Source organism: Lathyrus oleraceus, chromosome 1 (assembly GCF_024323335.1).
Source record: "Lathyrus oleraceus cultivar Zhongwan6 chromosome 1, CAAS_Psat_ZW6_1.0, whole genome shotgun sequence".
Classification (NCBI taxonomy): domain Eukaryota; kingdom Viridiplantae; phylum Streptophyta; class Magnoliopsida; order Fabales; family Fabaceae; genus Lathyrus; species Lathyrus oleraceus.
The window spans coordinates 385908345-385980433 of NC_066579.1; the positions used below are offsets into that span (position 1 = coordinate 385908345).

General features: G+C 35.2%; 4 protein-coding genes across 4 annotated transcripts; 2 read left to right on the top strand and 2 right to left on the bottom strand.

Moving 5' to 3' along the window:
• The first annotated feature begins 7262 nt into the window (after positions 1–7262).
• On the top strand, positions 7263–16076 carry LOC127138786 (protein pleiotropic regulatory locus 1). The gene is made up of 17 exons (XM_051065314.1): positions 7263–7625; positions 7714–7738; positions 7924–8038; positions 8640–8718; positions 9321–9383; positions 9548–9632; positions 10967–11059; positions 11554–11617; positions 11700–11785; positions 11890–11991; positions 12141–12224; positions 12508–12568; positions 12689–12755; positions 12890–12967; positions 15216–15280; positions 15429–15506; positions 15661–16076. The coding sequence occupies exons 1-17, from the start codon at positions 7507–7509 to the stop codon at positions 15831–15833; spliced, it is 1437 nt and encodes a 478-aa protein (XP_050921271.1). The 5' UTR covers positions 7263–7506; the 3' UTR covers positions 15834–16076.
• LOC127138793 (probable 3-ketoacyl-CoA synthase 21) lies at positions 16030–17531 on the bottom strand. The gene has a single exon (XM_051065326.1). It carries the CDS (start codon positions 17491–17493, stop codon positions 16141–16143), a length of 1353 nt encoding a protein of 450 aa, XP_050921283.1. The 5' UTR covers positions 17494–17531; the 3' UTR covers positions 16030–16140.
• Positions 17532–34613: 17082 nt separating this feature from the next.
• LOC127138800 (pentatricopeptide repeat-containing protein At5g50990) lies at positions 34614–36413 on the bottom strand. The gene has a single exon (XM_051065339.1). It carries the CDS (start codon positions 36311–36313, stop codon positions 34802–34804), a length of 1512 nt encoding a protein of 503 aa, XP_050921296.1. The 5' UTR covers positions 36314–36413; the 3' UTR covers positions 34614–34801.
• A 10092-nt stretch (positions 36414–46505) lies between these two features.
• LOC127073138 (phylloplanin) lies at positions 46506–47265 on the top strand. The gene is made up of 2 exons (XM_051014263.1): positions 46506–46720; positions 46848–47265. Exons 1-2 carry the CDS (start codon positions 46543–46545, stop codon positions 47132–47134), a joined length of 465 nt encoding a protein of 154 aa, XP_050870220.1. The 5' UTR covers positions 46506–46542; the 3' UTR covers positions 47135–47265.
• Positions 47266–72089: the final 24824 nt, after the last annotated feature.

Below are 72089 nucleotides of genomic sequence, written 5' to 3' on the forward strand. Positions count from 1 at the left end.
CCACACTTGAAACATTTACCAGCTATGGGAGATCCTCCTCCACTTGGCTTCTTCTCATCTACCACTTTCTGCTTACCTTTACCATTCGGAGATGCATAAGGACTACCACGATCCTTATTCTTCTTCTCACTAAGACTCTTGTAATGAGCAGTCCTAGCCTTGCTATCTTCATCAAATATCCTGCACTTATTGACCAGCGTAGGAAACCTACGAATCTCCTGGTAACCAATGCCTTGTTTGATCTCAGGACGCAACCCGTTCTCAAACTTGACACACTTGGATTCCTCAGCATCAGCATTATTATAATGAGGACAATACTGCACCAGCTCCTCAAACTTCGAAGCGTAATCAGCAACAGACATGTTACCCTGCTTCAGTCCCAGAAATTCCATCTCCTTCTTACATCGCACATCAGCAGGAAAATATTTCTCCAGAAAGGCCGCCTTGAACCTTTCCCAAGTCATCTCAGCACCTGGTACTACAATTCTCTGGCGAGTGTTATCCCACCAGTTTTCAGCCTCTTCAGATAACATATGCGTACCAAACTGCACCTTCTGTGCTTCAGTACACGTCATCACCCGGAAAATCTTCTCAATTTCCTTCAGCCAAATCTGAGCACCATCTGGATCATAGCGCCCCTTGAATGTAGGAGGGTTATTCTTCAGAAACCTTCCCAAATTCTTAAACTCGTCGACCGGCGGATTCTGCTGCGCCTGCATAGCCTGCGCCATAACAGCCAAAGCCTCAGCAATCACACGGTCATTTTCTCCAGCCATACTCTGCACAACACCACCACAACCGTTAAATATCGACAGTGCCATTTACACTAATCGATCATCAGGGAAAACATCACATTATGACTCGACTGGACTGACTATGCTCTGATACCACTAATGTAACACCCTTCTACCCAAACGACATATTTAAATAGATTATCAGAGTACAACATGTAGAAGAGTTTACATTTCTTACAACATAACAATTATCGCATCACAACATAAAACATATTATTTATTTATTTATTTTATTAAAACTTCGCAGCGGACAACAATATTAATATTATCATTCATCATATAACAATTCATAATAATGGTTCAACATTATCTCAACAAACATCTCAACATGTTAGTCATCATAAACAACTTAAATAATAATCAATTATCTATCGAATCCCATAACCCCGGTGTCACATGACCAGAGCATTTGACTCGACTCTGTAGAATAACTCTACACTTATTCTTCAAACCTCAACGATAGCTACTCCTCTTTATCTGCACATTGCTCATCATAGATGAACATAAACACATGCAGAAGGGGTGAGAATTACATTATTAAATAATAATATAACGACAGAAATATAAACATAAATATATTTCACAGATGCTAACACAGCTCATCATAATCATCATAATCAACATATTCATGAACATCAACAAAACAACATATCAAATGCAATGCACACACCCATGCATGACTCAACACGACTCGGTATACCCATTTTGTGACCAACTACAGGATCACCACTCCCAGATTCATCACCATAGAATCCGAGTTCCCCGCAAGGAACCAAGCCTCTCAACAAGCCCGGAGTCAACAACATCATCGGAACTCAGTCCGTTCATCACTAGGCATCGGCCTTTCATGAATGCATGCACACCAAGCATGCATCATAATCAACATAGCAACAACAGCATCATATAGTCATGTTATCATCATCATTAACACATTCTATCACAAAAGCATATCACATCATGCCACATAATCAAACACAGTATTATCACACTCTACTAATATCTATACCACTCAAAGCAACGGGAAATGATCCCTCGTATACCATGCATCAGCTAAGTTATCTCGCTCAGCCTAAACAATAAAAACTGCTCAACAACAGTCCAGGAAAGACCACAATTCTGCCCATACGCGTAATGTCTATGCCCATACGCGTATTGCCCACGCCTGACCAATTCCATACGCGTATTGCCCATGTCCATACGCGTATGCTACGCGTATCACATTCCCATACGCGTACCAACAGAGACCAAAACACGTTCAAAACATCATCTTCCTCATCCATACGCGTATTGCCTAGTGTCATACGCGTATCAGCCATCTCATACGCGTATTGCCTAGTGCCATACGCGTATGACCAGAAACCAGATTTCCAGATCTGCAATGGCTTTCTCTGCTACGAGATCTATCCAAATTCATCCTTCCACAGTCCAAATTTCGCACAAAATCACTCATATCATCTAATACAATTAGTCCCCTATTCGATTTCACAAATCCTAACATCATTGCATATAATTTCTACGAATTCCTTTGATTAAAATCCCAATTTCGTTCATCCAATATTTCACCATTTTCAGCATATTATTGTTTAATAAGGTTCAGACCCCTTACCTCTTTGGATTGAAGGAAGTTTTGAGCAATCTTTGGCCTTTTTCCTCTTTCTTCTCTTCCTCTTCAGCGTTTCCCCCTTTTTTTGACTCTGAGGCAAAATACGTGAAAAAAACTCTGAGTTCTCCCTTTGGCCTCTTATCAAATTTCCACTTTTACCCTTCCACTCTTCATATTCCATTTATTTTATTATTTAATTATTATTAAAATAAATAACACCTATAATAATAATAATAATAATAATTCCCGATATTATTTAATAATTCCTTTTACCTTCCAATAATCATATTAAATAATATTTAAATTACTCTAACAATATTTGGGGTGTTACAGACTTCTTGCATGCAATCCCAACATAATCCACACATTCCTTGAACTTTAAAGCCTTATAAGGTGAATATCTAACAAACCTAATTGCATTTATAACACTTGAAATTGAGGTGTTGGTTACTTGTAATCCATATCTCACAACCAAATTCAGTACATGAGCACAACACCTCATGTGAAACCCAAACCCATCTATTAAAACTCCGTTCATGTTTCTTATTTTTTGTTATATATATTTAACATCAACATCATTTGAAGACGCATTATCCATTGTGATGGTGGAAACATTTCTCAATCCCCCACTCTTTCAATACATCCTCAACCTTCTCACCAACGGTTTTACCTCGATGATTTGGGATAGCCGTAAAGATAATTATCCTTTTTTGGTAATTCCAATCCCTATCAATAAAATGGGTAGTGAGGGTCAAGTAGTTTACATTTTGGACAGAATTCCAACAATATGTTGTAATTGCCATCCTACTACTATCATACTTAAAGGACACTCAACCTCACTTTCTCATCAAGATATAACTGAAAGCAGTCCCTAGATATGTTTCTCCTAGATGATATAGAAATTTGGGGTTGTATTTGCCTACAAAAGTACTTAAGCCCTTCCCCTTCAAATGTATTGAATGGTTTATCATATAAAATGTTAAAATAAGCTAATCAATTTCTACAAGCTACTTGATTAAACCTAGAATTTAATGGAACTAACCCATATCCCTCAGTTGTTGAATATGACAAGATTGTTTGGGTAGGGTCAGTAGACACGTTCAATAGATATTTGGGACATGTTTTCATGTGACTCTTTAAATTTGATTTTCCACGTTTCTTAGAGTCACACATGTACATTTGATGGCAATATTTACATGCAACGGTTGGTGGGTCACTATCAGGAATAAGGTTAAAGTGATCTTGTACCTCAGATCTCTTTAACCTTAAATGTATTGAATGGTTTCTCATATAAAATGATAAAATAAGCTAATCCATTTCTACAAGGTACCTGATTAAACCTAGAATTTAATGGAACCAGCCCACATCCCTCAGTTGTTGAATATGACAAGATTGTTTGGGTAGGGTCAGTAGACACGTTCAATAGATATATGGGACATGTTTTTCTGTGACTCTTTAAATTTGATGTTCCACGTTTCTTAGAGTCACACATGTACATTTGATGGCAATATTTACATGCAACGGTTGGTGGGTCACTATCAGGAATAAGGTTAAAGTGATCTCGTACCTCAGATCTCTTTCTATTATAGTTTGCATTATGTCTTATTTTCTTTGTGTCAGTTGATGGAAGATCGGGCGTTGTAGTTTGTTGACTAGGTTGTGAAGGTTCATTGGCAATTGGTGTTTGTTGCCCACTTGTTGAAACAATGAGTAAATCAACATGAACATAAACCATACTAAAAATCAAAACAAAACATGTGATCAAACATGAGCCTAAACTTACACATATTTTGCATATCTCTAATTCCTCTAGCTCCTTGCATTTGTCTAGCTCATACAACCAGTAGGTACCTACAGTCAGCAACAACCAAACAAATCAGAAATAAATTTATGAACTCTACTCGCTCACTCAATGACATAACAAAATGAAACATAGTCAAAAAGACAATATTTTATTTTTCTCACTATCACTGGTCAGTACTGTATTTTATTCAATCTAAATGGTGGTACATACTCATTATAATAAATGATACTGTCTCATTTCTTGAGAAACATATTTTTATTTTGCTAATGCCACCACTAATTATTGGAGGGAGCGAGTAGTATTTCACTAAGATGCTGATAAAAATAATTTACTGTCACATGAACATATAAATAGTACAATACTTATAAAATAGTAATACTCCATTTGAATATTTATGGATAATGTAGATTGTAGAATATAGAAGGCTATTAAATCATGAAGCATATATATAATGGTATAGAAAAATAAACTTCAATCATAAATATCGTTAAAAGGTGAAATATATAACCTTGGGATCCTTATTACTCTGGAAACCGCATCAATTGGTTTTGTTACATATTTTGCACTGTGAGATGCAATACAAGCTGTTTTGGAATGAAGATCTAAAGCTGCTTGCAAAATCAAACAAGCAAAGAGAAAGTTAGCTCCATAATAACTCTAACCCAAAAATTGATTTCTAGAAAATATGCAACTTTATAAACTTATATAAATCAGTGCTAGAGAGAATAAACTTATATAAAGTTAGATTCAGAACAAACACAACCTCCCACCTAGTAATGTGCAGAAACTACACCATCCATATGTGGCCAGTACATACCACACCATATCGAGAGAGAACAAAAAAATGAGTGGGAGAGAGAGCACGACACTCACACACACACACACACATAGAGAGAGAGAGAGAGAGAGAGAGAGAGAGAGAAGAGAGAGAGAGAGAGAGAGAGAGAGAGAGAGAGAGAGAGAGAGAGAGAGAGAGAGAGAAGGATGACAATGAGGATAATGGTGGTGGCTTGAAGCTTGGAGGCGATGGCGATGTTGTTGGTGGTGGCTGATAACCCTAGAAGAGGAAGCTTGGAGCGACGATGAGTGAATGAAATAAATTTTGATAGTGTAACTAACCGTAATATGAGATTAAGCAATTGGACCAAGGAGTAGGGATGACAATTTGACCCATCCCCAATGGGCACCCACAAATTTACCCACAACGGGTAGGGTAAAAACCCGCAAAAATGGGTACGGGTATGGGCTCGGGTAATTACCCATAAAAAAAAGCAGGTACGGGTGCGGGTATGGGCACCTTGGTACCCAACCCGCCCCATACCCGCACACTATATATTTATGTAATTTTATTTTTATTTATATATTTTAGTTTATATTATTATATAAAAATGTATGTCTATCAATTATAAAACGTATATCAATGTTAAGCCATTACATATTTAATATAAGTGTTTGTTTATTTCAACAATAAATTGTTTGAATTTTTTTTAATGTTTTTAAGAACTTAAAATTATATGATATTTTATAATTGATCTATTTATTTTTAATAGGAATGCAAGTCACGGATACGGGTATGGGTACTTACATACCCATATGGCACGGGTACGAGTGCTAACTTTGGCACCCAAGCGGGTATGGACTCGGGCACGGAGATTTTTTCAAATCGCGGATATGAGAATTAGTATTATAGTACCCTGTCCAAACCCTACCCATTACCATCCCTACCAAGGAGTTTATGAGCCAATTTAGTTTAATGTTAACCCAAACACTATACCTAGTTATGAATACTATAATTATATATATATATATATATATATATATATATATATATATATATATATATATATATATATATATATAATTAATTAATAATAATAAATAATATTAATATTATATTAAGTCGAATTTAGATTCTAACGAATCAAATATTTACCACCGAATTCGACAGTCATACTAGTTAATACTCAATTGTATGACCTATGAATACATGTAATCGAAGTAACCCGATCCGTAGATCCAAACACACTTCGATTCGGTCGATACTATCGAGTGGTCTTTGATTGTCCATCCATAGTGTTTTGACTGACTTCTATCAAAAAATCAATTTTAACATATGAATTTTAGAAAATAGTGATTTTAATTATAATCATTAAATATAGGAGATCCTCAGCTAAATTACACAACATCCACATCACTTAAAAGATAAAAATATGTAGTCAAATTAAAAAGGTTATCTCCTAATTAGCCAAATATTCCTCCTAATTATAATGGGTAGCAAGAAGAACATAAAATAAAAAAAAACTAAACAAACATATTGTTTCATAAAACTCACAAGTTTACAACGACAACACCAAAATATTGAGGTATAGTTGGAGAAAGAATGAAGCTTACATCCACTTTTCATGTCCTATCTGAAGTTTATGAATTTTGTAAGACAATTGCTAATTCATGTAAGAGTGTGTATAAATGTGTTTTAAATTCTGAAACAAATAATTAAAATGGACAAGAATAAAGTGTTTGAATTTTTAGAGATTAAGTTTGTTAGAAATTGCCTTAGAATTTTTATGAATTCAAATATATTTTTGATCTTAGCCATATTATATACCACATCATCATCTTTATCAAGGTGACATTACCACATGTACCTCCAATTAAAATAAATAAATTCCACCTAACATGTTAAGTAAGTTTTTATTAAAAAATTTAAAGTGCAAACAAAAAATATGAATCGAACTTTTTGAGAAATTAAAAATAAATTTTGAGATATAACATATTTAGCCTTTTTTCGCTTTTATTTGGCCTTTGGTTTGTTGGAGCATTTGGAATGCTAGAAATAGTTTGGTCTTTGAACACTCTAATTGGAATGTGGTTGAGATTTTATTGCTTATTAAATCAATTGGGTGAGATTGGATTTCTATTTTGTCTAAGGGGAATATAGATATTACTAGAGATTTGTGGTTTGCTAATCCTGCTAATTGCATTGGATTGTAACTTTGTTCCTTTTGTATTGGGTTGCACCCCTTGTGCGTACTAATACAAGTGATTATAAAAAAAAAACAAACATATTTAGCCCTTTTTAAAAATCCAAAACAAAGAATTTTGATTTAGTTGAGTATAGGGTTGAGCCAAATCGGAACCGACTAAATCCCAACTCATTCGCAACCAGAAGTGTCTTGAGAGTTGAGCGTTCCGTTTGTAACCATCGGAAGCAGAGCGCATCATTTTCTTTCCTTCCCATTATCACTGTACTGAATCAGTGAGTGGCAAAAAACCCTAAACTCGAACACCTCTTAAACGTCGTCGTAATGGAGGTAGAACCAGTAGAACCGCAATCACTGAAGAAGCTAAGCTTCAAGTCTCTCAAACGCGCCCTCGACCTCTTCTCCCCGGTTCATCAACAACTTGCTCCTCCCGATCTCGAAAGGTACTTTTTTCCCATTCTCTTCATAATTCTCCACCTTTTTATGCATCGTCTAGTTCGCTTATGTTTTTCTTTCTTTGTTATCATGCAGCAAGAAAATTCGTATCAATTACAAGGTTAGTTTCATAATTGGATTGATTTAAGTTATGTTAATTTTAGTTTAGTAATCTTAGCGCCGTTGATTAAGCAGGGATTTGAATTGTGTATATTTTGGATTTGTCTTACGGCTATCAAGTTTTTCTGTTTGTGGGATAATTATGAATAGATGCAGTTATGTTAATGTGGTTTGTTATAAAATTAGGTCAATGCTGAGTATGGTGGAATTAAAAACACTGCTCAACCTCCCCAGCAGACAAATTCTGCCGCAAAGGATAATTCTCAACAAGCAGGGTCTTCTAACACGCTTGCTCTTCCCGGTATGAATCTGAATATGATACTTATAATAATAGTTATCATCTCGGTTTATTAATATCAATTATCTAGCTGGTGGTATAATGATGGATTGGCCTGTGGGTTGATATGATTTTTCAGCATCTTTTTGCATTACATACAATTTCTTGTTTTGATACAGTGGCGTTGTTTTATTATATCATTATGAGTGTAATATTGTTGGGTTTTTTGTTGTTCATTACATCAAAGGTTTTTGGCAATAACTTTTGAGAATACTAACTCTTGTTGTATGTTCCTTTTTACATAACTATTAAATCTTGAACTATATTTTTCTTTTTCTTTATTATTTTGTTGTTACAATGAACTGATTTGGATTTTTGGTCTTTGATGTGTCGCCTTGTGGATTATTTCATTCCTTGTAATTGTTTGTTTTAGGTTGGTTGATTTGATACTCTTTGAAATCCTGTCCTATCCCAAGTTTTTTTCTCCCTTTTATTTGGAGTTTTGACATGGTATCTTCTTATTTAGTATTTTTCGTAAATTATTCTTCAGAAATTAAGACGACATGGGTGTTTGTGCCTAAAATGTTGCTATGGTTTCTCATCTATTAGTGTATTAATATGGTAGGTCCAGGAAATTCGGATCTTCAGAAAGGAGGGCCCCAAAAAGCTTTGGTTGTTGGTCCAGCTATGCCATCCACAGCAACGTAAGAATATATTTTTCTTTAACTTTCTGAACATATGTTGGCTAGGTACAATTTTCATTTGCGAGTAATCTGTTTGGGTCATTGTTATCAAATATTTGCTTCTTAATTCATCAATTATCAATCTGTAAATTAAATTCTGACATATTAGCTTCTATAACAGTTAGGATTTGAATCAAATGTTCTGCTTGCAAATGCTTAGTAATGAATCATGTGGTGTTCAGCATTCTAAAATATTTTTTTGAAGAGCGTCTTTGGGTTTCAATATTTTATGAAACTGTTTATGACGTAAACATAAACTATTGCAAAAGTTGGTGGAAGTTTGCTAACGCGTGGCATTTTATTTTCAAAAGAAGAAAATTAAAGGATTCCATGTCTTGGGAAGTATTCTGTTTGATTTAACTTTTCTTGTGTTCTGATATTTTTTTCCGTATACTTAGATTTTAATACAGTATCTTGAAATTGATTTTCATTACTATTCCTTGCTGTCGTAGAAAGGAAAGCCTTAGTTTCCGAATAAAACATAGATTGTGTAACACGCAGCATGCAAATTTTTTGAACAGCTGTTAAATACTATTGGTTCTCATATTTTTGTTTCTTTACAGGAACGGTCTTGGTTCTCAGGGAAAAAGTACAGTAGTTGTTTCTTCCTCTGGCTCATCCGAAAGGTTATTTCTGGCTTTCTATCAATGCCTTTATCTTTTAAGGGCTTATCTCAGGGCTCATTAACTTGATTCTGCACACTATCTTCTATGTTTACTCAACATGAATGCATACAGGATGGATCTTCTGTTGGTTTGGCCTTTTTAACTAAACTGTTTCTATATTACAGGAATTTCTCAACATCTGCTCTGATGGAAAGAATGCCAAGTAAATGGCCACGACCTGTGTGGCATGCACCATGGAAAAATTACAGGGTGAGAATTACTTGACCACTTTTTTAACTACTTAATGATAGACGAGGGGATTAGGGTTTGTTCTTTTTCACTCTCAGATTCTCTGACCCAAAACAAATGTAGCTGGAGATATCAGGTTCACTAGCTAGTAGTTTAGCCTTGGAATCTGTTTTTACATTACACAAGGGTTTGTTCTGTTTATTACCAAAATTTTGTGCTGGATAATAACGAGAGAGATGTCTGTTGGCGTCCACTATGCTGTTAAAAGTTTTTTTTTTGAAATCTATTTAAAGCACAGAACTAGTAATGCTTTACAGCAAATAAGAGTGCAATCAGAGTAGTCAATAGCCGTGCTATAGCGGAGCAGAGGCCAGCCGCTGCAGGAAGAGCCTTAGCGGCGCGGAACACTATAGCGCCCGCTATAGGGTAAATAGCGGGTATTGGGGGCAGAGTGGTTCCTGGCCCGGAGTGATTTTTGTCCCACTATTCTTTTCCCCTCTGAAAAGCCAAAATTACCCCTTAAATTTAAAATGTTGTAAGAGTAAGTTTGGGGTTTTCAATCAAATTTGAGTTGAAACTCAACCCTAACCTTTCTTCACTGATGTTTCTGCACTTCTGCTATTACAAAGAAAAATCACAAGTTCCTCCCCCACCTCTCTCACTTCATATGTTTATAATTATTATTCATGTAATTTCAATTTGAAAACTTGGGTATTCGTATGCTAACATTGTATCTATGAAGCACGGACACCTCCAGCAGTAGGCGTGTCGCGGAAAAGTCAAAGAAGTGTCCACTAAAAAATGTTTTTTGTTTTGTTTCGACACTCTTCAAATCAATGGTTAACACCCGAATGACACTCATAACACATGTCAAACAATTCAGAGAAGTGTTTCAAACAAAAATTTGTTTTTTTTTCTTTTCTTCAAGACATTTTTATACATATTTTGGACAAATCTCACAAATTTAAAATTGTTAAACATGTATTTAAGAAATGCTATTAATAAAGAATTAAAGACATTAATTTTGATTGGAATATTTTCAACTTTTTTAATCATAGATGGATAAATATAGCTGAAATACTCACTTATATATAGCGGTGTCGGTGTCCTTTGACATTATCGGTATCGAAGTGTCCGTGTCGTGTCCCGGTGTCCGTATCGTGTCCCGGTGTCCGTATCGGAGTCAGTGCTTCATAGCATTGTATCCAGAATAATTGGTTTCTGTGTTTGCAAATGTCTTAAGTTTTTCATTCTAGCCAGGTTTAGCAGACATTATTTTTCTGAAAACCCTTCAAATTATAATACTACTGACATAATTTTAGCTGAGAAGTTTAACCATGATTTATTTTCTGTAGGTCATCAGTGGTCACTTAGGATGGGTGAGATCTGTTGCAGTTGATCCCAGTAATACATGGTTTGCCACTGGTTCTGCAGATCGAACTATCAAGGTATTTGATCACAAAATGCATGTCATAGTTGATTGTTAGGAAAAGGCATGTAGATAAATAAAACGGTAAACTTGGCGACCCATGTTAAAATGCTGATTCTGTGGGTTGCTTTATTTCTTTGTAATGCAATCTAAAACAATTGTCTTTGTAGCTAGTGCAGTAATCTGTGCCATGCACGGGTGTATGCTTTGCTTGTAACTGCTTCACTATGCTTATGCCTTTTGTTAATTAATTTCAGATTTCAGTTTTAAACTGCTACCTTTTATTTGTTAAATATTATAAATTAACTTTCTCTGTATTTTTTTCTAGTCATCCGTACACCACATGTCAATTATTTATTAATTATAAATATTGGCTCATTAGTACCATATATTTGCTACAAACTGAATCTAGGAACTTTGAAATATTTTATAAACTTATTCATGTGGAATTTTTAAATTTTCTGTCCTATTCAAAGCTTTGGATGCTTTTTGTTAAGTTGTTTATTTGGGCAGATATGGGACCTGGCAAGTGGTGTTCTAAAGCTCACGTTAACAGGCCACATCGAACAAGTAAGAGGTGAGGAGCCAAGGTATAAATATTCAATAGTAGTGGCAACTATTGTTAACTGGATTTGTATTAACAATGTGCTTCTCTACAGGCCTTGCTATTAGCAACAAACATACGTACATGTTTTCTGCTGGTGACGATAAACAAGTTAAATGTTGGGATCTTGAACAGAATAAGGTCAAATCCCCATTTCAGTATTTGTTTTTCTGGTGAATATTTTAGCAATTACTGAACTCTATCAAATGTCTGGCCACTAAAGCTTGTTATATTATTTTATTTAGGTTATTAGGTCTTATCACGGCCATCTGAGTGGTGTTTATTGCTTGGCTATTCATCCCACAATTGACATTTTGCTGACTGGGGGACGTGATTCTGTCTGCCGGGTATGGACTTTGTTGATATAGTTACTTGATGATATATTTAGATTTAGGTGGAAGCAATGTTTTCTGCTCATTCATTCCGTTTTTCTATTTAAATATATTATAAAGGAAGTAGAGTGTGATCACTATGTTTGATGATGCTAAATTTTCAGGTCTGGGACATACGTAGTAAAATGCAGATTCACGCTCTTTCAGGTCACGAGAACACTGTCTGCTCTGTGTTCACACGACCAACGGTATGCAGATTCTTCTCCTTTGTCTATTTTTTATTTATTTTGACAATCAGAATGTTGTATGGTCAGTAATCTACATGTCCCTAGTTCTGTCCTCTGGCATATCGATATTAGTAAGACTGGCATGTAGGTTATCTTCTGAGTGGATTAGTTCCACTAGAAGCTCTTTGATATGATAAATGTGTACAGACTTCAGCATTCAAACTCAGCTTTGAGACATGTCCTAATATAGTTTTATACTTTCAAACCATCTTTTTCCCTTACTCTGGTGCATTTTTGTCAATAGGACCCTCAAGTTGTCACTGGTTCTCATGATTCTACAATCAAGATGTGGGACCTTAGATATGGTAATTTATTGTTGATTTTTCACATTTTCTTATTTTTCTCTGCCTGTGCTGTGATTATATGCACTTGAATGTCCCTGTACGTGTTACATACTCAATCTTACACAAAATGTGTTCATGCAGGTAAAACAATGTTAACGCTTACAAACCATAAAAAGTCGGTTCGAGCTATGGCTCCACATCCTAAAGAGTATGTCTTCAATATCAGTTGGTTGTTACTTTAGAATGATCAACTATTTAACTATGGTTGATTATTTTTTAGAATATATAAATTTGCTATTTTATTTTGTCTTATAAGTCTCACCCCTTTTTTGTTGGCTGCAGGCAAGCTTTTGCATCTGCATCGGCTGATAATATTAAAAAGTTCACCCTTCCAAAAGGAGAATTTTGTCACAATATGCTGTGAGTTCATTAACTTATTCTTATCAAACTTGTGTGATTATTAACTATTAGATTTATCGTTTATGGTATAGAAGAGAGAAAAATGAATTGTAGAGTAGTATTGTAGAGACTATGCTCTACTAAGAAGAATGAAGATCCACAACGAACCAAACTAGTAGAGGAAGAAGCAAGAGGCGGCTACTGTGTTGCTGCTGTTACATAATAATTTTAGGGTTGTCTGACCTAATGGGCTTTATCTCTTTTAACCACGAGCCTCTAAGACTCTGAGGAAGCCAAGTGAACCATGAGCTTCTTAAAGTTAAGAAAATAAATAACATAATAAAAATAACAAATAACACAATCAAATAATAGTAAAAACAGTATATTATTTTTGTAAATATATATACTCCCCCCTCAAACTAATAAAAGATGGTTTGAGCCATTGAGAATTTGAGATGGACCATACACTTTTAACTTGGATCTCAAACTCTGAATCTGGAGGTGAAAAGAACCTTGGTGAGAAGATTCGCCAACACTTGATTAATCGAATAAACTTGCTGAGCACCTTTGCTTAAACAAAAAAGAAGTCAAGTTCCATTTATTTAGTCTATATTGTCTGAGAGTCTCTGGGCTAAGATTGTCACAGTAAATGTGATGAACTAAACAAGTTTTGGGCAATTCAATTTCAGATGGCAGAGTTTGAGTGCAGAGGATTTAAGTATTGGATTTTGTAATAGATCTGCAATAATTTACTATTTCAGTATCGGGTTCTGTAATAGATCTGCTGTTTCAGGACCATGTTTGATAATTTGCTGCCTCCAACCACTGGAGAGAAAATTGGTTTAGCTTCAGCCGTAGTAGTTTTTGCAAATAGGTCTCGAATATGCTTACTCTGACTAAGAATTTGAAACCCATCATCCAAAACTTGAACTTCAATTCTAAATACACTGAAAATCTCCAAGTTGTTTGAGAGAGAGAGAGTGAGTTTTCAGGGACACGGTGAAGGCTTATTTCCATTAACCATAATATCATTTATATATACTAGCATATAGAAAACACTAGTAGCCTTTGGCCTGTCAAACGCGACATGAGGGGCCTGTTGAAGGCCATTAATTTCCTTATTAAGCTTGCAAACCCTTGTCTTTTCAGTGCCTTCAAACCCTAGTGGATGTGTCGTATAAGCCTCTTCTAATAAGCCATCGAGGAAGACATTGTGGAGAAGGTGCCCAAGGTGGTTGAAACTACTGTGCCTGCTGCGGAAGATGGAGGCAAGAAAGAAACAAAATTTGGCTGAAATCAATGATAGTATATGGATGCATCATGCCCACATACCTGTAATCTGTGGCACGCTTGACATTGAATCGAACTGTGACCTCTCTGCAGCGGCCACCACAATCACCACCACAGCTATTTGTTCCTTGATTACCAGAAAGTTGAGGACCAAAAATATGGGAGGGGTGTTGGGAGTGTGCTACTAGGTTATATATTTGCATTTGGTGGATAAGACAGGGAAGAAATCAACAGGGGAAGCCTTACCGACATTGACAGAAGGAGCCAGGGAAGCCTTACCAATATTGACAGAAGGTGCAGATGTGAGCGGATTTTTGTGAAACTTCAATTTGAGCCTCTTTAGCCAAGTAAGGCTTCAATCTCTTATGATTGCAGTGGCTTAATTTCGTTGCTGAATAATGTCACAAGATTTATATTCCTCGCCATACAAACATCAAGCTGTTCTTGTGAAGAAGCTGGAGGTGGTTGCGCAAAACTACACGGGGGTTATTGATAATTGAATCAAGCTTGTGATACCATTGTGTTCATGATACATGAGAGAAAATTAGAGTGAACTGGAATAGTTAACTGTTATTAAAATAAATCTTAAAAACAAGGTTACAATAGTCTTGGGTATGCATAGAGACTGGAGACAATGCAACTGATTTAATGATTAATGTAACATACTGAACTCTAAGCTTCTAGCATAGAACTGAAACCATGCAAGCTGCAAATAATACAAATGCCAGAAAACAGAGAAGGCAAGATAACAAACGTGATATACTCGTAGAAAAAGGGTAGTATCAGTTGAGCATCTCTATACTCAAGTATCAATAAAGAATCAGATAGTTTCCTGTGAGTTAAATCACAATAGCAAGTACAATTTGTTTGTTGACTATAATTAATCTTCATGTTCAAGTTATACTGCTTCAAAGATATCAGTTGGAAAGAGATTGTTATATAATAATTGATGTGTTTTCATTATTTGTTGTATGTGCAGTTCTCAACAGAAAACTATTATCAATGCAATGGCTGTCAATGAGGAGGGTGTGATGGTTACTGGAGGTATTGGCCTAAAATTTAATAAAACCCTGTTGGGGATTGTTTGATAGAGAATCAAATAAATCCTTGTCTCAGTTTTTAGCGATCATGTGATAATCTTTACTTGTCATAGGGAATTCAGCTCTAAGCTCCTTACTTTTCCCCGTTTCAGGTGACAATGGCAGTATGTGGTTCTGGGATTGGAAGAGTGGTCATAATTTCCAGCAATCTCAAACAATTGTACAACCTGGTATGCATATTCGGCTGCTTTTACATGTCCAGTATGTTGCTAGTTAGTTATAACATATACACTATGGTTTTGCATAGTTACTCTTATCTTTTATTTTTGTGAGAATAATTACTCATCTAATTTCATCTTTCCCCAACCTCCCCTTCTTATACAGGTTCACTGGACAGCGAGGCTGGTATCTATGCTTTAACCTATGATGTCACGGGTACAAGGCTTATATCATGCGAAGCCGACAAGACCATAAAAATGTGGAAAGAAGATGACAATGCCACACCAGAAACACATCCCCTTAACTTCAGGCCTCCTAAAGACATTCGTCGTTTCTAGTTATGCAGGCCTCCTGAAGACATTCGTCGTTTCTAGTTATGCAGGCCTCATTTATTCAGTCAAGTAAAACAACTGACGCAGACAAGGCATTTTGATTAGATGAGCTTTTACCTTGAGGTCTTGATGTACAATTATTTATTCATACTTGTGGAAGAGTTCATTTGTAAAACTTTGAACAAAAATTAATATTTCCGTATTTAATTAGTTATATTACAATCTAAATGTTACGAGATTCTTGTTTCACATTTATGCAAGTCAAACAAAGTCCAAGAACAATTAAATGTGTTCATAATTCATATCAAATTGTTCACAAAATATCAACTGGGTATGAGTGAATTGTGTCCCTCCATGCAGTGGTGTTATCAGGCTTAACATCACATAGACATTTCCACACTGCACTGTTACACTTGAATCCACTTCCAAAGGCAATTTGCCACACCCTATCTCCACATTTCATCCTCCCTTTTGCTTCTATGTAGGACAACTCATACCAAATTGAAGCAGATGAAGTGTTTCCAAATCTATATAAAGACATTTTCGACGGCTCCACATCCTGTTTTTTTAGCTTCAAGTTTCTTTCAATGGCTTGTATAACAGCTCTTCCTCCTGAATGTATGCAGAAATGCTCAAAAGCCCTGTTAAAGTTTGGAGTATATATGCTTGTTCTTTTACTCCATATTTTGTAACAAAGAATTGAAATTACATACAGGAATTGCTCCCTCCATGGCAAAACCAATGGTCCTAATGAACCAATATTTTTCTTCAACACATCACCACAAACATTGACTATATTCTTTGATATCGATACACCTTCCTTGTTCTCTGAATCCATGTCCTGGTAGACACATGCATAAGATTGATCATCATATGCATTGATTGTTCTTACAATATGTTGTAGTTCATATTTCGCCTTACGCTTATCTTGAACCCTACTAGACATCAATACAGCTGATCCTCCCATTCTGAATAAGCAATTAGTTAGTAGCATAGATGGAACTTTCCCTGTGTACCAATTTAAACTAAGTGTCTCTGTGCTTACTATTAAAGCTATTGAGTTCCTATGAACTCTCAACAAGTCTTTAGCAAGACTAACTGCTATAATTCCAGCACTGCATCCCATACCTGATAAATTGAAGCTCATGATGTTGCTTCTCATCATGAACTTGTTAACCACCATTGAACTAAGAGACGGCGTAGGACAGAAAATGCTACTGTTAGTTATTAAAATGTCCACGGATCTCGGGTTGATGTTGGTTTTTGTTAAAAGATCTTTAACTGCTGTATACATTATTGTTTCAGCTTCTTCAAGTGCAAGGCTGATAGCCTTAACTTTCGGTATTTGAGCAAGAGATGGAGGAATGGATGTTTCATCGCTGAATCCAGATTTTGCATTGATTTTACTTTGGAAATCAACAGCTTCTTGTTCCATTTCATCATAAACATTGTTCTCTTCAAACATTGCTTTAGGTAGTCTATACGAACTTGGGGGACAATAGCAATTAAAATCTATCAAATAAATGTGTATTTTTCTTCTACATGCAAAGTAAAAGGTTGCTAAACATGTTACCAAAAGTACCATAAAAAGATGGTTAGATGAAACATCAATGTTCATAAATTTTGTAAGCACTTTTAATGATGAAGGCAAAGTGTAAGGTTCCATTTTTTGATACAAGTTGAAGTTAATTTGTTTTGGCTAGAATTTTGTGTGTGTATGTGAGGTTGATGTTTCATGTCATGGTTATATGGAGTTAGAAAAGAGAGTCCAATGGGAAAAGAAAAGAGAAAAATGTGGAAGAAAAAGAACATTCTTTGTGTTTTCCTAAATAGTAGCATCATACTCAATAACTTAAATGTATATTTTCTCACGCAAAAGAGTTAGTCATTTTTTTAGTCTAAACTTTTTGTCATGTGAATTAGATTTTCTTATCTTTCTAATATGGTTTATACTTAACTCATGGTAGAAAAGTTTATATAAATTAAAATAAAAGAGGGCTGATTTCTTTTACTATGAAACTTATTTTGTTTAAAATATAGGAAAATACTTGATGTATTCTATATGTTACTTTCACATTTTGTTAAAAATACAATAATACCTCAAAATTTTAAAGATGTATTTTTGAACGTACCCTAAACACATACAATCAATGTTGATTTTAAGTCATGCCTCAACTTTGTGTATATTTTGTTTTTGAAAATGTATTTTCGTAAGTCTTACAGAGATGTATTTTTAAAATATACCGAAGGAGAAGCAACCAGAGAACTAGAAAGATGTAGTTTGACAAAATAAAATTAGCATTGATAACATAAAACACAAAACATTACATAGATGATGTTAATATAAATCAAATATTACATTTCAATAACAAAATATTACATAGATGATGTTAACATAAATCAAACATTACTTTTCAATATCTAGGTATACGTTTCAACATCCTCATAATATATTTGAATGATTTCGAAATCATCACATCCATCTCGATCGAAACTTTTGTTACTAAATGAAAAAAGTATTTCATACAACCCTTAAATATGCACCAGTCTTCAGCTCAAAGTTGTTGAACTCAATCTTCCATTCGTTGTCAATCAATGGTGAACAATACTCGAACTTTATTATTTTTCGATTGTCGAAGTATAGTAGGAGATTATGCAATATGTATTTCAGATTTGCAAGAGGAGTGTATTCCTTGAACTTAAATTCAATTGAGGGCTTCACGCCGTTGAAGTAGACATATGTGACATGGCAATTGATGTTTATTATGGTGTAATGTGTTTTGGTATGAAACATGAGACAAGAGCCCATACTTATAGTAGCTGTAAAAAATATGGACCTTTGAAATTCTATCTTGTACCAGAGGATATTCCAGAAATGCATCACTGGTACCACCCTGTTTTGTTAATCCGGAGATGTACTTCCGCAATCACTCAGAACATGACGCTATTCTATTCCAGACAGAAGCATAACTTGTATTAAATGCAATTTTTTTTGGCAAACTTCAAAATGTATTGAAAAATTCAAAATTGTATATCTTAATAATTGAAACATCATTCAGTTATGAAAGCTTCCACGTTTAGTGGGAAAGGAGTGTGGGTGACATTTAATGCAACTCATGATGATTTTCATTAGGAAAAATGAGTATACCCCTTTTCTGACATGTGTTCTCAACACGTGGAAACCTTTCCACTCCTTGCAACAGTCACTATATTAAACAGGTACATTACATGTGCTATTGGTCTTCTATAAAAGATCCTGATATATGACACTTTTGGTCACGTTAGGAGGGCGTCTTTTCTTTTTAGATTTCTTTGGGCCTTTTCCTTTGACTGAGATTTTAACCTTTTCTAGGCTCTTTGCATTTTTCGAGTTCTCTGGCACGCTAGAACTCTTATGTTGTTGCTTCAATATTTCAGCTTCTTTGTAGCTTTATATCATCCCAATCCGTAGCATGGAAGACTCAACATTCATTATTAACTCTCCCATTTGGTATTATGTTGCAATCTCAGGTGTTTTAAAGAAAGAAGGTATTGCCCATTGTTCATCCTTATCATCATTTGAGTTGTGCCCTTATTTATTTCTTGATTACTTTCTTGATCTTCTTCTTCAACAATTTCTTGGTCATGCAAAATAATAAAATTCTGAACATATGCCCCTATCATTATGGGTTAGTTCAACCTCATTAGACTCTTTCTCTTTTTCAGCCAAATCTTTATCTTGATTGTCTTCTTCTTTGTCTTCTTTCTTCGCATTTATCTTTCCCATATCCTCATTGTCTTTGTCGGTTTAGTCAATCAAGTCATATATTGTTTCTTTCCCCTAATTTTTAGGATCTCCATCTACCTCAATCTCTTAAACATTTTATTCCTCAGCTGGTTCGTTGATATAAAATTCCCATGTTTCTTTGTGCTTCTTCCCTTTAGTTTTCTTGGATGAGTCATTAAATTCCTAGTCAGGGACTTTTGATTTCTTCTTTTTTTTTGGCTGTTGAAGCCTCTAATGTCGCACCAGAAGTTGCCTATAGCAAGTCTGACTATTTTGCAAAAGATCCATTTTCTTCTTACCCTTATCTTTGTTACTTTTCTTCTCTAGGGTCCCTTTTTCTTTAGGGGCAGTGCTCCTCATGCTCTTGTTCCACCTCTTTTGGTGGTTCACCTAAGACGTGTTAAAGGAAGATAGATGGCATATCCATCACTCCTTATTTGTGTAGAGAGTATAATCTTTTATGTCATGTATGTTGCTCCTTCACAAATTTGTAGAACTCTCGTTGGTCTTTATGCATTTGTTGCAATTTTTCCCACAAGAGTTATCCTTTGTTGATTGAAGAGCTTTCTAATAACAACTTCTATCACGTCTCTGATTGAACCTTCTTACCTTTTGGCTTCAGCATATGCAAATTTGCAGTCTTGTCAAAGCCTACTAAAGGGTTGACAATTTCATTTGTGGGATTCTCAAGAACACCGTGTCTCTTGCAAAGTGCAGTGATTAAGCAAGGGAAATATAACATCACATCCTTGATCCTTTTTGTAGATGCATGGATCTCTTGTAAGATTATATTTGCTATGTTGATAGGGGAACATTATGTTGATAGTGGGCATGAGCGAGTGCTTAAGGAACTGGTACCACACCTTAGGGCCCGACCTAAAATTCATTCTCAACACTTCCTCTTCAACAAACTTTGTTGTCTCAAGCCAATTGGTTCATGGAAGAGATATGGAATCACTAATGACTTCCAAGTCATTTTCATCCACTTTTTCAAACAGGGACTAATAAGAGTCTTCCACTTTTTTCACTTCGAACATCTTGTTGAAAGCATTTTTTCAGAATATTGCTCAATTCTCCTTCTTACCATCACTTCCAACTTCTTTTGAGATGTTTATTGAGGTTGGCATAAAATTCCTTCATTAACTAAGTGTTGTAGTTGAAAGGGTGTTTAAAGAACCTTTTCCATCTCTAATTAGTTATGATATGCCTGACCTCATTAGTAAGGCCAAAATCATCTTCCTCCAAGTCAAATATTAATCCTCTTTCTGAGTGGGTGCTCTTTATAGAAAATATATTTATATATCTCTTTTGAGCATTGTTGTTGACAAATGTCTCAACATCACATGAGTTTGAGACAAATAGTATACAAATGGAATGGTGTTCTTGCGAGCATAAGTATTGTATCTCTTTCCATTCACCTTGTACTCCATTGTTGGAGTTTTTAAAAGATTAGAAAAGAAAAGGTGGAATTATGAGAAATAGATGTGATGGATACTAAAGGAGAAATTTTTGTTTCTGAGAGAGAGTGAGAGAGAGAGAGAGAATAAGGTTAGGTTAGAGATTAAGGAAGTGAGAGAATGGATCATGGGTTTAGAGGTTGGACAACTATATAATGAGTGGTAGGATGAAAAAAGGGTAAATTTGAATTTCAAAATGGAGAGAGAAAAGTAAGCGTTAGATTTATCCACAAACCACGCCGCCGGTTACGCAGTAAAATGACAGGGATAGTTTCATCATTGCATAACCCGAGTACGATGTATTAGAATCACACGCACAACCCTTTATGAATTTGTCTCATGTGCTGATTCCCCCACTTCCTTTCATTTTACTTTTTTATTTTATTTTATTCACCTTATTTATTTATTTATTTCCACGTTGGATTTATCCTTTGTTACTCTTGATTTCACCACTTCTCTTGACAATTCCCAGGCGTGACATATGACTTCAAGGTAGCTTTCCAGATTTCAACCTATTACTCCAAAAAACTAACAAGACAATACATTTAAGTTACTATGGGATGCCTCTCATTAGCGTTATTTTTTAGTCTTATAGCTTGACTTAAAATAGAATTATCAATTATTAAAACCAATGACAGTCCTTGCACTAGTCAAAGGATCACCCAAATAAGTTTTCACTCTTTTCCTATTAACCTTAAATTAATTCCATGTTTGTTCAATAATAAGGTCCACAACTCCATGGGGATAACTTTTCACAATTTAAAATGGGCATAACCATCTGGATTTCAGTTTCAAGGGAGTTTCAATCTTAAGCTAAAAAAATGGACTTGTTGTCCTTCCACCAACTCTCTTTTCTGATATTTTCTATCATGCCATTTGCTTTTGTTTTTTCTTTGTAAAGCTCAGCATGTTCAAAAGAAAACATTGTGTTATTCTAGCTCATTGAGTTGCAAAAATACTTGCTTTCCCAACAACTTGCAAGTCGAAGTTTAGCTTCTTAACAACCCAAAAAGTTTTATGTTGCAACTCAATAGGTATATGGAAATCCTTTCCATAAACCAATCTATAAGGAGACATTGCTAAAGGTATTTTAAAGGCAGTTATATAGGACCATATGGCATTATGAAGATGGTTGGACCAGTCTTTCCTAGAAGGGTTCATAACCTTTTCAAGAATTATCTTTATCTCTCTATTGGACAATTAAGTTTGACCACTACTTCGAGGATGGTAGGATGTCACAACCTTATGCTTGACCCCATTACCTCTATCCATTTAGAGACATAGTCTACAACTACTAGTATGTAAAGGTTGCCAAAGTATTTGGAGAAAAGTCCCATTTAATCTATGCCCCACACATCAAACAATTCGTTTTCCCAAATATTAGTGAGTGGCATTTATTGTTTCATGGAGATATTTCCCACCATTTGGAACTTATCACATGCTTTCATAAGTTCATTATCATCCTTGAATAGAGATGGCAAAAAATAACCTGTTAGAAGAACCTTAGCATTTGTTATGGTTCCTCCAAAATAGTCTCCATATGATGCATTGTGACATGATGATAAGAACTGTCGCACCTCTAGGTAATCCACACTTATTCTTAGAAGTTGACAAGAACATTTCTTATAATCATATGCTCATCCTACAAATAATTCTTTTAGTCATTAAATAATCTTTTTCTTTGCTCAAAGTTGAATTATGGTGGCACATATCGTCTAGCCAAATAGTTCACAATGTCTACATACTAGGGTGTCACATCAAAAGTCATCATAAGAAGTTGCTCATCAGGAAACATTTATGTGATGACGGTTCACTCCTGCTGGTAGGCTTCAATAGGGAGTCTTGAAAGATGGTATGCCACTAAGCTATGTACTCATTTCTTGTCTCTAGTTTCAAAATTAAATTCTTGTAGTAGCAATGCCCATATTGAGATAGGCCGACCATATCTCTAGTATTTTGTATCATACATATTATATATTGTTATCGGTCGACCATATCTCTCTCAATCTGACCATATTGAGATAGGCCTCTTCGAATAGAAATATACCAACTAGCTACCCGGTCGCGTTTCTAGAATCTTCTCTTGACCAATGGACTATCTTGTACCCTATTATAGGAGATCCACGCTTCAAGTACATCTAATGATCCTCTATATTCCATGCCAGAAAGATAGTGATGCTGTTATTCCTCCCCCTATATATAGGGAATGATGCCATTTCGGGTAATAATTTTCAAACAAATTTTGAATACTCTTTTCTCTTTCACATACTGACTTGAGCGTCTGAGTGCTAACCTTACAGGTATAACCTCTCTCATTCTCATTGGAAACTCAACTTTGCCGCAACTTCTACATCTCTCTCTATTTTGGTTCCAGAACGGAACAATGGCATGGTTTGTGGGAATATATTTTTTATTCCCATGTTTTATTCAGAACAAATCATTCTCCACCTCAATAAAGATCTCTACCAGAAACAAATGGAGCGTAAGCGGTAGCATCTGAGAAGATGACCGAAAAACTTGATTCCTTTTCAGATACAATCTTTCACATATCACTATTGATCTATGCATTTCAAAACATCACCTTATCCAATGCTTCACCATTTTTTGATTTCTCATTACCGGACGCCGATTCAGGGATTCATCAAGTTTATAGGTCGGAGTTAGGATTTATGGACAAGGAAAAGATCGACAAAATTATGAAGTTTGAACTACCCCTAGTCATAGAGGTCGTGATTATTGATCGAGCCTCGATAATACTTCTAGTAGATGACAAAAGCTCTTACAATGTCCTTTATAAAGACGCTTTGTGACTATTGAATCTTAAGTTGACAGACATAAACCCGTTCGGCGGGGAAGACTTAATAGCTTTCAATGATTTAGTAACTCGACCATATGGAGCGATATATATGACATTATCGATCGATTGGAGAGACTCTTAAAAAAATGTGACTCTCATATTACTCGTAATACAGTGAAGAAGTGCCTTCAAATGCATTCTAGGAAGATAATTCTTGGAGAGGATGGACACAATCACTTCCATCATACACTTGAAGATAACCTACCACGTCGAAGAAGGAACACCGATAATGGTCAGCATTGATTTATAAAAAGTAAGAAGGATCAAAAGGATAATCCGCAAGGATGTTCTAATGTCAGAGCCAAGAGAAAGTAACAAATTCAATCTAGATGTGCGCAACAATAAAGTTAAACCTACCCTGGGCGACGAGTTCGAGTCTATGTAACTTGTTGAGAATCCAACCAGGCCAGTCAATATCAGAATTAAGCTCTCCCCTGAGATAAGATCCAGGTTAATTGAATGCCTACAAGCTAATGTCGATCTCTTCACTATCTCTCTGCACGAAATTCCTTGAATTGATTCGCAAGTGGCTTGCCATCAACTAAACATGGACGTCGGTGCCCGTTATGTATCTTAACGTCAGAGAAAACAATCCCCTGAAAAGGCTAAGGCTACCAAAAACATAGTGAAATGACTATTAGATGCCAGGTTTATCTTAGAAGAAAAGTATACTTAATGGTTATCTAACGTGGTTCTGGTCAAGAAAGCCTCGGGAAAATGGTGGATGTTTGTCGACTACACTGATCTCAATCGAGCATGTCCAAAGATCTCATATCTGCTTCTGAACATCGACCAACTTGTTGATGATTAGGAGGACTATCAAATGTTGTTCTTCACGGAAGCATACTTCATATACAACCAAATACCCATGTTTGGATCCGACCGGGTAAAAACTATGTTCATAATCGAGAAAGCCAATTACCAATACACTATCATGCTATTCAAACTCAAGAATGCCGTGACAACCTACCAAAGAATAATGAACAAAACCTTCTAAGACGCAAAAAAACTCTCAAGGATCAACATCTAACTGATTAAGGAGTGGTACCACCCTCATCACAAAGGCGACTACCTCCCTTACTAAATCACACCGACTAGAAGGAAAAAGTTGGCTAACGAAGGTATAGTCATTGGAAGACACAAGGTTATTTATCTCCCTCGATTGTTGAGAGAAAGGACCGACCAACATGGAAGGCAAGCAAAGACATGCACCCCTACCCCTTCGGCAACATCAACCATAAATTCAACTTTCACTAGTTTTAGCATATTTATCTGGTCTTTATTGAGGACAACTGCACCAACCCTGACACGTTTCTTCTTGGACCAACCTTTCGAAGGAGTTGGAACAAGTGGAGGAACCTCAGGTTCTAGTGTAATGTCGACCGTAGTGATGGAATTTTTCTTATACTTATTTACAAAGGGAAAGAAGATAAATGGATAAAGACTGAACAAGTCCACATACCCACAAAGAAAAAGAAAGAAAACAACTTGCCAAAGACCTCTTTCCGCCCCTTTGTAGAACTAGCTTTTATAACCTCTTTGCAGGGTATCATGTCCTCAAAAAACTAAACAAGGATCAATTTCATTTTCTTATCAACCTAATTAAGAGCTTCATAAGGAACCCAATAACTTTTGACACCCTTAAAAAAATTATCCGAAGACCACAATCGCCGCTGCCGGTCTTTGCACTCAGTTTTTCTGACGTGAGTAGGAGAAACAACATAAAATTCCCCATGAGCAAGGGAAGAAAGATGCTTAGGCATGAATTAGTTAGGCCTAAGATACTTCCAGCAGTCGATGTAGACCTTGAAGACCTGGTTTTTGGCACGATGAAGAGAAACCAACCCGTGACCAACAACATCCTTCGCAACTGGCCATACTTCAAAAAGGTGGAAAAAGTGATCTCGAGAGGCTGAACCCATATTTCCTTGGTATTCTTACCAATAATGGAATACTCAAACAAAACCCAAGTTGTAGGGACGAAGTTGTGAAAGAGGAACACGAAGGTGATCCATAACCTCATTCTCAAAAGAAGTTAATTGAAGATGAACACCTAACTCCAAAAAAATGCAGGAGTAAAAAAGGATAAAACACCCTTAAAAGGACCAGTATTTCCAAAGGACCATATGCAATTTATTATCCTTGGACGAAAGCATGTTTATGGGCTAATTACTCTGGGCCGACCCAAAAGTAATATTCCGCCGCGATTGCCACCATCAAACTACTTAATCAAGCAAAAATCTAAGTTTACAAAATAGAGCAGAATGATGTGGTGAGAACATACGAGTATATGGTAACATCAGAAAAGAATAAATTAAGGAATAATGCTTAAACTATTGTTAGAAGGGGGAAAACATGGGTCAACAATCTAGATCAAACAACGAGGGAAAAAATCCAAGGGTAACCAATATCTTTTTCCATTAATCCCCATGAGGGTACAAGACACTTGAATATCCTAGGTAGGATAATCATTCCGAACCCACATAACTAGGGTGACATGTTAACAATTCTGGGTGACAATTGGTCGACGACAAGAAAACATTAAATACACCCATCCTTCATCATTTCAGTGGCATACTCCAAATGTTTCATTTTTAAAACGACCAAAACAAGTCTTATAAAAAGCCGACGACAGTCACTAAAGACTCCATGGTAATTGAGACTCCCGACAAGTCTTGGGAGGAAACTATTTTGGACGGACCATATCTCTCTCAATCTGACCACCTTGAGATAGGCTTCTCCAGACCTAAATATACCAACTAGCTACTCGACCACACTTCTAGAATCTTCTCATGACCACTGTACTATCTTGTACCCCTCTACAGAAGATCTACGCCTCAAGTACATCTAACGATCCTCCGCATTCCACACCTGAAAGATAATGATGTTGTATTCCTCTCAAATATATATAAGGATCTCGCTATTGCAGGTAATAAGTTTCAAACACAATTTGAATACTCTATACTCTTTCACATGCTGACTCGAGCGTCAGTAACTTTTCAGGTACACCCCCGCATCGTCGCATTGGAAGCTCAACTCCATCGCAACTTCCTCATCTCTTTTTATTTATGTTGCTCATGTATTATGTCACTTATGCAATGTTATATTTATCAATACAAATATATAATATTTTCAATATTGTAATTCTAGACGTAGTATTGTATTCGGATGTTACATCTACACTTCTTATCTTTAAGTTTTTATTAATTACTATTTTTACCATTTTAACTTCAAATTGTTTTTTTTAATTTTTTTTTTATATTATGACTTTAATTTCCAACCTTTTTACGTTAGGCTATGTGTATTTTATATTTATGTATTTATTTTTTGCAATGTCTTTGAATTATGCTTAATTTTATTTTTGGCATTTTAAATTTGAAACAATTTAAGTTTCAATGTTGTTCATCCTTCGTATCATTTACACTTTTAATTCAATTTTCATGATAACACTTAAATACAAATAAATTGCATAATCAATGTTATTTAATTGATGAAATATTAAAACTGAAAAAATCCTCACAATGAATGTGAAAAAATAGAGAACTTTGAGCATATATAGCATATATAGCAATTGCTTTTGCTACCTAAATATGTAATACTTTTAAATTCGAGATATGTTGAAACTAAGAAATTACTACAATGAATGTGAGTAAATATATAATTTTAAAAATAATTAATAACTATTTTTGATTCTTAAATACAAATAAATTGGACAATCAGCCACAGTTAATCGTGGAGATTGAAAATGGAAATTCTCATAGTCAATTAGAATAAATATAGAATTTTGAGAATTAATAATAATTATTTTTGGTACCAAATGCGTTTTCTCTCTATTTTATTTATTCTTCACCTCATCGTTATCATTAGAACTAAAAAGTTGATAATCTTACACCACTGCTTTATTTATAAAAAAATAAGTATAAAAATGATGACATTTACTATTTTTATAGTCACAAAATACATATTAAAGACAATCAATACTCAAACACAACTTGTTTTAGAATTATTGTTCAAGTGAATGCAATTACAAAATAATAATTTAGTGACAAATACCAAACTATTTAAAAAACACAATCATAAAGTTTCAAGAAATTACACACTAATATAAATAAGGCTAAAATATCTAGGCAAAAATGCATGTTTTATAAACACCACAATGACGTTTTAAAAAAATCTTCAACCCAAAAATATAGACCATATAAGTTGTTTCCTATAAAATTCATAAATAAGATTAAGGTAAGATAAAAAATTCATAAATAAGACTAAGGTAAGGTAAAAGTTGATAAAGAAGTATAATATTGACTAACTTGCTATGTTTTTAAGAAAAGAAAATGAAAATGAAAATGCTACTATATTTGAGTTTCAATGACCTTTTTAAAAAAGAGATATTTTAGGATTAAATATACAATATCTTGTAATATTAGAGACTTTTTGTTTATCGACAATGGTTCTTCACTTTTGATTTGTTTATATCTTCAAATTTTTCATGAGAAAATCAAAGATTCATAACATTGTAGCTTTCATGTTTTTCGACGCAGCATGATCATTGGTTGAGAATACTGTTCTCATTTTTTACTAGTTATTTTTTTGATTATGTATATTCATTGCATAGATGTTGTATTGGTCTTTGTTTGGTACCAAGGAAGCCAATTATTTTTATTACTGCATGATTTATATATTCATTTGAACATTGTCTGACAACTATTATAGTGATTATTTGCAATTTCTATTCTATATTTCAATCAATTTTTTTTAAAACACTAGAGTGTATACTTCAAGTTTGATTCCTACTATTTATATATCCTAAATTTTTATAATTCAAATATTATTAATTCATCATAATTTTTTTTGCATACATAAATGAAGATCATCAAGACAATAATACACCACATTTTTTTGTCGATCCTATTGAATAGTTGATGTAACAGATTCTTTCATCAATGAATCAAGTAACTTGGTATTAAAATTATTTACAACTATCCTACAATATTTATAATGATATATAACTAATATATATTTTGGACTATTTTTTCATTATGTTCCTAAAGAAGTATCAAACTATTGTTTTATAGGTGAGGAGATCTCTTATATAGATCTCATTAATAAGAACGATCAATTAATTTGTCAAAGTTGCAAAATCATTAGTACATCAAATAATGGTCACAACACTTGTTTCTATATTGGTTATGATTGGAACAAGTTCAAGAGAGAATGCAACTTGAAAGTTGGTGATTACATTAGTTTTATAATTGATGAACCTGAGTGGTTGTTTATTGATGTAAAAGTCTATCAAAAATAATTTTATTTTATTTATTAAAAGTCTATCAAAAATAGTTTTATTTTATTATTATTCAATAAAAAATAGTTTGTTTTACAATAAAAAAGTGTTATTGGTTTATATTGATTTACCCCTTACAATGTGAGAGAGTTTTGATTTAATCCCATAGAAGAAAAATATTTAATTTTCTTTTTAAAAAATCCACATGGATTTTAAAAAATAAATTAAAAAAAAATCTAGACAGGACGTCAATAAAAGTGAATATTCTTTGCCAACTTATCACCTAAGAGGTCAAAGCAACATAATCTTTACATTAAAAAAAGAAAAATCCAAAAATATTTTTTATATGGTCAAAAATCACTCACATTGCAAGATATAATATATTTAAACTTTTTTTTATACATGCTAGAAAATTACTCACATTGCAGGATATAATATATTTAAACTTTTTTTTATACATGCTACAAAATTACACTATCATACCATATCAACCCATAATTTTTTTTAAACAATATATATATATATATATATATATATATATATATATAGAGAGAGAGAGAGAGAGAGAGAGAGAGAGAGAGAGAGAGAGAGAGAGAGAGAGAGAGAGAGAGAGAGAGAGAGAGAGAGAGAGAGAGAGAGAGAGAGAGAAGAGAGAGAGAGAGAGAGAGAGAGAGAGAGAGAGAGAGAGAGAGAGAGAGAGAGAGAGAGAGAAGAGAGAGAGGAGAGAGAGAGAGAGAAGAGAGAGAGAGAGAGAGAGAGAGAGAGAGAGAAGAGAGAGAGAGAGAGAGAGAGAGAGAGAGAGTATTTAACAATTATATAATAAATGGCATATATTCTATCTTTCTCAGGTTTAAAATTACATAGGTATAAACAATAAGGAATCAAAATTAAGAGGTGACTCATCGGAGAAAATGTTGATGGGAAAAAAATAAAAATATGTAGAAAATTTTATGATGTTTCAAGAATAATATCTAGTTATAATATTATTTCTTTGTGTTATAATATTACTTTAGTTATAATTTAATATTAATCATGATTAATATGTGATACTTAATAAAATACAAATTAGATATAAGTAAATTGATGAGTCATCATGAGGGAGAACTATTCATATTGGGTCAAACACTAACTTAAAGATCAAAGATTCACCCAAACAAGTGAGAGAGACACCACATATTCACCTAAAACCTTAAGATGATTGGTGTATGAGTCCTCTTACTTATAAAGTGTTCAACCTCCACCTTTCTAAGTAATGTGAGACTTATAACTCACACTGGTTCTCAATACAACTCACACTTATTTCTCAATAATCTCCCTTCAAGTGTGAGTCCATCCACTATGATCTCCCTCAAGCAGAATCTCTTTCATCCACATACTGTTGAGAGACACCCTTATCTCGTCATAGACACTTCAATGAAACATGCCGCCTGACCACCATGTCAGGAAGACTTTCGACATAAGAAGTCGGTCCCTTACTCGAACCATCAGATTTGATACCATTGATGGGTCATCATGAGGGAGAAGCATTCACATTGAGTCGAACACTCATCTAAAGCTCAAAGACTCACCCAAACAAGTGAGAGACACACCACATATTCACCAAAAATCTTAAGGTGATAGGTGCATGAGTCCTCTTATTTTTAAAATGTTCAATCTCCATTTTTCTAAGCAATGTTAGATTTATAACTCACTTGTTTCTCAACATAACTTACACTTATTTCTCAACATAAACAACACATTTTCCTTTAAAGCACGAGTTCAGAGACTATATGATTTGAATGTGTAAATAAAATATTTTATACATTTGTATTATATAATCTAAATACAATGAGTTTTTTCAATTCTTATGAGATGAATCATATTCTTTGGTTCAATTTGTAGAATTTTAATGTTTAAATTATACAATTGAATTATAGAATTACTTAAATTTATTATGTATAAATTAAATCCCATCGATAATTTATGTGAATACAATAAAGAGGAACTTGTATAAAAATAAAGGAAGGGGAGATGACGATTTGCACCATTATACCATTTTCCGCTATAAGCCAACACTACATTTTGATGGCTTTTGTTTTTTTTAATACTTTTTTTCAATTTTATCTAAATATACAAAACATTTCATCAAATCTCCGCAGTCTATCGTGATTAATAGGATATTGAAGTTAGTTGGTTAATTAGTTAAAATTTGTTATAAGTTGATTAGTTTTTAAATAGCTTATATGCTCTATATATAGAGCATCTCATGTGATCATCTTAGATCTTTTCAACATTCTTCAATCTTCCTTTTATTCATGAAAGTAGTATGGTATTAGAGACAAAAAACAAATGGCATATGATAAATTAATGATGATAAGAAAATGTGATGTACCATAATTTTACCATGATAAATCTGGCAAAATGTTAAAATTCAAAAATGTCTCATAGGCTATGAATTCATATCATTAGCAAACTTTATGCGCACTTGTCACTCCATGTCTAAAATAATCAATTTTTTTTTTGGTGTGAATTTCTTAACGAATAATTGTTTATGAATGAAATATTTGAATGCTTCAATATTGTGTAAAGGTGAAGTCACAAAGGCAATGTATTACAAAAATTGCATGAAATCCAACGTATTCTTGTTCTTCTTAGGGTCTAATAGTTCCTGAAATCTCATAGAATGACTCAAGGTCTGGAATACGGTTAGCATAAATAATTTAAAGTAACCTTGCTCTCATCTCCATTTGTCTTGTGTTTCTTGAAGAATACACTAAATGAGATAATCACCTCGGGTTGTTGAAGCATGGCATCTCATTACCACCATTGTTAATGTGGTTGTTCTCACTATTGATGTTTCTTTGTTTGCTGATGACTTTAGTAACATGCAATGAGGAATATAACTTGCATGTAATAATTACTATTTTAAGTAAAAATAGAGTTTTATTTAAAAAATGTTTTTAACATAAAAGAAAAGAAAAGAAAATGATATAATATAAATGATAGAGTGTTGAGATCAAGTTACAACTATTATGGTTATATGCATATCAATGATCAGTAATACATATTTTTATATTCAATCCACATTATTATTTATTGCTCTACAATATTCTCCCTGCATATTATAACATCACAATATCAAATGTATCATTTATTCGACGGTCTTTTAGTCTAATAAACAATACGATAATATTAAATTTCAATTGTATATGTGAATGTTGTATCTAGATCTATTTCTAAATTTTAATTCATGATAGATAATTACCTAGGTATAAATCTAACAACACCTTTTGACATCAACTAAACTCACATATCATGTTACAAACGATCATATTTTTAGGCATAAATACGATTTACCCTTGGTCTAAACCCGTGATACGTTCTCGACACCTCATAGATTCACAAACATCATGTATGACATACATTAAAAAAACGAGTAAAGCTCAAATATGTTTGAATAACTAAATTAGACATAATGCCATGATCATATCAAATACACATAATACATAACAATCTACAAACCTAATTCTAACTATAGAAAACTTAGGTACACATGATGATGGTAGATAAATAAAGGTGTAGAAGCAGAACCATATTCAAATAATTTATCAATCCTTACCTGCTCCACTTTGACACTACAAACACTTTAGGTCTCTTTCACTGAGAGTTTTACTAAACTATATAAAATAACTAAAATCATATATGAAAAAACATAAATATCAAATATGTTTGTTTGATTGAACGGTACATAACTCCACAATCATACCAAATTCACGTAATACATAACAATGCACAAACCTATTCTAAAAAAGAGTGAAGTTAGCTACACATGACAATGATAACTCGATAAAAGATATAAAATCATAACCATATTTGGACTATCTCTCAGTCCTCACCTAATTTACTTTAATAGGTCTTTAGCATTGCAAATACTTTAACTCTCCCTCACTAGGAGTTTTAACAAACTATATAAACTAATTAAAACTTTATATCAAAATACTATGGGCAAACCCCTATTTATAGAATTCAAAAGTTGTCCTCATTCTCTAGGCGAGTTGTGATTCTTCCAACGAATTTTCATTTAGGATTACTTCGTGTCAAAGTAATATTCAAACCGTCTTTTAGAGCTGCTTTGAGTTTGCTAGACGTGTTATAAATTCACTTAGCATTTTTGCCCTATTTTTTAACTCATATTTATGTCCTGGATCCCCTGGTCGATGATCCATTCACCCCACGATTTTTCTTTGCACGATTAGGCCATTTATTCATTGGTTAAGATTCGTTGATCAAAGAATAATTCTCCCATCGAATTTGACTTTACTTTAGTCTTTAAGTCTTGGTTATTTCCTCACCTGACTCAAAATTTGATTCTTATTGAAATGATTTTCAATCCTTTAATCTACGATAGTGAAAATGTAATAAAAGAGTATCAATGCATACTCTTAGGATAATACTCAAATAAATAATAAATTGGATTTTGTTTTTACATTAATTTGTGTATAAATAAGCTAATACCCCTCCCTTTTAAGTGCCACTTTTTTGAAAAAAAATCATTCCTTTTTAATTGTCATTCGCAAAGTTCAAGGTAATATTAATGGTTCATTTCCAACTACGCCAAAATGGACGGGGTTTTTACATTAAATTGTGTACAAATAAGCTAACACTCCCTCCGCTTCTTTTTAAATGTCACTTTTAAAAAAAAAAATTGTCATTTGCAAAATTCAAGTTAGTATTAATTGTTCCTTCCTAACTACGCCTAAATGGATGAGGTTTTATTAAAACTTTTGAACTTTTTGCAAAGCTCAGGGTTGATTCCATTTTTTTTAGGAATATAGAGTAATTGGTTTTAATAAGGCATTAGATTATCCATCAGTTGAGTTATCTCAAAAGGAATTTTTTAGAGTTAATTTTTTTTCTTTATCTCGTTGATCAAACTATTATATCTCTTAATAAGAGATTTCAACAATACCAACAATTTGAAAATGTTTTTGATTTCTTATTTACTTTTCATAAGTTACAATAATTTGGACAATGAAACTTTAAAATCTAGTTATAATCATTTTGAACATACATCAAAACATAATAAACGATATTGATGGAAAAGAAATATGCATAAAGTTAAAGTTGATTAGAGATATCTTGTCTAGAGAAAAAATTATCTATTTGCTTCTAAAAATGTTACAAAGATTACTCTTTTTAAATAAATAGAATAGTGATAATAATATTAGTTATATTTTGATATTAATGATTAGAATATGTTATTTTTTAAGATATTTTGAAGGATGTTTAACTTTTACATTATTGATCTAATTTATCATTTAAATAAATATGAAATTTTGTTTTTAAAAAAATGATGTTATTTTATTAGGGATCTCTTTGTAAATTAGAACAGAACGTTCAAATTGTTTGAGATGCCTCTACTTGTGACTTATATTTTCAATTTAATAGGTTTATAAGAAAAACCCATAGGCCTTTTTTATTAAAAACATGTAGTGTAATTTAAATCGGTGTAGACTATGTCGTAAGCATATCTTATATGGCGCCAAATAGCTGCTTCTTTCTTCTCAACCTTATAACCAGAATGTCTAACAGCGAAGGGCTAATCAACAATGCAACAAAGCAATAGATCTCATACAACTACCAGTAGTCTCCACAAGAGCAAAATCCACCTTCAAATTGATGAAAACGGATGCGATCTCTCACAATTATCTCTCTGTTTAATATTCTTGACACAATTTTAATCCAATTATGACAGTCTTGACATATACGCAGGTTCTTGGAAATCATGATTTTTGTTCCCGGGCTACTTTTCAGAACACCGTAGGCCAAAGCCAATTTCTCGCTATGCAATGATAAATTTTCCTCCTTTTCCTCTTCAGACACATCCATCAAAACTAGATCCGTCAAGGGTGTGAATCCCTCCAGTTTAGCTCTCTGCATCAAACCTTCCAGCACCCTGTAAATTGCTTTCGTTTCAGCATGTGACTGATCAGCAGCATTGAATTGGTGAATGCTGCTCCCAAATTCAATCCAACTCTTACCACGCTTTTTATGAACTCCTCCCTTTTTCATCATCTGTCTCACCCTCTCAGCACCATGCCAGTTTTTGAAAGAGCAATACATGTTTGACAGCAAGACAAAATCTCCGCTCTCAAGGCGCGAAATATTCGCAATAGCAAATTCACCAAGTTCTTTCTTTCCGTGAATTCTACACGCACTCAGAAGTGATCTCCAAATAACAACATCAGGCTCCACCGACATCGCCTTAACCATAGAATACGCCTCTTCCAAATGCCCTGCTCGTCCCAAGAGATCAACCATGGTCCCATAATGCTCAAGCTGCGGCTGAATCAAAAACTGATTCTGCATCATTTCAAAGTACTTGCGACCTACCTCAACTAACCCACAATGGCTACAAGCTTTCAGAATCCCAACAAAAGTAACAGAATCCGGCAAAACATTTTCCACCTCCATCCTTGAAAAAACCGCAGTTGCATCCAAAGCAAGCCCGTGAACGGCAAACCCATTAATCATAGCATTCCAAACAGACACGTGATCACGCACCACACTTTCAAAAACCCGCTTTGAAACATCAATCCTGCCACACTTAGCATACATGTCAACCAACGCAGCACTGAGTATATAATTCAATTCAACCCTTTTCTCAACCATTAAACCATGCACCCATTTGGCATTGCAAAACGAACCAAGGCGAGCACACCCGGTAACCACAGAAGCAAAGGTAAACCCATCAGGCTCAACCTTGGCGTTCATCATACCGCGGAAAATACTCAACGCATCAAGAAAGCGAGAATTCTTAACATAACCTCCAATGATGGTGTTCCAAGTAACCACATCTCGAACAGGCGTTTTATCAAACATCTTCTTGGCAATATCACATTCTCCAGATTTCACTAGATTTTCAATCACCAAATTCATGTTGAACAAATTCATAACTCGGGAAAACACATGATGGGCTATGTGGGGTTGGTGACAATGTGCATAGGTTGATATTAGAGACGCTTCAAGAGATGGGTATGTGGCATAACCAAGTACAGTGACCCTTGCGTGAGTTTTTGCAAGGGTTTTGGAATCCAAAGAAGTTTTACAATGTTTAAGAATTTGGAGAAGTACCGTACAATGTGACATGTTAGCTCCGTGTCTTCAAGTGTAACTTGATCACCCTCGTTGAAGTGCATGCATGTTCTAATTTACTAGCATTTCTAATGGATTCAGAGAAATTATGAATGTATTGGATTGAGATTCTAAAGAATATATATATATATATATATATATATATATATATATATATTATATATATATATATATATATATATATATATATATATAATAATTTTTTAAATCAATTCTATGTTAAATTAATTAAGAAAAATATTTTTTTAAGAAAACAAAATAATTCATTTTTTTTAATGTCTAAAATGCCTTTTGGCATCTGAAAAGACTACAATTGATTATGAAGACCGTTATAGGAGGTGGAATTTTTAATAAGAATAGTTTTTATATCATTAGATCTTACTTGTTGCAACAACTTTTGAGCCAGAATGTAGAAGTTTGGAATGGAAGTATGGTACACCAAAATAATTCTACTTATGAATGAAGATTAAAGATTATTTATATAAAACACAAATACTTTTTAATTCAATGAGACACATTTTTTAAAGGACAAAAGTGTGATAAGTTCTCACATTTAAAATAGACAATACTTCATGATGGTTAGTGAACATGACCTCAACCGAAACATTGGCGAAGTTGCTTTGCTCTTTTAGGACTTTGATTTTGCTGCTTGTCTAACTTTCCATAGTATCGTTAATAGTTTTTTGTTATTTAGTCTCCTTTATGTTAGGTTTGCACATATCTTTGAATTTGAGTTAATGCTTTAGATAGTGTATTGCACCAAATTGTGTTATGCATGTATTAAATTGAATCCAAATAAAAAGTAGTTGCAAGGAGTTCAAGTCAAATTAATTGATTGTTTGGGTCAAGAAACACATGAGTGAATGATTCTCATCGTACTATCTTTAAATTGAATATTACACTTTAATTTTCTCAAAAATTAAAATTCTAGAAGTGTGATTCGAATCAAGGTTTTGCATGATTGAAATCAAAAATTGAATGTGAAAAACAGATTTTGCCACTTCTAGTGTCCTTCGAATCACAAGCTTCTTTGACTCAAATCAGATGGAAGTTTGATTCAAATCAAATTAAAGTTTGACTCGCATAAAAAAATATCAAAATCATGATTTCAGTTCTAACAATCTGATTCGAATCAAATATTTCCTTGACTAGAATCACTAACTCGAATCATGATTCGAATAAAAATGTCGAAATTATAGGTTCTAAGTTCTTGATTCAAATAATTTTCTCATTTGACTCGAATCATACTAAGTGTAGTTGACTTGTATCAAATGAGTATTTTATCTCACTTTTGGTGCTCTATCTCAAGCACATATATAATTCATCTTAAATCATTTTTCAAAAAAATATGTCATAACATCACAACTTTAAGAGTTTTCAAAACAATGTATTTAGCTTTCAAAATACACCAAATCACAATATTCTTTTGAATCTGCATTCATTTTCAACCTCTACCAAGATCCCATGAATTGGTTGCTTCTCAATTCTTAGAGAGAGTGAAATCTATCATAGAGAAAGGTCTTTTTATCATTGATATTTGTGAAGTTCTTGAAGTGAAGGTCAAGGTTAGGATTGCATGGTGTTGTTAGAAATTGACAATCCAGTATGAGCAAAAAAAAATCTTATCTACGAAAGACTTCGATAGTGTCAAAAGAACGTAACTGCAAAACAAAGTTGGGAGTTTTTATCTCGTTAGATTGAACCAAAAGCTCAGACAATGGACCAATAGGATCGAGTAAAGATTGTTGCAGAATAAATGCTCGGAGAGGATCTTGGATCTGAGTAAGAGGATAAACAAAAGTGAGTGAAGGTCTTGGAGATTTCAGTTGTGTGGGTTGTGTACAACATAAGAATGAAACATTCAAATTGAAGTTGCTAATTATGTTTTTAATTTTAGCATATGGTCCTTGATTGTATCAAACACAAGTTGTATAATTGTCAAAATAATGGAAGACTACGAAAGTTTTCAATGGCTTACCAATGAGGATTGAATTAAGTGTAAAATGAGGACGAACACGTTGAATCAGTATAAACCACAATGCAATCTTCTCTTTCCATATCTCCTTTTAATTTTTGTATAGAATTGCATGTTTAACTTTTTACCATTTCTTAGAAATTACATGTTGTTAGGTTTATTTTGTTCATAGAGATTTTTTGTGTAAATTGTAGGTTTGAGAGTGATTAAGTCGTCTAGATTATCTCTCTTGCAATTAAAGTTGTTTGTACTTGTAATGTTAGATTGGCTCAGCTGATCAATAAAATTATATTTAGACATCTTGTTTAAATTGCATTTTAAGTTGATTAATTCATTGATTGAATATATTGTTCATAATTTCATATTTAATTATAGTGTTCAAATATAAAGTAACTCTTAATATAAATCTAGTGCACACACAATTATTTTTTCGCTGCCCGTTTTTTAAAAAAACTCCATTTTTTTCTAAATATTTATTAAACATATATTTTTAAGGTAAAGTCTATTAAGTCCCCCGCATTCCCCTTCCAGACCTTTATCACTCATGTTCTCTCCTAACAATGAGTTGTAGAAAGAGAGGACCCACATACTCATGGTTCAAACCCTTTACCTCCTTAGCCTCGAATGAAGAGAAATAGTTCTGATCCAGTTCCTCATTACACATAAATTGAAGTTAAAGATAATCTATATTGTTAAATAGTAATTCATGTGTTGAAGCAGTTTGCTCGACAAAAACAAGGAAGTGTCGAACTGTGTAAATGTTGAAACGTCGAAGTAGTGTATCTCGACAGGAATTTCGACTTAAGTCTAATTTTGTAGTGTTAGCAGAATTAGGTATTTCAGGCTTTGGTTAAGGAGAAAGCTAACCTAAATCTATAAATATGGAGTAACCCTTATCATTGTAATAACTTGTAGTTGCAAATAATAAAATTCCAGTTTGGAAGCAGAGAGAAGCTCTGCAGAAAATCCTTTCTTCTTCCCCTATTTTGGCTAAACCATAATTTATTCTTTCTTAAATTTTATCTTTTCTTTCTTCTTCCATTATCGACTGTGCAGCGAAATCTTGTAACCAAAGTGTGGTTGGTTCACTCGAGTGAAGAGTAAAGAACAAAAAGAGTAATCAAACAGAAAGATTGACTCTTGTTCATCAAGATTTGGTTCAAGATTCATCAAGTTTTGGTGAAATTCTTGAGGGGAAATTGACGAATTTCCAACATCTGGTATCTAGAGCACTGGCTGAGCGATTCGTGGGAAGCAAAACACGATGGCGTCAAATCATCCGAATGAACTTTTTCTGGTGAGTCTCCCAATTCTGAAGGGTCAGAATTATGAGATTGAGTGTTAACAAATGAAGGTTGTTTTCTGTGTGAAGATCTTTGGGATCTTGTGAAGGAGGGAGTGACGCCTCTCGAAGAAAATGAAACAAATGAAGAAAAGGTTGCACACAAAGAGTTGAAGAAGAAAGATTATAAAGCTCTTTTTATAATTCATCAATGTGTTGATTCCAATAATTTTAAAAAATTGAATGATGTTGATTTAGCGAAAGAATCAAGGAAATTATTGAGAAATAGTTTGGAGGTGCATAAAAGGTGAAAGAAGTGAGGTTACAAACTCACAAAAGAACATATGAATTACTTCAGATGGAAGACAGTGAAAGCATAACTAATTTTTTCACTAGGGTTACAAAACTGGTGAATCAAATCAAGGTATGTGGAGAGGCGTTGACATCAAGATCAGTTGACATAAAGCTCTTGAGGTATTTGGCTCCAAAGTTTTATCATGTGGTAGTAGCCATAGAAGAGTTGAAATATTTGTCAGCATTGACAAAGGAATAGCTTCATAGGACGCTTGAATCTCATGAACAAAGAATGGCGGAAATAGTTGCTGGGAAGTCGAAGAGTGATATGGCTTTGCAGGCGCAATCAGCAAGACAAAAGAAATGAAAAGGGAAGTGGTTTGACAATAAAGGTAGAGGAAGCTGTAATACTTCGACTGGTTGAAATCAGCAAGAAGGAGGTTGGTCGAATAAGAGAAGGCCCTCATACCAAAGCAACCAAAGAGGTGGTGTTTTAGGTAGAGGAATAAGTGGTAGTCGAAAACCTGACAAAAGTCGCATTCAATGTTTCAATTGTCATAAGTATGGTCACTACTCTAGTCATTGTCATGAAAAACAAAAGAATCAAGAAAATTACGCAAAGTTTACAAAGCCTGAAGAAGAAGAGATGTTGTTGATGGTCACAACAAGAGATGAAGAAAGATTCCAGGATCAATGGTACTTGGACTCAGGATGCTCATCACACATGACTGGTAGGAAATATTGGTTTGTCAACTTAAAACCCTCAATGAAAAACATGGTAAAATTTGTAAATGACAATACTCTAGCAGTTAAAGGTATTTTGTTGATTTTAATTTTTAATCCATTATATTTAAAGTATAGGTTTTTGTTCTCTATTTTATAATTAGGAATTTTTTGGTCTCATTCATTTCTATAGATGTGGTTGTAATGAATAGGATGAAACAACTATTTTTAGTAAGGTGACAATAATAATTAAAATAAAAAAATATTAATTAATATTTAGAATGTCAACTATGATTAATAAGGTATTAAGAAAGAAGGAATCAAGTCAATTAAAAATAAACAAAGAAAGAACAAGCAAAAATACTATAGGAAAATTTTGTGTGTTCCTTTCTTTATGTGCTTTTAACTGATTTGTTCCCTTCTTGTTGTCTTAATACTTTATTGATTGTGTCTAGCCTTTTGAGTTTTAAAAAAATTATATTGTTCACTTTTTTTTTGTAGTGAGTATCAGAAAAGAGACGACACGATTGTTCTAGATTGACTGATAGAATATAGAAAGTAGATACTAAATGCTCTAGTGGAAGCGGCAGGAATGACAAAGATCAATTACATCTTAGGAAGGGTAGAGTAACCCCCACAATTCTCATCATATGAGGATATATCAATCTCAATTACCTTGCACTCTGCAACGTAGATTTCTCCTCAGGATGATATCGAGGTTTCCCCAGAGGCTTATACATAGGTTCCTTCTCAAGATGATATAGAGGTTCCCACTGTAGTTGATACAAAGGTGGCGTGTTCCTTGAGGACCTAGTGACCCTATCTTTCTCACTAGGTATGTCGATCATGTGACACTTAAGTTATGGCAAAGATAGGTATAAATATTTTATTATAAGTTATTTCTATTTATTAGTAATTAATTAAAAGTAATTTATGGTTTACGCTTTAATTTTTATAGGACCGCGCCGCATTGAAGGTGCTCATCTATGGGGTGAAGTTAAAGAAATTCTTTGATGTGTAGGTGCGAGATGAGGTCTGGGAAATTATCGTTGATGTTGGCCTACTTTCATTGGTGGACTGTTCCTTCACCATGCTCGACGTTCCACCATTGTCCGGTTTTGTTGAGTGATGGCATAAAGAGACATTCTCATTTCATCTTCCATTTGGTGAGATCACGATTACCATGGATGATTTCTTCAGCCTCTTTCATATCTCCCTTACAAGTAGCTTCTTCACTGCTCATGTTATTAACTAGGAGCTTGCATGTATTACGGCTGAATAGTTCCTGGGGTTACACTAGGGACGGTCTTGGAGAAGTTTAGTGCTAACAGAGGCGCTCAGTTTAGTCTCTCTTAGCTCCGAGATACGTGTTGGTGTAAGCCCTAGAGGCCAATACTTTTGGTACTTGTATCGAATTATTTATTAATAATAAAAGGTTTTTTCTTTATTATGTTTGTTTAATAAAGTCCCTGGAATAGATAGTCCGTTTAATGTATCAAGTGTGACTTAATCATGAGAGCATACTAAACATAAGGACACTATTCTTAAAGTATCTGTAGTTGAGCTTCATTGTGAAGTGGGATAACATTAAAGCATGGAGACTATTATGTTTATAGACTGATGATCACATCTCATGGATCATGGATAAGGAGTTATCAAATCTCAAACATAGGTATGAATATTAAGAGTAATATTTATACTGGATTGACCCGCTATGAGAATACTATATAGAATGTTATGCAAAATGTCATAAGTTATTCTCATGGTGATAATGGTGTATACAACTCTTCGACCTGAAACCACTATGGACCCTAGATGTAGAGTCGAGTGCTTTATTGCTGATCCAACATTGTCCGTAATTGGATAACCATAAAGACAGTTGATGGGTACTCCACAAAGCATGCTGAGGGACATGAGTGACCTAGATGGAATTTGCCCATCCTGCGTAACAGGATAAATGTCTATGGGCCAAATATTGAACTGGACAAGGATGACACGATCTATGCCTTGTGTTCAATATATACATAAGGGCAAAAGGGTAATTATACACATAATTATTATCACAGAAGGATTTGTCAGATCACATGACATTTTCGTGTCTTGGGTAGCAGTGATGTGTTGCTAGATACCGCTCACTGTTTATTATGTTAAATACGTGATTTAATATAATTGCCAACGTCGCGAAAACCTACAGGGTCACACACAAAGGACAGATTGATGAGAGATAGAGTAACTAAGGAACACCGTAGGGTACGGTGCACTTAAATGGAATACGAAATATGGTAAGGTACCATACGCTTAAGTGATTTTGGACATATTATAAGATATGGGCCAAAATACACTTAAGTGGGCTTTTAGCTTGAAGCCCACACAAGTGGTTCTATAAATAGAACCCTTGGGTAGAAGCATTGTCACTCTTGCATTTTCGTTTCTCTCTCTCTCTCACTCAAAGCCTTCATTCATAGCAGCTAGCACTGAGATTGAAGGAATCCGTTCGTGTGGACTGAGTAGAGGCGTTGTCATCGTTCAACGTTCGTGATCGCCACAAGAGGTAACGATTCTATCACTGATCATGCCCATTCGTAAGGATCATTAAAGGAGAAAATTTTAAATTCCGTTGCGTTTTGGATCGCCATTCTCCTTTAATACGTACTAGACACTAGTGCAATTATCTATGTATAAGGCAATCGCTAGTGGTATACATGTTGTATCTTGTATGATGTATTATCATAGCGGATAAGTCTCATATATACATCAATGCCAAATACATATCTCTTTTTTCTAAAATTCAACATCTCGACTGAGCATGAAGGTAGGTTGCTTTAACAATATTATATACTACCGTTGGAGAGGAGTTTGCCTTTGAGATGAGACAACTTACCAGTTAAATGAGTCAATTTCAGGTATGAATATTTATAATGTTTTATTTATTTAGTTCTTATTTATTAAGTATATTTCGTATATGTAATTTTTTCTTATTGTGCAGTGTTGGATATACGAGTATTTCTCGTCCATTTGTGATTGGCGTGATTGTGGTCATATCATTGATGGATTGCCACAAGTCACTAGATGAAGGTCCATACATTCTTCTCCAATATGTCTTCATGAGTACAAGCGAAAGGTCAATGTGTTGACCGTTAACGATGTTATACGGACATCCTACGTAGACCATATAATGTATCGGGAGTTTGATGACACTTCCCTTTTTCAGGTTATCTGCAATGTGGAGGTTATGTGGCTAGATATTTACGTGAAAGGTGTATGCGCTAGTTTGGATATGTTCAAGGCATCCATAGACTAGTCTTTGTTGTGTCACCTAAGGTCATTGATAGATGGTTTGGGTCTAGCATTATGAGAAATGCATGTGATATTAGAGATAATGCAGTGGGGGTGTCTTTTCCGTGCAATATCTAGATAGTTAGTTAGAGTTATACTTTAGAGTATCCCATCCTCGAATCATCCAACCTGCTTAATCTGCATGTGATATTGGGCCTTCCCACGACGAAGGACCTTCATATGACGTGCCATCGCTTCCACTTGGTAATGACTGACCAACACGACTGTAGAGGATGAAACTTCTTTCAAATAACCTAATGAGTTTGGTAAACCCAGATGGTGAGATCTATACCAGGTTATTTGAGACAACACATATTTCCTGTGGTAGACTTGAGTCAATTTTATTAGTTTGTATTTTTTGTTGCTGGCATTATATTTTTTTTGTAAGAAGTTATTTGTATATTATTGACATTTTAACGTAACATTTCATTAGATGAAAATTGAATTACATTAGTGCATGATGATCATATTTTAACACGAATATTGCTTAACATAACTTAATAAAAAAATATCATGAACAAAACTTAAATAATACTGGATAATTTTGGATGTCTCAACATTATAATATCATTGACATGTCTTGTAGCTGTCATATCCATCTCGATTGAATCCTTTGATTCATATCGTTGATATGTGCTCCACATAATTTTTAAATCTTCATTCTTCTTCAACTCAATTATCGAACCTAATCTTCTATTTATTATCAATGGTAAATGGTACTCAATCTTAACCACCTTTATGTTGTTGACTTGGAGAAAAATATTATCTCGTTTGAGTTTTAGAAAAGTAAGAGGGGAGTCCTTTGTGAGCCTAATCAACAAGAGGTTTCACACCATTAAAGTACACAAATGCAAGATATCAAAATTGAGACATTGTGAGATGTTTTTGCTAATAACATATGATGCATATTCATACAAGTTTTATATCATTATGGACCACACAAAATCGTGAGTGCAATCACAACCCTACAAAAGTGTCAGCAAAATCTCAACCGTAAAAAATTAACACTATAATATTTTTCAGGGATTTGGAAAAATACGATATAACTGTTTTTTTTTTTGAAAAATCGATAAAAATTGTCACACACCGGATTTTTAAAAAATGCTAGTAAAAATGCATACCAAATTTTTTGAATGTCCTCGTCTGAGAGAAAAAATTTCAGCATCTGCTTGATGAAAAAATGAGAAGTGTTTTTTTGGTATTATGAAAATATGAAGGGTGATGGATATGAGTTTAGGGGTGCAAGGTAAAATTCTCTCAACTTTGGGGGTTAAAGTCTTTGTTTGGGCTGCTTAACCCCTAAATCAATTCTAAGTTAAAGATTTAGGATGTTATGCACTACATCTCATATAGTGATCACACATTCCATGGGAATGCGAAAATACTAAGCGTCCGAAGATTGAATCCATACGACCTCATTTTAAACTTCATTTTTTCAAAATAAAAAATTCAGATTTCAATTTCGAATATATCTTATTAAAATTTTAATTTTAAAATCCGAATATTTAGTGGAGGTTTTTTACCTCCTTTAAATGCTTCAATTTTATTTTATTTATATTGATGTTATTTAAATTTTAACTCTATATTCATAATTTTAATTTTAATTTTACCTCCTTTATACAATATTAATTTTTTTTGTAATGTTATAATTAAAATTATGTATATTTTAATTAAGAAAATAAAATAAATAAAAAATAAAAAATAAAAATTTTATAATCCTAATTTATGAATATTGTAACTAAAATTTAAATAATATGTTGAAAAGGTTGAAACTCCCAATGAGAAAAAATCTTCACTAAATATTAGGATTTCAAAATTCCGATATTTTTTTAATCTTTGATTTTATAAGTGGTTCTGGGATTGAATTTGATTTATATATTAAGGCGCTTTCGAATTTAAACTTTTTTAGATTGTTGATTTGGATTTCAAAATTTCAACATATATTTATTTTCTTTTATTGTTGATCCGGATTTCAAAATTCAAACATATATTTATCTATAATTTGATTTGTTTTTTTGAGTATTGAATGCATTAGTTTTTTAAAATCTATAATTTGTAATTTTTTATTTATTTAAATTTCGGCATGAGTAAGTCAGTTATTATTGAAAAATCTAAAAGATTTATTTAGAAAGTCCCGGAAAGACATTACCCAATTTGCAGGTTGATTTATAATTTAAAACAAAAATCAGAAGAAAAAAATGATTTTGGAACGTAAAGCAAAGGCAAGAATGAACGGGCCAAAATAAACATGCAATGTAAATTTTTTACTTTACGTCTCCACTAAAAGAATAATGATGAACAGACCGAAGTGATGAACGGTGTTGAAACAAAGAGTACTATGCGAATCATGCATGATTGTCTTGTTTTTTATTCTTTCCATTAGTGGCAAAAGCTTTAGGTCTCTTCAAACATCACATACCTTACACTTCACACAAAAGAACAAATTTGCTTGTTTTGTTATGCAAAATGGTGCTCATAATATGGGCTCCCTAACATAGGGTTCAAAATGAGAAAAAAAGAATATTGTCAAATTTGGTATTTCCTTGTTGTATAAATTGTTTAGTTGCATTGTCGAGTTGTTACAATTAATCAATACACTTAGATTTGAAAAAAATGACAATGAAATATTTAACTGCATTTCTCTTAATTGTTGTAATGACACTTCCTCAGAGAAATGCTCAACTTGGTATTCTCAATGATCTTTTGGGATCTGCTAATATCCAAGGAACTGTACTTTGCACTTCCAAGGATAATGTGGGTGTCAATGGTGCACCAACCCCTGGTTTTTCAAGTAAGGCCAAAATTAACTCTCACCGTTATTTTGTATTAGTGTCAGTGTCGTGTCAAATATCTATGTCAGTGCTTTATCTATCGTATTTAAAGTGATTATGAATTAATGCTATTCAATTATTTTTCAGATGCTCAAGTACAACTACTATGTGGAGGAAACATGCTCTCAAATACAACAACTAGTGGTGATGGAGAGTTTTCAATGTTAATGGATAATCCTCTTCTCTATGATCTCTCTTCACTACTCACTGATTGCAACTTAATGGTTCCTACACCACTCTCCCGTTGCAACACAAAACTTCCTTCGGCTGGTGGCTTAACTTCATCTCTCAAGTATGTTGGGACCAGTCAAATTGGAACTCGAACTCTTGCAAACATTGCACCATTTGGATTTCATTTCATTCCATTAACTTAGTTAAGGTTTCATAATAGAGGATATTATTAAAGTTACAATTAAATAAATTCATATCCTCCTATATTTTTATTTTCCATTGTACTACTTGGAAATCTAAAATTATATAATGGTTTTTTGATTTTTATTATAAATTATATGAGTTAAAAGTATTTTAAATTTTGATTTTGATTTTTGATTTTTATGTTAGAGTGCTATGAGATGTAATTATATATTTGTTATGGAGGATGTTGGTGTGTAGGGATCATGAAGTAGTTTAGTGTAGCATATGTGTTGGTAAAATAATTCACGTAACAATTATAATGAAAAGATCGTAATTAAATTATTAATCTCAAATTAAAATTAAAATTAAAATTAACTATATTTTTAAAAAATTAAGAATATATTTCGAATTGTGTATAACTTTATAACTAAGACGGAGAATCCAAGAGATTTGGATTCTCTCTTGTTTGTTCTCTCCTTTTCTTCGTTTTATGTTTATCATAGTTTGTTCATCTATATTTTATCATTCTTTTTAAAATTGGTTTTTTTTTCATTTATAAGTTTTTAATAAACTCTCAACCATTGAATGAAGCACATCAGAAAAGGCAAAACATAAATAATAGGAGAGGATCTATTTTCGAATACAGGTGTCTTTCTATTGAGTTCACTTAGACACTAATAGATGAAGAAAACAAAAACAGTTAAAGCAGTTTTACAGTTAGTTACATTTTCCATTTAGTTGGTTATGCTTTCTGTTATGCAGTTAGTTACAATCTCTTCCAACTATATAATTGTTGTAATCCCCATTCAATGCATAACAGAATACAGTTCTTCTCTTTATCTTCTTCCTCTTCACTTTAAGCTTTTCTTACTGTTCTGTCAATGGCTTCCATGACAGAAGCATTCTTTACTGTTCTGTCAATGGCTTCCATGACAGAAGCATAATATGGTATCATCGTCTTCGATCCTCTTTCCACACTTCCGCAACGTTCACTTTAAGCTTCTACTTGTGCGATCCTTCTTTTGATTTCAGCATGCCTCCGCGTATTGATCCTACCGCAAATCGAATCACAAATTGTGATGTTAATTCGGTTTACTATGTTCATCCTAGCGAAGGTCCCAATTCTGTTAGTATTCAACCTCAATTGAATGGTTCGAATTACATCTCGTGGTCAAGATCCATGGAAAGAGCTCTTGGAGCTAAGAACAAGCTTGCGTTCATCAACGGATCCATTCGTGTTCCAAGTATCACCGATCTTAATTGATCTGCGTGGGAACGATGCAATTGCCTTGTTCATTCATGGATTCTCAATTCTGTAAGTCCTGCTATCGCACAAACCATTATTTTCTTGGAAAATGCTCTTGACGTTTGGATTGATCTCAAAGAAAGATTTGCTAAAACTGATAGAATTCGCGTGTCTAATTTGCGTGCTGAGATTAACAATCTCAAACAAGGAAACAAATTTGTTCTTGATTATTTCACTGAACTTCATGGTTTATAGGAAGAATTGAATTCTCATAGACCAATCCCTAGTTGTACTTGTGCTCAACAATGCAGATGTGACGCTATGCGTAGTGCTCGAGAATTTCGTCTTGAAGATCAGATTATACAATTCTTAATAGGATTGAATGAAAAAAATTCTGTTATCAAAACTCAGGTTCTGTTACTAGATCCTCTACCATCAATCAACAAAGTATATTCTATGGTTGTTCAAGAAGAGAGTAACAATATTTTTGTGGTGAGTCAACCTGATTCTAATCCAGCTATTGATGAAGCAAATAGACTTGTTAATGCATATGATTCAAGGAAGTTTGCTGGTAAATCTTCCAACTCTTATGGTGGAGCATCTAACAATAAGAAAGATGGTAGAGTATGCATTTTTTGTCACAGGACTGGCCATACAATTGATGTGTGTTATCGCAAACATGGATTTCCTCCCAATTTTACCAAAAAGCAAACATCAGCAAATGCTTCTAATGCTGCTGATACACACAATATGATGAACACTGGAACAGAAGGTTCTCTCAATAATCCAAGTGCCAGCATCACTCAAGAACAATATTCTCAATTGATTGGTTTGTTACAACAAACAAATTTGCTGCCTTCCAACCCTACCCCAAATCCAAGTGCCAACCATATTTCCACTCATTTTAGTCATACACCAAATGAGAATTCAGGTAAACTTTTTGTTTCTACAGTTTCATGCTCCACTTACATCAAACCTGATTTTTGGATTTTAGATTCTGGTGCCAATGATCATGTTTGCTCATCACTTAAATTGTTTAGTTGTTACCATAAAATCCAGCCTATCAGTGTTTGTCTACCTAATCGATTTGTTGTTATAGCTAAACATGCAGGAACAATCCAATTTTCCCCTCACTTGCAGATTAATAATGTGTTATACACACCTGATTTTTCCTTAAACCTTGTGTCTGTTTCCAAACTCTGTCAGTCCACTAATTGCAAATTCATTTTTTCTGCTAATGATTGTTTTATTCAGGATGTGAAAACGAAGAAGATGATTGGTTCGGCTAATCAAGTGGAAGGGTTGTACAGACTCAGAACAGATCTGGATTCCATTCCTACAGAAACCAGCATTTCAAGTATTTCCTCATCCAAACCTCATGTAGAAACCTCAATTCCCAATAATTGTAAAATGGTCCCTAAACAAGCTTTGTGGCATTTTAGATTGGGCCATTTATCACATGATAGACTGTCCAAAATGGCCCAAATGTATCCTGATATTTTCAATGACAGTAAAGTTGTCTGTGATGTGTGTCACTATGCTAGACATAAGAAACTACCTTACACTTTGAGTCATTCTAAAGCTTCTCAAAATTTTGAATTGTTGCATTTTGATATCTGGGGTCCTATCTCCACAAATTCTATCCATCATCACAAATATTTTTTGACAGCAGTTGATGATCACAGTAGATTTACTTGGATCATACTGCTTAAAAACAAATCTGAAGTTTCTGCACATGTTCAACAATTTGTTGCTCTCATAGAAAATTAGTTCCATACATGTCCTAAGTTCATCAGGTCTGACAATGGACCTGAATTTATCTTAACTCAATTCTATGCCTCAAAGGGCATTATCCATCAAAGATCATGTGTTGAGTCTCCTCAACAAAATGCAAGAGTTGAAAGGAAGCATCAACATTTGCTTAATGTAGGTAGAGCCTTACTGTACCATTCAAATTTACCTAAATCCTATTGGTCATATGCTATTAGCTATGCAACCTTCATTATAAATAGAGTTAACACTCCTCTACTCAATAACCAATCCCCTTATCACATACTGCATAATAAACCACCAGACATTAACCAACTTAAAGTTTTTGGATCTTTGTGTTATGCATCTACCTTGTCCAATCAAAGAACTAAATTAGATACAAGAGCTAGAAAATCATTGTTCCTTGGATATGCTGTTGAATATAAAGGCTCTATTCTACTTGATCTAAATTCATTCAACATTTTTATTTCAAGAAATGTCACTTACCATGAACAGATCTTACCTTACCAAAAACAGTCTTCATCTACCACACCTCCTTGGGAATATTATAGCACTTCAGTTCCTAATCCAAACCTCTGTCATGACATACATCATTCTGCTCAAAATGATTCTCCCATTCACCAACTCAACCTTCCAGCTACCACAACTTTCTCCACACCCACCACAACTGACTCAAATCCACCTTCCAGCTCCCTGGCCAATTCTAATCCACCCACCTCTAATACACAACACTCCACTCGTGCCTCTACAAGAGTTAGAGCATCACCATCATTTTTGAAAGATTATGTCTGTACAACCTTGATTGATCCACAATGCCAATCATCTTCAGGTAATCCTAACTTTCTTTCCAATTTCATTTCATATCATAACTTGTCTCCTACTCATTATCGTTTCACCCTTTCCCTTACTACTAATCATGAACCTAAAACATACTCCGAGGCTAGCAAATTTGAATGTTGGAATCAAGCCATGAAAGTTGAACTTGCTGCACTTGAGCAAACTGGAACTTGGAAAATTCTGGATCTTCCACCCCATGTTAAACCTATTGGTTGTCGTTGGGTTTACAAGATCAAGCATAAATCTGATGGAACCATAGAAAGGTTTAAAGCTCGTCTTGTTGCTAAAGGATACAACCAGATTGAAGGACTTGATTACTTAGATACTTTCTCACTTGTTGCAAAGCTCACCACAATTCGATTGGTTCTAGCTTTAGCTTCAATCCATAACTGGCATCTTCACCAACTCGATGTCAATAACGCATTTCTTCATGGTGATCTGAATGAAGATGTTTACATGTTGATCCCACCAGGTGTCCAAAGTTCTAAACCTAACCAGGTCTGCAAACTCATTAAGTCCCTTTATGGACTAAAGCAGGCAAGCAGACAATGGTTTGAAAAATTGACTTCAGTCCTCACTGCTCATGGCTACTCTCAAGCACCTTCTGATCACTCACTGTTTGTTAAACAACCATCATCCACCTTTACAATTTTACTTGTTTATGTTGATGATGTTATTTTAGCAGGTAACTCTCTACAAGAGTTTCAAACTATGAAAGATATTCTTCATCAGCTCTTCAAGATCAAGGACTTAGGCATCCTCAAATACTTTTTGAGTTTAGAAGTAGCTCACTCGAAACGTGGTATCTCCATTTGCCAAAGAAAATACTGTCTTGATCTTCTCAAGGACTCAGGTTTTATTGGCTCCAAACCAGCAAACACACCATCTGATCTATCACTTAAACTTTGCCAAGATGATAGCCCTGCTTATCACGATATTCCATCTTATAGACGACTCATTAGCAGATTAATCTACCTCAATACTACTCGCCCAGATATCACGTTTATCACACAACAACTCAGTCAATACCTTTCCAAACCTTCTACTCAACATTATATTACTGCTTGCAGAGTCTTGCGATATCTCAAACAATGTCTAGGCCAAGGCTTATTTTTTCCACGAAGTTCACCACTACAAGTAACAGGTTTTTCAGATGCTGACTGGGCTGGCTGTGTAGACACACGTAAATCCGTTTCCGGATCATGTTTCTATTTGGGCAGCTCTCTTATTTCATGGAGAACAAAGAAACAAACCACTGTCTCTCGTTCCTCTTCAGAGGCAGAGTACCGTGCTTTAGCTGCAGCCGCGTGTGAACTCCAATGGCTTTTGTACTTGCTTCGTGACATGAACATTGCATGCTCTCAAGTCCCAGTTCTATTTTGTGACAATCAAAGCGCACTCCACATAGCTGCTAACCCTGTTTTCCATGAACGTACGAAACATCTTGACATTGATTGCCACATTGTACGCGAAAAATTTTCAGCAGGCATATTGAAACTTATTCCCGTGTCATCCAACAACCAACTTGTTGATTTCTTCACTAAACCTCTCCTACCCAAACCATTTCATTTCCTCAAAGCCAAGTTGAACTTGATCAACATCTACCAAGGTTCAACTTATGAGGGGCTAATAGATGAAGAAAACAAAAACAGTTAAAGCAGTTTTACAGTTAGTTACATTTTCCATTTAGTTGGTTATGCTTTCTGTTATGCAGTTAGTTACAATCTCTTCCAACTATATAATTGTTGTAATCCCCATTCAATGCATAACAGAATACAGTTCTGCTCTTTATCTTCTTCCTCTTCACTTTAAGCTTTTCTTACTGTTCTGTCAATGGCTTCCATGACAGAAGCATTCTTTACTGTTCTGTCAATGGCTTCCATGACAGAAGCATAATAGACACAATAAAATAACATGTTATCCATGTTATGAGAAGAGTGACCATTAAGATTGCTTGGATGGTGTACTCTTCTTCTATTTATAGAGATGATCCACTAAAACTTCAAAACTCATATTTCAATTTTTCTCAAAATAAATTCATATTTAATTAAACTATATATAATTATATATAACATATTAATTAGATTTGATCATATTTAACTTAACATTGTCAACTACTTATGGGTTTTTTAAGAAAACGAGTGTAGGTTAGTAGGATTTTCGATTCTTTTGTTGATTGTAAATCGGATAGGAAAAGTACTAGTGATACTTGTCATTTGTTTAGAAAATGTTTAATTTTTTGGCACAATAATAAGTAGCATAATGTTGCCCTTTCTACCATTGAGCCTAAATATGTAGTCACCGATAATTGTTGTGCACAAATCTTATGGATAAAGCAACTATTGGATTATGATTTAAAACTCGAATGTGTTCCAATCAAATGTGATAATACTAGTGATATTAGTCTTACTGAAAACCATGTGTTCCATTCACGCACTAAACATATAGAAATCCGACACCATTTCCTTAGAGATCTTGTTGAAAAGGACGATGTTATTTTTAAGTATATGGATACAAAAAATCAGTTAGCTGATATTTTTAAGTATTAGGAAGTCTCAGAAGGATACTTCATCTTCTTGGATGAGTCCTACTTATTCTTCCAGTGCTTCCACTTTTTCCAAATCGTGCTATTTTGACGGTGCTTCTACAGAGGTAGACTTGTTTTCTGATTAAGGAACCATGGTTCCTTCTAAAGACGAAAGGATATGTGACAAGTATGGCGCTTGCGTCATTCCTTTTTACAAATGTGTTTTCTCCATAGTGGACATTCGTCTTCCTTTTACTCCTTTTGAGGTAGAGGTATTGAACCATCTGGTCATGGCCCCTTGCAACTTCACCCTTCATGTTGGGCATATATGAGATTCTACTCGTATTGGTGTGAGCATGTGAAAGGGAGACCATGTGTGTTTATTTTTCTTCACCTTTTTAAATGTCTTTGTGATTTGGAGTCTCTAACTAGGGATGAAGGATTACTTTTCTTCAGATCGACTATTCATGGTTTCGAATCTCTTATAGAGCTCTCATCTTTTTTGAATTGATTTTTCCTGGTAACCCCTGCCAGCCCGATAGCTCACGCTACAATTTGCTATATTAGATATGGAATGGAGGGCCAATGTATAAACTTGTTTCCCAAGTATTGGACTGAGGGTCACTTTTTGCTAGGAAATAACTTTTTCACATATAACGAGAAAGATCTTTCTGTAGAGGCTCAATATTAAAAAGGCTGGTTGGTGAAGTTCATAAATAGTATGAGATATATATGGGGAGATATATCGGTAACGAAAGATGATAAGAAACGTCTAAAGTGTCTCATTGATATTCTGCTATTGGTAAAAGCCCATTCTAGGGAAGAGAGAAGAGCCATCTTTGGTAAACTTTGATTTTTTTTAGTTTTATGGTATTTTTACCCTGAATGCCTTTAATGCGCACCTTTTACTCATTTTATGCAGAGTGCATGTGTAATGAAGAATAGTTCCAACTTCTAAGATGAAGAGTATGGCCAGCCAAAAATAATGTTGTTGCAGAAAACCTGTGGGTTTTATCAAATGCCCCGGGTCGGACTGCTCGTCCTTACTGATGGAATTTGGCTCTCGTTCTGCTAAAAGTCGTTAACTCCTTCCTCTAGGTGAAGACTGCACTTAGTTAGCTGACCTCTTTGGGCCCATTCTAAAGGAAGAAATGGGCAAACTATCTAGGTATGCTCAACGCGTTTTAGATGCCCAGGCCCTTAGTGCATCCGGTCACTTGGAGGCTTTTTGGTCCGACTGGCACTATGCTGAAACACAACGGTTGGATGACATCATTTGTAGCTTGAATTTTCAGCGACATAGGTACTTACATGAAGCGAAGAAAGCTTCAAATTCTCTCCCTGGGATGAAGAATGTTTTGCTTGTGAGGGCAAATATGCCTAGTCCTTATTTTAATGATGCCAAACCTTTCTAATCGCTCATAACGTGTACTTTGGACAATATCATCATATCATAGAATGCATTCATCCTCTAACATGTTCAAAATATAAGTTCAATGTATCTAGGCATATATGAGCATATCATAGATATGAATCATGCACTTGATAATCGTTAATATCCTATGTCCATAAGAGATTGGTTTAAATTGGTCAAAATACATCTCAAAACTCATTTTTTGGAGTTTAAGACCTGTGACTCGACTCATGACTCGGAGCATAACTCTCGGGTCTGAACAGGTCGAGTCAATCTTGGGAAAACTAAATGAGTCGACTCATCCACATGTTGCGTCGACCCAATGCCTATTTTCATTTGAACCATGTAGCCATGGGTTTGAACAAGTCGAGTCATAGGTCGACTCAACCCTGGAAAAACTCTGCTTGAGTCGACTCATCCCATGTTTGAGTCGCTCATTGCCTGTGTTACTTGAATAATTTTACCTCGGGTCCATACAGGTCGAGTGATCTGTATGAACAAGTTGAGTGGTCGCTGCTTAGACTTAATTTTCTGCTATGTAATTTTGCAAAATAATTTTGTTATGTTTGTTATTTGGTTCATGCATCATTAAAATATTCTAGAGTATCTTCTTCAACTTTTAACAAGAAAAGTGAAAGATATACACCAAAGTGCTCATCATCTTCACTCTTCATTGCATTTCTCATTAATCACAGATAATAATCTTTGTTGAACATTGTGCATTGCTGTTGTGATAACGTCCAAATAAGATTGTGTTATCTTAGTTTGGGTTGAGGCTTTGTGTGGGTTTTTCTTGAATAAAACCATTGGGGTTTTGTCCTCCAAGAATTGGTGGTTTTTGCATTAACCTTTGCTTTGCAGATTCAGCGAGTGAAAAGTTTGAAGAACGGTGGATTCGGTCAAACAAGTAACGGTAATCAGAGGATTGTGAAGAAAGCTTAGGGTTCAAGCGGCTTGCGTTCAAAATCAGCGGAGCTGAAGTTTTGGAGAACATGGTGTTCTTGCAATAAGGTAGATGTAATCGAAGGTTTGTTCGAAGCGCTTGAAGGACTTGGTCCAACTCGAATCAAGGGGAGAAAACCGAATATGATCTACAACAACACTAGGGGTTGAATGGTGGTGATCATTTGTTCTCTTGTATTGACTTTGCAACGTGTTAATAAAAACATCTCAATTCTAGATTTAGAATTGAGGGCAAACGTACCCTAAGTGAGGACGATAGGGGAATTGCCTCAACAAATCTGGTCTTGTTCTCTCTATCTCTTAACTATTTAAATTCTGCATTAATTACATTTTATGTGAAATTAATAGTAAAATCAATATCGCTTGATTGTTATGCATAGTAACTGTTCGGTAAATTGGTGCAATCACTTTGATTGCAACTGAGTAAAATTTTCCACATTCAATTTGAGTGAAATTGAAACTTGGTGTGGAGTGTTCACCAAGTGTTCGATAAAATTAATCTCACACAAATCTAGTAATGTTTTACTTGCTCTCTTATTATGTTAAAGCATTATTAGAGGTAACGATATCAAGGATTATAGTGGTTAATCAATTGATTTAGATATTGGTTGATTATCTCTATCGTAGTTATTTCATTCGATTTCACCCATATCAGATCTTTCCATTAATGGATTGTTTAGACGATTATAATCTAAGCTGCTTCCGCAACCGTTGAAAACATTTTTAAAAAGCGCTAAATTTCAAAAACTGATATATTCAACCCCCCTTCTAGATCGCTACTATCGTCTAACAAGTGGTATCACGAGCGTCGGTTCATCTAGTGCTTCGCATATAACTTTTTTGAAAATGAGTAACGCAAAGGGGTGTACAATAGGGCGCCTATTTTTACCAGTGAAAACTATAGTTATTGGAAAGATTGTATGCGTATCCATATCAACTCTATTGATAGGAAAGTATGGAAAGTCATCCAAGATGGTCCTATGGAAATAACCATGACCAATGCGTATGGTTTTGTTATACCTAAACCTGAAGCACAATGGAATGAAGAAGATGAGAAAAAATACAGCTATGATTGGAAATCCAGAAACATACTCATCGCCATCTTAGGTGTTGATGAGTATTATAGGGTTTCCCATTGTACTAGTGCTAAAGCTATGTGGGACTCATTGCAAATTACCCATGAGGTAACCAATGATGTCAAACTAGCTAGAATCAACACCTTAACTCAAGAATTTAACCTTTTTCAGATGGAGGATGGTGAAACCATTGTCGATATGCAAAAGCGATTTCTCATCTAATCAACCGATTAAATGCTCTTGGTAGAACTACCCCTAATGATGTTGCTACTAATAAAATATTAAGATGTCTTAACAGGGATTGGCTACCAAAGGTCACCGCGATTAAGGAAGCTAGTGATCTAAGAACATTGGACATGACAACATTGTTTGGAAAGCTTCAAGAGCATGAGCAAGAGCTCATGAACCTTGAGAAACATGAGAAGAGTCAAAAGAAGGAAAAGAAGGAGAAAGCTAAGGACACCGAAAGGAAGTCTATCGCTTTAAAGACTTCAAGATATAAGTCATCCACCAATGATGCGTGTGAGTGTGAATCAAGTGATGACGACAAAGATTCAAATGAAGACATGAGGTTGCTCTTAAGGAGGTATAACCGATACCTTAGAAAGAATGAAGTCCAACATTCGGATAAAAATCTTGTCAACTATAGAAGACAGTCAAAATTCCCGAATCAAGAGGAAGGTAAGACAACTAAGTTAAAAGGATCATGCTTTAATTGCGGAAAGGCCGATCATTATAAGTCGGACTATCCCTTGTTGAAGAAAGACAAAGGAAAAGACAAACGTCGCAACAAATCTAGCAAAGCTAGAAGAGCATACATTGCATGGGAGAGCGATAATGAGTCCTCAAGCGATGATAACTCAAGTGATGAAGAAGAAAACGCCAATCTTTGTCTTACAACTCATCGAAAGAAGAAAAAGAATGTAAGTCATTCTAAATATGATCATGTTGATAAAATGTCTTATTGTGATTTGCAAAATGCCTTTAGTACTCTACACAATGAGGTCAAGGAAGCTTTCAAACGCCTAGCCTCAAATCAGAAAATTTTCTATTATTTAGAAAATAAGATTTCTGATTCCGAAAAGGAATTAGAAACTCTCAAGAAATCTATGATAGAGGTTACTAAAGGCAAAACTAAAGATGATAAGGGATTTTGGTTTAGATGGTCTGGATGTGAAACCTGTCACATTTGGCAAATAGAGGTTAGAACTCTTCAAGCCAAATTAGACAAGGCTTTACAACCTAAAGTTACCTTTGCTATTGATCAATCACATTTTAAAAGTAACATGAATAATACTTATCAAAAATACACTTATGTGGTAAAGGATCAAGTTAGAAAAAGTAACTCTAATCCTAACTTAAATTGTCTATATTGTTGAAAAAGGGAACATATTATTGCTAAATGTCGATTTAGGAGATTTCTAATCCCTAAAGGCATTTTTCAATGGTTGCCCAAATGCAACCAAAGTTTCACTCACACACTAGGACCCAATGAAAATTGGGTACATCCTTCCCTTGTTTAAATTTGTAGGTGGAATGTCTTGAGGATACAAAGAGAACATGGGTTCTCGATAGTGGATGCTCAAGACACATGACAGGTGACACTTCCTTGATCTTTGACTCTGTGGCTAAGAAGAAAGAGTTTGTAACCTACATTGATACTAACAAGGTAGCTATACTCGGAAAAGGTAGTGTAGGTAATCCCTCCTCTACCACTATCTCAGACGTCCTTTTAGTTGAAGTCCTTAAGCACAATCTCATTAGTATTAGCCAATTATGTGACAAAGGATATAAAGTATCGTTTTAAAAAGATTGTTGCATGATTGAACATAATGATTATAAGAATGATGTGCTTAAGGGCTGAAGGGAAAATAATGCATACATGCCTAACTTAAATGAAGTATCTTTGACTAGTGCTAAATGTCTTGTCTCCATGAGTGAAGACTCGTGGCTTTGGCATAGGCGATTAGCGCATGTCAACTTTGACTTGCTAAATAAAGTTGTAGCAAAAGATCTAGTAGTTGGTCTTCCCAAAATCAAAATTTCAAAAGATCACTTATGTGATGCATGCCAAATGGGAAAACAAACAAGGATCTCGTTTAAATCTAAAAATATTGTTTCCACAACAAGACCCCTTGAACTTCTCCATATGGACCTTTTTGAGCCATCTAGAATTAAAAGTCTAGGTGGAAACTACTATGGTTTTGTTATAGTAGATGACTACTCCAGATTTTGTTGGACTATCTTCTTAGCAAGTAAAAGTGACACTTTTTCTGCTTTTGAAAAGTTTGCCAAGATATCTCAAAACAAATTAAACACTAGCATAGTTACTATTCGAAGTGATCACGGAGGTGAATTTGAAAACCACCTCTTTGAGGAATTTTGTGACACAAACGACATTGATCATAATTTTTCTGCTCCAAGAACTCCACAACAAAATGGATTAGTGGAACGTAAAAACAAAATTTAGAAGAGCTTGGAAGGACTATGATCAATGAAAACGGCCTTCCTAAATATTTTGAGGCCGATGCCATAAATACTGCTTGCTATGTATTGAATATGATACTCATTTGTCCTATTCTAAATAAAACCCCTTATGAATTGCTAAAGGGAAGGAAGCCTAATATTTCACATCTTCATATCTTTGGATGTAAATGCTTTATATTAAATAATGGTAAAGAAAACCTTGGTAAATTTGACTAAAAAGCCGATGAAGGTATCTTTCTCGGATACTCTCATTCTAGTAAAGCATATAGAGTATACAACAAAAGATTATTTATTATTGAAGAATCTGTACATGCTTCCTTTGATGAATCTTATTTGAAAACTGTCGGAGAAGGTATTATTGTCGATGGTGCAGGTATTCCTTCGGAAGACATAATTAAAGATCAAGAAGAAAAGTGTGTTGAACCCCATCCGAAAAAAGCCGAGGAGGAGCCGGATCAAATTTCCGAAAAGAAAGAGGAGGATCATTCAATTAATAACAATGATCTTCATTTGGAATGGAAATCTTCTAAGGATCATCCCATTGATAATATTCTAGGAGATATCTCAAAGGGAGTTACCACACGGTCAAAGATAAGTAACTTTTGTTATCATTTCGCTTTCGTCTCTCAAAATGAGCCTAAAAACTCCAAAGACGTATTACTCGATGAACATTGGTTTTTAGCGATGCAAGAGGAACTTAAATTGGTCAAAATACATCTCAAAACTCATTTTTGGGAGTTTAAGACCTGTGAGTCGACTCATGACTCAAAGCATAACTCTCGGGTCTGAATAGGTCGAGTCACACGTTGACTCAATCTTGGGAAAACTGAATGAGTCGACTCATCCACATGTTGCGTCGACTCAATGCCTATTTTCATTTGAACCATGTAGCCACGGGTCTGAACAGGTCGAGTCATAGGTCGACTCAACCCTGGAAAAACTTTGTTTGAGTAGACTCATCCCCTGTTTTAGTCGAATCATCGCCTGTGTTACTTGAATAATTTTGCCTCGGGTCCATACAGGTCGAGTGACCTGCATGAACAGGTCGAGTGGCCGCTGCTTATACTTAATTTTCTGTTGTGTAATTTTGCAAAATAATTTTGTTATGTTTGTTATTTGGTCCATGCATCATATAAATATTCTAGAGTCTCTTCTTCAACTTTTAACAAGAAAAGTGAAAAATATACACCAAAATGCTTATCACCTTCATTCTTCATTGCATTTCTCAATAATTGATCGTTGTGATTCGCAAGTGCACGAATAACGTCAAAGTAATATAAAAGAATATCGATCCCACAGAGACCAATCGTCAATCTATCGAATACTATCGTTATGGTGTTTATCTAAGGCGGTATAAAAGAGATATTGGGTTTGCAAAATAATGGTAAATAATAAATGCAGGTAAAGACAGGTTGAATGTAATTCACGTCAGTTAAGTGATGTTTCGATTGTCTAAATAGAACTACTCATGAGGCAATATTTTCTACTCTTGAAAAGAATCCATTTAACAGGAATTGTCGCTTTCGCATATTCAGAACCGAGTTTACCCTTAAATTAAGGCCTTTTATTGTCACTTATAAAAGGTGCGCAGAACGCTAAAGTAGTAAACCTATTTTTAAGAAATGAGACTTGTAAACTTAGTTGAAAATTGATTTTGATTTGGAAAGTTTACCCAAGGAATTTACTGATTTTAGACCTATCAACGCGTCCGAAAACAGTTTCAAAAATAGGTTTTCCTTAAAGTGATAAATATTCCTAGTTACTACGCCAGGGTGCTTTCGCACTCCTCGAATAATTAAAACTAACCAAGTTTGTTTTAGAAAACTCAAGTTAAAAATCAAAACAGCTTTTTAAGTATTTCTACATATTTCAATATGTGAAACATTACTTTAACAGCGATCCTTACATTCTAACCTTTAAAAGATTTAGCCAGACATGGTAACACAAACAAACATAACGGTGTTAATCATGATGAAACGTTTGTTTTAGAATGTGAGGCGTAGAGAGCGAGTAAAGTGCGTAAAGTAAATGAAGTAAAGCGAGTGTGGAAAATAAATAAAATAAAAGCGATGCGGAAAATAAATAAAGTAAAGCGAGTGCGAAAAATAAATAAAATAAAGCGAGTGCGGGAAATAAATAAAATAAAAGCGAGTGCGGGAAATAAATAAAATAAAAGCGATGCGGAAAATAAATATATAAAGCGATAAATAAGAACCTGCTCCAAACGGAGGCTTCGATTCTGGTACAAAAATAAACCTCCGACTCCTGAAGCTAAAGACGACAGCGACTCAAAGTGATCCAACTCAATCTCACAAAGGTGCGATAACCCCCCGATGTGACGGATTATCGCTATTACAAATGATAAATATATGCTTAGTGTTGTAAAACTAAGTTGGATGATAGAAAACGAAATGAAATGAGCTATTTATAGAGATTCTCAGCAGTTTGTAAAGACCATGGTGCTCTTCAACTTCCCCTTAGTGGGCTTTAGTGGGAACGTGATTTCTAAAGGTGGTGCCCGTCATCCCTTCATGGCGCCCTCCATGTGTGTAAATGGGGTGAATCATGGGAACGTGGCGGTTACCTCCTAGTTGAGGGCTGATGACTCATGGCTTCTCCTATAGCGGCCTCCATGTGCAACGCCATGTGTGTAATTTCGCCGAAAAACCCTAATTTTAGTTCTTTTTGCTTTGTTTCTTCCGAAAGTATCCGAAAGTGCTAAATATCTGAAAACAAGAGAAAAGAGAGCATAATACAAATAAAATGATAATAAAGTCCTAATAAATATGTGAAATCCGAGTCAAAAACACGGTGTAATTCGGTGTGATCAAATTCTCCCACACTTAAACCTTTGCTTGTCCTCAAGCAAAACTCTTTATAGTTTATGCAAGAAAATCAATATCAATCTAGAGTTAATTTGAGGCAAAAAGACTTACGAGTTCATTAAAGGAATGTATTGATAGGTACTAACGAATCGAACTAAGGGTATTGTAGTGACACTTCCCGCAATTGCGGTCGTAGGCTTCGTTCCTATACAAGTCAATCCACATCACCCCACCATACCTAAGCCTTCTTTTTATTTTCCTAAAGTCCTTTTCATTCAAGTGCAATCACATTAAGCCCGTTATCTGTACATACTCATAGTAAAGTGACCGGTTAGTGATTATGATCTTAAGCATGGGGCTTTGGTACATAAGTTGGTGTAGCCCTTTTATTCAACCTAATTTGCAGTCGTGAGGGATTGGATCGTAATCCACCCTACCAAGTTCAGCGCCAGATACCTCTGAATCAACCAGCAAATAGGATTATTATTTTATTTTTCTAAGCATGGGGCTCCGGTACATAAGTTGGTGTAACCCCTTTATTCCATCCAATTTGCGGTTGTGGGGGATTGGATCGTAATCCACCCTACAAAGTTCAGCACCAGATACCTCTGAACCAACAAACAAATAGGCTTATTATTATTTTTTATTTTTTTATTTTTCTCCTGCATGTTCCGCATATGTTTTTATTTTGCTGGGTTAAATGACCGTGTGAGAGTCACCTAGCCCGATTTTTCATGCGGTTTGGGAACAAAGCAGGGATTTTTGTGATCATTCACTTATTTTCATCGGTCCCCTACGTAGAGCATGCTTAAGCCGGAGCTGACTGCTAGGGTAAACTACTTAAGGACCTATTTTGGAACAAAAACTGGGGCTACAGTATATGGGGTATCGGGATTGACTCTTATAATCATGAAGCCTAAGGTGTTAAGACAATACCGATTTTTGAAACAGTTTTCCCAAGTCTTTTACATCCTATTATAAACCTGTCTTGTAGCCTGAATGTTCAAGATGTACTGGTTTCTTGGCTAAATTTTTTTTGGTAAGGTTAAAGAAATGGGGAAATAAGGATACACTCACACAGATGACTCGTCAGACACATGTTATTTTATTGAAAGGGAAAAACAAGCAACTAAAATAAAAAAAAAAACATACTAAAAGTAAAGGAAAGCGATAAAAAGCAATAAAAGTAAAGGAAAGCGATAAAAAATAATAAAAATAAAGGAAAAATGAAAAGCGATAAAATCTCCTCCCACACTTAAACCGAACATTGTCCTCAATGTTTCGATATGAGATAGGGTAGGAGTAACCTGGAAGAGAGAGAGAGAGAGAGAGAGAGAGAGAGAGAGAGAGAGAGAGAGAGAGAGAGAGAGAGAGAGAGAGAGAGAGAGAGAGAGAGAGAGAGAGAGAGAGAGAGAGAGAGAGAGAGAGAGAGAGACAGAGAGAGAGAGAGAGAGAGAGAGAGAGAGAGAGAGAGAGAGCTAAGGGTGAGCACCGATACCGTCATCATCACCGCCCTGGTCAGGGTGCCTGGGTCGACGGCGTCTGGATCGAGTACTAAGTCCATCTTGCAGCTGTTGAGAGCGACCTAAGAGAGATCCTTGGGTGGCCTCGATGAGAGCGAAGTGACGCTCATTAGACTGTCGCATGCGTTGCTTCTCATTAGTGATCGTAAGCAAAGACTCAGTGACAGCTGATGTGCTCGCTCACTACGCTGCTGGGAAGCTACCATAAAACTCATATTGTCTGACAGTTGTTGGTTTATGGTGTTCAGAAGGGTGTCACGCCTTTCCTCACGAGCCAGGTGCTCGCGCCACATCTCCTCGGTGATGTAGAAATCGGGAGTGGTACCTGCAAAAGGGTTAGAGGAAGAAGGTGCTATGTGTGCAGGTGATGCAACGAGAATATCATGAGTCGGTGACTGGTCGCACCGGTCATACTCATCATCGGTTCCTTGCCCTTCGTCCATAGGAACGTTAGGTGGAAAAGGACCGGTAAAGGGCGGAGCATCAAGATCGTATGTCCAATTCCTCGCATGTCGCACATCCGTACGCTGAGAGCAAGGTAGGACAACGTTGGGTACAGCTGCACCATGTATCATAAGGTAGAAACCACCTTCTCTCCGCACCTTGCATAATTTCATATCTTTCAAAAACTTCAAGTTAATGGTGCGGTGAGGGAGTGGTTCCAAGGTGGCCAACTCAGCATGTAGATTCAACGCTCTAGCAATGGAGGTAATCAAACCACCGAAAGAGATGGTTCCTCCTTTCTTAAGGATGACAGACATATGGGCCAACATGAAAGGAACAGGATTGATCCTGCGATCAGTGAGGCAACCCTGTAAAAATAGCAATTCTCGGGCATTTACTTTGTTAGAATTTTCCCGGCTAAATATAGTACATGCCAAAAGGTATCTAAAAATACGTATGGTCGGGTTATGGATATTAGAAGCCAAAATTCCCTCAAAGGAAGTGACATTTACATTAGATAATCGGTTCCAAAAAGTAAATGCCTCGAGTGCCCATTCAACATCTAAGGGCGTCTCACAAATAACACCATCACCATAAGGCATTCCGAGCAATCCCGCTAAAGCATCGGTAGTGTACTCGTATGCTACATTAAACATACTAAAATAAACGGTACCTATCGTGCTAGCAGTGCCAGGATGGACAATGTAAATCAGGGAACTTAAAAATTCCCTAGTGAGCCTATCGTAGGTGGGTGCTTTACTAGCAAAAATATCGTGTAATCCTAAATTGTCTAGAATTTGGAATACACTATGATATGTGCCTAGAGTGTACAAACAGTCTTCGTCGACATACCTGGTAGAGAGGATCTCCCGAGTTTGCAATCTTTGCAAAATCTTGTTTTGTCGCTCACCGAGCTTTCCTCCACGAAGAGTCATGTCGTTAAACTCCATTCCGGCCATTAATAGAGGTTGTAGAGAAAAATGAGTAATTATAGAAAAGAAAGGAGAAAATGGAATTTAATGGATTTTTGGTGGAGAGTTGAAGAAGTAAAGATGGAGAATTGTAATGGCTTGTAGTGAAAATGAGAAGCTTGGAAATTTTTATGAATTTTGGTGGAGTTTGGAGAAGAAGAGAATGGGTTTGGAGAGGTTGAAGAAGGTATAAATAATGGAAAAGGCAAATCTGACTGTTACGTCATGGCGCCCGCCATGGAGCTTATGGCGCCCGCCATGTCTTCGGATATGGTTTGGGTCGACTGTGTTGTTTGCTTCTTGGGCCTAAATTCTCTCGTCTTCATTTTTGCAACGGGGGGTGTATATAGGTATCCATGAATGTTGTTTTTTTTATTTTATTATTTTAAACTTGATAAAATAAAATGGAACGAAACAAAATAAAACAAAATAAAGTAAAACAAAATTAAATAAGACAAAATAAAATAGTAAAGTAAAACAAAATAAAACAAAATAAAATAATGAACATAAAAAAACATAATAATTAATATAATGCACACACATATATATATATATATATATATATATATGTGTGTGTGTGTGTGTGTGTGTGTGTGTGTGTGTATGTGTGTGTGTGTATGTGAAGAGTCAATAATAATTCGCGAGTCCATAGATCTTAGGAAATAAAGCAATCATAATGTCATAGGAAACGATAAAAATAGGCATGAATAATAAGTACGGAAAAATAGGGAAATTCAAACGGTATTTCTCGGTCCATGATGGCATCAACGCTCAGGATATAGTGGAGTCTCCTCGACTTCGTATCCTCGAAGCTCTGTGATCTGGCGTCGGAGATCGGTGATCTCATCATGCAGCATATCAATCTCGGTGTCATGTGAGGCAACTGCTACCTCGACCTGCAGAGCAACGTCAGCAAGCTCCTGGCGAAGCTCGGCTATCTCCATGCGAAGCTTAACCAATTCGGATTGCATGCTCGAAGTCTGGAGGTTAGGATTGTTGGTATGGACTTTAATTTTGATCAGTGCAATCTTCGGCGCATCTACTGTCTCTCCCTGCCCCTCTATTGGGTAGACCCAGTTGGCCTGATCAATGACACAAGTCACCTGAGGGTCAGGTAAAGTGAAATAGTGAATGGTCTCACCCTCAATTAATAGCCTGTATTGATCCGGATGGAAAGAGGATCTCCTCATCAGGCCACAGTCTAGACATAAATCAACATCCATCAAGGTGTAGCTGCAATAAGGTGTTAGGTGAGATAGTCTCCTATCGAGTCCCAGGGCTGAGGCTATGTGGGTCACAGTGCTTCCGACATGTATGGGGCTCACAGTAGAGCGAGCATTAAGGTGTAGGCTCTCGATCAAGAAAGCTCCACAGTCTACCGAGCGTGACTGAGTAGTACAGTACATGAATAAGATCTCTTCAGCACTCACATGCGCATCAGGGTCACTCTTCCCCAAGAAGGTGTGGGCAATGATCATCTGGAAGTATCAGAAAGCAGGGTTGTGAATCTTGTTGGAGATCTGGGTTGAAGGGTCAAGACTACCTCCACATGTGATATCGCTCCAAAACTTCTCGACGTCTCGGCTCAGAAAGTAGCTCATGGGGAGCTCGGACGAAGCGTCATAGGCAGTCTGGAAACTAAGCAAGTCGCCGAAACGCTTGTGGTTGAAGGTTTATTTTTCCCCAAATAATCTGAAGTTAAGGTATCCTCCATCACTGGCGTGACCAACATAAGGCTCGTAGACAAGCAAGCTCGGGAACTCCAAAGTTAGGTTCCTGTAAGTCACGTGCATAACATCTGTATATTCATCCCACTGTAACTGATTGCATAAGTGCCTGACACTAGGTTCAATGCCGAATGCCTCCATGCAGCTCGATTCGGGATATCTAGTAGGCAGCGTCGGGCGCTGTGAAAGCATGGTGTAGCGCTGCTCTTGAACTGGGTCACGGAATATTACTGGCATAGTGTCAATATTCTCCATTCCTGAAAAGTTAGATTAGAAACAGATGACACCTGAAATCACAAATATTATAACTGTTAGTCTCCACATAGATATACATACATATAAAACAAATAAATATAAATTGAAAATAGTAAAAGTAAAGGAAAAGAAGTCATGGGTTTGCCTCCCATGCAGCGCTTGTTTAACGTCGTTAGCTTGACGATTCGAACTTTATATGTTAGAGGTAGGAACTGGAGGGTTGGTCAGAGTTTGGTCATGACATTCTGTGGGTATGTCACCTCCTTGGTATTGCTTCAATCTTTTTCCATTTACCACGAATGGATTACAGGAGTTGTTCCGGATTTCAACTGCTCAGGATTTCAGGATTTTGGACACCTCAAAGGGGCCTGTCCATCTCGAACGCAGCTTACTTGGAAAAAGACGTAATCTCGATTTGAAGAGAAGAACAAAGTCTCCTATATTAAATTCCTTTTTCACGATCCTCTTGTCGTGCCAAGCTTTGGTTCTCTCCTTGTATATAACGGCATTCTCGTAAGCGTTCTGGCGAAGTTCCTCCAATTTGTGAATATCAAGGATTCGCTTCTTTCCAGATGCTAGGTAATCCAAATTTAGGGTCTTGATGGCCCAATATGCCTTGTGCTTGAGTTCAAAAGGTAAGTGGCATGACTTCCCGTAGACCAGCTGGTACGGTGTAGTTCCAATGGAAGTCTTGTAAGCAGTTTTGTAAGCCCATAATGCTTTTGTTAGCTTTTCAGACCAATCTTTTCTAGATATTGATACAGTTTTCTCCAAGATCTGCTTAATCTCTCTGTTGGATACTTCCACTTGACCATTAGTCTGGGGGTGATATGGTGTTGCTACTCTGTGTTTCACTCCATATTTCCTTAGGAGCTTATTAAATATTCTGGATATAAAATGCGATCCACCGTCGCTTATGACAAGTCGTGGAACTCCAAATCTGGGAAAGATATTGTTCTTGAACATCTTGATGACTACTCTTGTGTCGTTGGTGGGTGAGGCTATAACTTCTATCCACTTGGACACATAGTCAACTGCTACCAAAATGTACTTGTTTCCCAATGAAGATGGAAAAGGTCCCATGAAATCTATACCCCAAACGTCAAATAGTTCTACTTCTTGGATGTTCTTCAAAGGCATTTCGTCACGTCTTGAGATGTTTCCAGCGCTCTGGCACCGATCACATCGGACAATATAAGCATGGACATCACGCCATAATATCGGCCAATAAAGACCAGCTTGAAGGATCTTAGCGTATGTCTTGGATGTGCTTGAATGTCCACCATAGGGTGAAGAATGACAATGCTCTATGATGTTTCTGACTTCTTCATCCGGGATGCAACGTCGAAATATGTTATCAGTTCCTCTTTTGAAAAGGAGTGGTTCGTCCCAATAGAAGTGTCTTATATCTTTAAAGAACTTCTTCTGTTGATAGTTGAGGTCAGGTGGTATGATATCAGCGGCTAGATAATTCACAAAATCAGCGTACCATGGTACTCTGCTAATTTCTGAAATCGTCCCAAGGTTGTCTCTATCAGGTTCAAGGGGAGTGGTATCTATCTTAGCTACTAGTCTGTCATAGGTGAAGTCATCATTTATAGGTAAATGATCTGGCTTTAAATGCTCTAATCTGGAAAGATGGTCAGCAACTACGTTTTCTGTTCCTTTTTTTTCTCTAATGTCTAAATCGAATTCTTGTAGCAAAAGGATCCACCTGAGTAATCTAGGTTTTGCATCCCTTTTGCTCAGAAGGTAACGAATAGCTGCATGGTCTGTATAGACTATAATCTTAGATCCTACAAGATAAGACCTAAATTTATCGATTGCGAAAACTACAACTAGGAGTTCCTTCTCTGTTGTTGATCGCGACTTTATGAGTCGATTGGGGTACTAACTGCAAGTGTACAGTTCTATCGCGTAGTTTTAAAAGATATCGATCCCACAGGGACTTATGAATCGATATACCGTTTTCTAAGGTTACTTCGTAAAGCTAAGGCGGATGATATTTTGATTGTTTCGGGGGAAAAGTTAAAACTAAAATAAGATCTAGACTAAATATCAATTAAGCGGATATCGGTATGTAGTTCGTCGTAATTAGGGAATCAAATCTTCGTTGGTTTCTTGGTTTTAAAATAAATCTTTTCAGTAGACACTATTGATTAAAAGCCTCTTCTCAAACTCTCGCTCTGTTGAATAGACCATGACTTTAAATTAACGTAGTTGTCACTTATTAGTTAAGTCTAAAATCACCTTTTGAAAACAACATAATCTATATAAACTCTTTTTAAGGAAATAGTAATCGTTTAAACACCCTCGTCTCAAACTCTCGCTCTGTTGACTTAGATTATATAATTAAATTCAAATGCTTAACTCTCGTCCTCACATTTAACTTTTAAAAATACTTTTTGAAAAAGATTAGAATTTAAATAACTCTAAAAATTGCTTTCGCCCTGATCTAGAATTAATGTCCAATTTACACTGTCCAGTTAAAAACTCAAACTCTCGTTCTATTGATTTTAACTTCTTTAGTTTTTTTTACTCTCGTACAAAAACCTTGGTATTAAACCTGTAAATTGAGACCATAAAAAGAGTGATTTTATTTTTAAGCGTAATTAAATCAACTTAGTTTTGATTCCTTCATTCCGCTTACTTTACATACCGATACCTAAATAAATTAGCCAGACATGCTAAACAGATCTAAACAATCATCAGGCTTAAATAGAAACATCTCAGGCAAATAATGCAAATAAACAATAAAGCAGGGCATATATAAATTCAAACAATAATTAAAGAACCTGAGTAATTAATAGCAGTCTTGAACACTCCACCACAGAACGGTTGGATTTGTTCTTGAATTCTTCAATCGGACAGGAAAATAAAAGTGAAGGAAGAAAAAAAAAACTAGGGTCTAACGTAAGGTTAGATCCGGTAAAAGATACAAAATAGTTTCCGGTGTAGAAACTATTGTGTGAAAAATTGATTGAGTGCTGAAAGATTTACTGGAAAAGAAAATAGAAATTGCAAAGAAAAGTAAAAACTGTAAAAAATAATGCTGTAAAGTATGCTTGCACGGCTGGAAGAGAAAAAGCACGAAGAAGAGAGAGCTGCAGGGTTTGTTCCTTGGCTCTATTTATATTATCCCAATTTGTAAAGGTTTCCAAAACTCCTTCCGTAAAAGTGGTCTTCACGTTTCCAAGAGTCAAGCGTAACAATAGGCTTTAACGTGCCTCTGTTGCGCTTCTGAAGCCAAAAATATAGGAGAATGGTGTGACGTCCGTCACACCATGTGTTACGCTCGTAACACAAGGCAGCAGGGCGTGACGCTCGTCACACCATGTGTGGCGCTCGTCACAGGCTCAACGCTAGTACTTTTGGGCTGGGCTTTGGTTTGGTGAAATTTGCTTCTCTTCATTTCTTTTTGCACCTCCTTTTCTTCCTTTTTCACTTGTGCTTCAAATAAGCTACCTGAGACAAATAAAAGGGAAAATACCAAGTAATATCGAATAAAATGAAATAAATTGAAGTGAATAATAATATAATTTAATTAAATCGAGTCCAAAAATGTGATATTATTTCATGTTATCAGTTGTTGTATAATTTAATTGAGCGGCATCTAGGGTTCTACTAGCGTAATATATTATGTGCAGTTTCTTATCTTTTCTTTCCCCTAAAACAGCTCCTATAGCGAAATCTCTAGCATCACACATTATTTTGAAGGGTTTAGTCCAATATGGGCTTTGTAGAATGGCTGCTGAAATTAACGCTAGTTTTAACTGGTTAAAGGCTTTTATGCATTTCTCATCAAAAATAAACTTGATGTCTTTCATCAAAAGGCCGGTCAGGGGTTTTGTCATTTTAGAGAAGTCTTTTATGAAGCGTCGGTAGAAACCGGCGTGTCCAAGGAAACTACAAATTTCTCTAACTGTCTTAGGAGGTTTAAGGTTTTCTATAACTTCTATTTTTGCTTTATCGACCTCAATGCCTCTTTCAGATATTATATGTCCTAACACTATGCCTTCTTTGACCATAAAGTGGCACTTCTCCCAGTTTAACACTAGGTTAACTTCTACGCATCTCTTTAGGATTTTCTCAAGGTTAATAAGGCAGTCAGCCTAATCCACACACCGAGAAGTCGTTCATAAATACTTCCATGATTCTGTTGAGATAATCTGCGAAGATTGACATCATACAACATTGGAAAGTAGCTGGCGCATTACAGAGTCCAAACGACATTCGTCTGTAAGTAAACGTTCCGTAGGGACAGGTAAAAGTTGTTTTCTCTTTATCCTCGGGGTGAATGGGTATTTGGAAAAATCCAGAATCCATCAAGATAGCAAAAGTAAGAGTGTCTGGGAAGACGCTCAAGCATTTGATATATGAATGGAAGTGGGAAATGGTCTTTTCTAGTTGCCTTATTTAGCTTCCTATAATCTATGCACATACGTCATCCGCCTTCTATGCGTTTAGCGACATGCTCTCCTTTTTCGTTCTGCACGACTGTGATGCCTCCCTTCTTGGGTACCACATGTATAGGACTTACCCATTTACTATCAGAGATCTGATAGATTATACCAGCTTCCAGTAGTTTAAGGACTTCCTTCTTCACCACCTCGCTCATCACAGGGTTGATTCGTCTCTAATGTTCTCTGGAAGGTTTTGAATCCTCCTCTAGTGAGATCCTGTGCATACACACGAATAGGCTAATACCTTTTAAATCAGAGACGTTGTACCCTAAGGCAGAGGGGTATTTTCTTAAAACGTTCAAGAGTCGATTCGTCTCCTCTTGGTTTAAGGTGGCACTAACTATTACTGGGTGGTTCATTTCTTCATCCAGGAACTCATATCTTAGGTTCTTGGGTAATTCCTTAAGTTCTTGGGCTGGTTTTTGAGAATTTGGTGAAGGGTCTGGA

What these genes read in the sequence shown, in the direction of transcription:
- LOC127138800 (XM_051065339.1), bottom strand. Translation starts at nt 36,313, where the DNA reads ATGTCACATTGTACGGTACTTCTCCAAATTCTTAAACATTGTAAAACT.
- LOC127138793 (XM_051065326.1), bottom strand. Translation starts at nt 17,493, where the DNA reads ATGGAACCTTACACTTTGCCTTCATCATTAAAAGTGCTTACAAAATTT.
- LOC127073138 (XM_051014263.1), top strand. Translation starts at nt 46,543, where the DNA reads ATGACAATGAAATATTTAACTGCATTTCTCTTAATTGTTGTAATGACA. An exon ending in ACCAACCCCTGGTTTTTCAA is followed by an intron (nt 46,721 to 46,847) that starts GTAAGGCCAAAA and finishes ATTATTTTTCAG; the next exon opens with ATGCTCAAGTACAACTACTA.
- LOC127138786 (XM_051065314.1), top strand. Translation starts at nt 7,507, where the DNA reads ATGGAGGTAGAACCAGTAGAACCGCAATCACTGAAGAAGCTAAGCTTC. An exon ending in CACCATGGAAAAATTACAGG is followed by an intron (nt 9,633 to 10,966) that starts GTGAGAATTACT and finishes TATTTTCTGTAG; the next exon opens with GTCATCAGTGGTCACTTAGG. An exon ending in TCAAACAATTGTACAACCTG is followed by an intron (nt 15,507 to 15,660) that starts GTATGCATATTC and finishes CTTCTTATACAG; the next exon opens with GTTCACTGGACAGCGAGGCT.